Here is a 72089-nt window from a genome sequence, read left to right on the forward strand (position 1 = left end):
TATATATATATATATATATATATATATATATATATATATATATATATTTATACATTTTTCAAAACTCCACTAATATTTAAATATTTTAATTATAGTAACTCTCATTAGTTGCGGCTACAGACATGCGTAAATATAAACTTAATCGGTCACTTCAGAAAAGTTAGATTAATGAAATAGGAGTTTCATCTCTTTCCACATTCCAGCGAGAAAAAAGTTCCATATTACCATAAAAAGTGACACAATTTTAATTTGAGGTTTCTTTATTGGTTCGATTTTAATTTCAGTCAGGGCATCAAATACTGACAGCCGTGAATTTGTGTTTCATGGATCCTTGAGCAAATTCTAAGAGAGCGTAGCAAAATAAAATTAAGAACATAATACAAGATGGACACGATGCAGAGTTCGACACTACTTCACAGTTAACGTCTTTCACTCTTAAGTCAACTATGGAGAGGGTGCTGTTGGTACCAGGAATCGTGCACGTGGTTTTTTTGGACACTGTGTTCACGTATAAGGCTGCTTCAACACTTAGCATGTGCACGTGAAACGTCTCTATCAGCCACCGCCTCATCCATCGACCTAGCCACAAAAGCTCACAGCTGCAATTCCAAGGATTCTCTTCCAGAAGTACACCACCTGAAAAAGAAGATGTTTGAATGCTACAACAATTTATATCTAACTTCAGTTGGACTTCTATGTGTCGAAACTCGTTACATTAAAAAGCAAAATTATTGAGAAATATACCGTTTAAGTATAATCAGCAAGTACCTTGATAGAACCAAAATAGAAAATAAAGAGAAAATAAAATCGAATTGCTACTAGGTTGTTTTTCGAAGGATGTGTCGTCATAGATTGCTTTTTATCAAATTATGAGCTATTTTTATAACTATTCTATCTTCATAACAGTTATTCATGGCGGTTAGGTCAAGTTTTGTTCACTTTCAGCCAATGCCTTATATGCTAATTATGAAAAAGTGCCAAAATTGTTTGAGATATATTTCTTTTAATGCTTGAAAGGTTACTGTAGCACTCGATTGTACGGACTAATTAAAAATTATAATGAAAAAAACAATATATTTAAAATTGCCGTTTTAACCCCTTGATGTAGATGGGGCACTGTTCAGATTTTTGTGTATTTTTTCTGGCATTCTAATTACAAGTAAAAATGTATTTTGGTGTTTTTTATTTTAAAAAATAGTCTAATAGTAACTAGAAAAATCTGCTGGATTATAGGAATTGTATTTGTACTAAAATATAAAATCCAAAAAAATTAGTTTGAAAATTTTTTTCATTCATATTTAAAAATTTATCAATTATTGATTTTATAAATTAAAGAACTTTCAATAATGAATAATTATTTCTCTTAAATCTAAATAACTGCAAGCAAGTGCAAACAAATTATAGTTTTGAAGTCAGCCATGTTTGAAAAATTTACTTTTAACGCAAAAAAAAGATTCATACTGTTTTCATAACCATGAATTATAAAAATGGGAAATATAATATTTTTCTCCTTTTTCGACTTGAATTAATACACAATGATAAAAAAAAGTCTGAGAAATACGCTTAATAAAAATTTTGCATCAAAGAGTTTATGGATTTTATTAATTTTCATCTGTGTGGGAACATTATGATTTCTTTTAAATTGGTATATATTATTTTTAAATACTTGCGGAACATGTATGTTTTAAAGTTTAAATCATAAAGATTGCAATTAAAAAATAATTTGCAAATTAATAAAAAACAACAAAATCGCAGATCCAATCAGTGACCTCTAAAAAGGTTGATAGCCTGATGTCTTGCGTCAGCTGCTAAACACTTTTCGAATGACTACAAAACCAAGGAACCCAAAAAAGAAGTCAATTAATCTCCTCTGTATAAGTTTATATAAGTATTAAAATCGAAACCGCGAAGTAAAATAATCCAATTTCAAACAAAATAAAAATGAAAAGAATAACTGATTACATTTCAGCATAACCAGAAGAAATGGAGAAAAAAAGGAGAATTTTTCATTTATCCATCGAAATTACCCAGCTGAGAACTTTTAATTGTTCCGATACTTATTCAAAATTTAAAACTTAGGGTGATGTCTGCTTCATTTTCAAACAGAAGAGAACAGATTCCTAATTTCCCTGACAATAGTTTTCACTTAACTGAATTTGCACGAATCTAAAAAGACTTCAGCGTAAAATAATTCAAAAACTAAGAACCACATCAATAACCTTTTTAATGTACAAAAAATATCCCTGGAAGACGAACAAAAAATGTTCCTCAAAAAGATGTTCCTAATAATTTAATGAATTTTATATCCTTTCCAGCTTTAATTTTTTTATACTCCGTTGCAAGTTAAAAAAACACCATTGCCGTATAGGATTCAAGTAATCATACGAGACTGCATGTAGTTCTGCTTTATTTCGTTATCAAAATATACAAATATCCATCTTTTATGATATATATCATAGAATTATTTTAAAAAAAGTTTATAGTTTAGTATAGTCCAACTGGAACTCTAGACTTGGCGACAAGCTTCGGTAAATAAAAAAAAACATGTTCTGGAGAAAGGAAAAACTGTATGATGTTGCAATAGCATTGGATTTGATTTGACTACGAAAAGTAACTCGTCTTATGCTGACATGCCCTTAACAAATCAAATGCGATATAAATAATTTTTACTCTTGTTTTGCCGTCGAAGAAAATAGTTTGCGAGACACAATATCTATCATTCTTTCAACAGTGTCTTTAAATGCGAACAGAAAGTAATATTTAAATATAATGCAACTCTCTAATTTCACGAAAAACAATAACAAAAAGATTTACCAAATTTTATTACAAATTATAAAACCATATTTTATGGTTAATTTTACCAAAATCATTAACAAAGTTCTTCGGTAAAAATTACCAAACTTTCCGGCGTTTCCATAGAGCAAGAAAAATGGTAAATTTCACCCTATTTTGGTAGTTTTTGACTATACCTTTTTTTCTCAATGTAAAATTACTTGGCAAAAAGCATGTATTTAATTATTATTTACTGACATTTTAAATTAATTTTGTCTTAATAAATAATTATTATTACCAGTTATATGTTGAGTCTGATAAGCATCCGGTCCATCTCTAGTCATAGCTGCAAGGACTTTGGGACCCATTGATGCTAGTTGATTATTTCTCAAGTCTAGTGTCAGGTACCGGACATCCGGCAGGTATCTCAGCAGACCATCCGGAAACTGATTGACCATCGTTCCACTGATTCGAATGGTCAGCTCGTGAGTCAATAAACCGGCAAATGCGTCGGGTAGTATCTTTTTCAAGTTCTGCCCATTGATGACGAGTTCTCGTATCTTGGTACCAAATGCCCTCTGTACTTGATGAGACAAGATCGACTCTTCTATGTTGATGACCACTTTCTTGAGTGCCGATGCTTGGGAAAGGAGTTCTTGGAGGCGGAAGGAACGAACGGAAGCATAGGAATCTGTTTTGATTGAGGTTAGGAATCTGCAAAAGACGAGTTAAATGAAATTTCTAGGTGCTTCTAAACAATTTTTTTTTTTACTTGCAACCTGAAACCGAAGACAAAATTACTTTCAAATCATAATCATATTATTTAAATTTAAAAATTATCATTGAAATATTTGTATTTTTTATTCTAATTCAAAATGCCGGATAAGTTTTGAGGGGTAGTAATAGTCCATACCTGCTAACTTTTACGCATTTGCTTAAAATTTTATTTCTGCTTTCAAAGTGGTAGCAAAATGTATGTTTTCTATATATTTCTTGTATTTATAAACTTAATTTGTTGACCACCACTATTTTTTAAAAAAATAAGCATATATATTAATATGTAATACCGTTATGGTACTCCGTATAAGCTTCCTTAAAATGCAGCGTATGTTTCTTCCTAAAATTGTAAATTAAATTCCATTTTACTACCACTGGGAAAAATCATCGTCGAAAGGATTAAAAGTTGGCAGGTATGTAATACATTTTGAAAGTAAATACTCTTTTACACCGATTACTCGAAATCTGCGCCAAAATTAGTTTTGAAACTTGCGTTTGGCTGCTTTTAATTTAAGCATTACAGAAAAAAAAAATTTTGAATCTATAATTCTAAAGGAACATCTAAATTAGTTTCGAAAAACAATTGTCTGCATTGAAAGTAAACATTATTATTTTTTTTTTAACTCGTTAAAAATCCAAATCATTCATTTTTCTCAGTGAATCGAAATCAGTGTTCACATTACTTTTGAAACAACATAATCAATTTAAAATTTAAAAAATAATAATTTGCAAACTAAATGAATAACCCTAAAAATAGAAGCGGTAAGATATTACTTGGTTTACAAACTTCATTGGCTTTAAGAATATCCAGATGGAAGTAAAATTCGACATGTTTCAAAAGCTCAAATATAGGCTTCCAACCTGAAGACTTGCTCGACATGAATGAAAAGAAACAAAAGTGATTTCAAATATAAAACGTAAAGTTACTAACGAAAAATGGAAAATAATGGTGAGGAAGAATGCTAGAAAAATTACAATAGTCATAAAAACAAAGTAATAAAATAACAGTAATAAAAACCTGTAATAATAATAGTAATAAAAACCTGTAATAATAATAGCAATAAAAACCTGTAATAATAATAGTAATAAAAGCCTGTAATAATAATAGTAATAAAAACCTGTAATAATAATAGTAATAAAAACCTGTAATAATAATAGTAATAAAAACCTGTTTTGGTTTTAAAGTCATTTCAGACAAAATTAAATTTAAGTGAAGCGAAATTAAATTTAACTGACTTTTTTTAACAAAGCAATACGTAACAAATATTTTTTTAGTAATATAAGGGCAAAAATTATTTAGGTTTTTCAAAATTAACCTAAATATATAGCTTTTTAATTATACAGCAAATAATAGAAATGCGTGGACTACTATTCAAATGTGCTGTATACTTCTTATGGCAACAATCAATCGCAAGTTAACTCAAACAAAATTATTTTAATTTTTTACATTATTTTATAATCATCGTTGAACAGTCGACTCAATTATGAGTTTACGGTTGCCAATGCTTAACTTCGTTGCTTTGTAATTTTGAACCCAATCCTGAAGACAAGCAAACTTCTGGATCAAGTATTGGAAAACAATTTGCCTCCGTGGAAGACTTTTTGATGAAACTAACCCGCATTACATGGAAAGGAAAACTACCAAAAACTCCCACGGTTAGCCTGAAGGCAAGGGGATTGAAACCAATGACCACTGAGGATACTTTACGCAAGCACTGTGCAGAATTCGTATTGAACAGCTATCTCGGGGATTCGAACACGGTTCAGCTCATTGGGAGACTTGTGCTCTATCCCCTGAGCCACCAAGGCTCAAGCAAAAGTATCGAGGCGAAAAAAATACGAAGATAGCAATGTTTAACATAACATATTATTAGATTTTTAAAAAAGTGTAAAAAGTATGAGACCGTATTTTGAAACATGCAAAATGATTTACGTGTCAAAGTTCAAAAAATAAAGTGGAGAAGTCGATATGTTCCGAGCACTGAAGACAGTCGCCTATTATCAAAACTAACCAACGCGTGAAAAATGAAAACAACCAAATTTGAAAAGGTGGAAAAAAAAGACAACGATTGCTTATGGGAGTGACTGTGGCCGAGGAAGACAAATTATGTGGATTAGAGGATAAATAAAAAACTGCTGTCTTTAACAAAGAAACCGATTTTCACGTAAAGGAAATCATATTTCGAAACACTAAGATGAGATAGTTTGATAAGAGTAGGAAGAACTTGGGCTTTTTTGAAATATAACTTACGCCCAAAATTCTGACATTGTTACGAATTCTGATTAATTTATCGTATTTGTATAAGATTAACATTTATGGTAATAAAATAAAAATATACGATGATTAAACCATTCATTTGGTAATTTTTCCTTTCGTGCAGTATTGGTTCACCAGAAATTCTGGTGTTCAAAATTGTAGCTCTTATTACCATACACTTAGTAAAAATGCAAAACTGAAAAGTAAATTTAGCCAAATAAATGGTTTTTATGTCATACTCTAAGGTATAATTATAAAATACCCAACTTTTAGAACATTTACTATCAAACAGTATAGTTATTAAACCGTACGTTTTGTTAGTGTTACCAAAAGTCGTTACTAAAGCATTTCGGAAAAAATTACCATGCTTTTTTATGTTCCCATAGAGTCAGAAACAAGAAAAATTTCACCCAATTCTGGTAGTTTTGAACATTCTTGTTTTCTTAGGGATGATTTTTTGAATGCTTGATGAGGGACATAATTCAAACGTTCCCTTAATCTAAATTTTAAAGCGCGTTTGTTGGGCCCAATAAAGCCATCAAAGTAGAATATACAAAGAATGTGATAAATCAACGACAAATATCTACACTAATAGGCTTTTTCTGGACCTTAAATTTAATTATGTTTTGGTATTCTTCTAAGCTGAAAAAAACTTTAAATCTAAATTAAACAGGATATTAGTATAATTTAATTTAGGTAAAGTCAAATGTCTTTCCAATTCTGTCACATCAGCTCATTTTATGCTTTCTAATCTTGTTTTATTCATATAATTACTGAATCTTTTGTTAATGATATAAGACCCTCACCGAACCTCCCTTTCGCCTAGAAATAAATCCTTTCCTGATATGCCTTTTTAGGCTACGATCACTCACCTCGACTACCATGGCTTTTCTTATTTCTTTTAACTTTTAGAATCCCCCCCCCTTTTTTTTTCTTTGCGTTTCTCTGCTTAACTGAGTTTTGCTTTAATCGTTCGCATGTTGGTTAGCTTTGAAAATGTGCAATTATTATGAATTATGTCTCCTTTTCTTATTTAATTTTTAATAGAAATGAAGCTTTTTGTTTCACAAGTAAGTTCTTCTTCTTTGTCAGCGCAATAGCCCCTTGCAGGCCTTGGCTGCCTCAACAGCTGACAAATGCCAGCGCCTCTTGTCCATCGCAACTCCCTTCCAATTTCTAATCTTTAGGGTTTTTAGGTCATTTTCGATGTCGTTGAGCCATCTAGTAGGGGGTCTGTCTCTGGGACGAGACCCCTCGGTTCACTCTCTATTATTCACACCCTGTAAAAGAGCGATCTAAATTTTGAACTCATTAATATTAATTTTAATGCGCATTTCCCAATATCTCGATACCTTCTTAGGCGAATCAAAAAATATTTGCAAATAATTATGAAATTCATTTATCCACTGGTAATATTACAGAATAAATAATTTAAATATGTATATAACATATATATATATATATATATATATATATATATATATATATATATATATATATATATATATATATATATATATATATATATATATATATATATATATATATATATATATCCTTTTTCTTGTACTCTTTAGGGTCTTAAAATGACTTATAAATTGTTTTATTTCATGCAATTTATTATTGGTTTTTGTGTTCCATTCTGTCTTCCAGTGAGTATTTAAAGTATCTACAACTAGTGTTTTAACATCATTTCGGAAAACGGGTTTATTGGAAAGATTGTGCGTGGTTTTTGCTCCAAAATCAAGTAATTCCTTTCTGGGGATTCCAGCATGCCCTGGGACCCAAGCAAACAGTATGTTAAAACCTTTAGCATTAAGGATAAATTACTAGGGCCGGGATAGTCTATTAGGTAGGACGCTGGATTCACGTTCGTGAGAACGGGAGTTCGAATCCAGCCGGCCGAAGACTCCCCATGTAGTAAATGGTGACTGGTGCACGTTAAATCTCTCTGGTCACTAAGTCCCCGATGTTCTCAGGACAGAATATACTTCTAAGGCTATTGGATTGGAGATTGATCTTTCTCTGGTTTAGGTTAAAATTATGATCTGTGGATGAATGAATGGATGTATGAATGGGTCTGCCCTATAAACGGGTGTGGCAGAATTCTCGGCCATAGATGGAGCCACTGGAAAACAAGAGCAATCGCACCCCAGTGATCTACTGGCCAACGACAACATCAATTTTAGCATACGAATTATTAGAGAATACGGTTCAATATTTGAATTTAGCAAAGCTTCGAGACAACTTTTGGAATCAGTATAGATTATCCATTTTGGATAATTTCGGTTGGAGATGTACTCAAGTGTTAAATAAATAGCATGACATTCAGAGGTGAAAATGGAGCTTGCAGAGTTAAGTTTCACTGAATACGTTACATCTTTGGAAACATCTGCAGCTGCCACATTATAATTTGCTTTACAGCCATCGGTGAATAAAGGTGTTTAAAATAATCATACAACATTTGATGATTAAAATAATTTATTTGATAAATTATTGGTGGGGTTACTTCTTTTGTCTAGCTTTTAAAAATATGGATGATATGAAGTGGAACGGTGTACCAAGGTGAAAGTGGTGTGGATGATAGTAAAAAATTGAAATCTTCAATTCTTAGGTATGATAAAAAAATGTTAAACTAAAAAATGTTTGGTCTATGGTTGAAAAGTATATTTTAATTAGGTGATAAAATCTTAGAATACAGAGAGCGATTAAGATAGCTTTTGATGTGAAAATAGTAACTTAATGCAGACTTATATCGGCATGTTTGAAGAGACGGTTCTTGGTATTAAACATACAGACTTTTAATTGGAGAAGTTCTAAAAGCACCTGTCACAATTTTAAGGCCTTCATTGTGGATAAAATCAAGATGTCGTAATAAAAATTTTCTGTCAGACATATAAATTACTGAGCCGTGTTCCATTTTAGAGCGAACTACAGAACATTAAATTTTCAGCATGGAAAAAGTATCCGCTCCTAAGAAATATTTGACCTTAAGTAATTGCTGCAATTTTGCCTTGAATATTTCATATGAAAATTAACTTTGAATCTAGGATCAGTCCAAGAAATTTTATTTCTGTTACAACTGGAATACAGAAGGTATTGAAATATATTTCTGAATCCAGATGAAGGTCTCTTTTTCTGCAAAAGTGTACGCACGATGTTTTTGCTTCAGATAATGTAAATCCGTTTAAATTTGCCCATTTTAGTACTTTATTGATTGATTGCTGAGGTAGTCGTTCAGTAGTTTGCATATGAGAGGCTCTGCAAGATGATCTAAAATCATCAAAGAATAATTCCTATTAACTGTTTCCAGTAAAATTGTTTAAAACTCGTTAGTTTTTATTAAAAATAGAGTAACGCTTAAGATGCTACCCTGTGGTAAACCCCCTTCTTGGACAAAAACATCTAATAAAATTGCAGTTTGTCTAACTTGGAAAGTTCTGTCCCGTGATATTATATTCCAGTGATATTATAAGACAGTAGGTTTTTCAAAATTCCATGACGCCAAGCTCGGTTATAGGCTTTTTCTAGGTTAAAGGATACAGCAACCATATGTTGCTTTTTTTAAAAAAAATGCCTTTCTAACTTCAGTCTCCAAAAGCAAACTATTGTGGAACGGCACTTTCGAAAATCACCTTTTCTGCTCGATAAAATCTCTTGACTTTCAAGAACATGGACTAGTCTTTCATTTATTATTTTCTAACAGTTTTCAGAGGCAGCTTGTGAGTGCTATAGGTTTATTATTTTTCACGATTTTCCAAGTTTTTACCAGGTTCAGGAACAAAATACTGGAAAGAAACTGGTTGTTTTATAATAAATATTAATTACTTGAAAATATAAAAAACATTAAAATGTAAAAGTCCTTTGGTAGAAGATGTATAGACCAAAAGACTGCATATGTGGAATACTCAAAAATCGAGAAAAGTACACACGCTTTTCAAAATTCTATAACTTCGTCAAAAAAAATCAAATCGATCTGAAATTCTGAGGGCTTTTATAGAATGGTTCAAATAACTATTTTCTATTAACAAAAAGTACAAAAATTTTTTTTTCCAAGTTTGGCAAGTGTTCAAACTTAACAAATTTTTTCACTGTAAAACTTATACATATATATATATATATAAACATATATATATAAACATATATATATATATATATATATATATATATATATATATATATATATATATATATATATATATATATATATATATATATATATATATATATATATATATATATATATATATATATATATATATATATATATATATATATATATATATATATATATATATATATATATATATATATATATATATATATATATATATATATATATATATATATATATATATATATATATATATATATATATATATATATATATATATATATATATATATATATATATATATATATATATATATATATATATATATATATATATATATAATTCGGACTCCTTTTAATAACGTTTTTATTTTCCTTTGAATTAAATAAATGTGTCCTTCTTAATTTTTTTTCTTGCTTTAATTTTGGTAAAAATATTCGAAATTGCTATTGACAGCGGCGAATATGTAAAAAAGGACTACATACTGAAAATGTGCGCTAACAAAATCGGTATTAAACCCGTCGAAATTGTTGTCTTGATGGTAGATAATCACGCGTGGCACAGTAAAAGAAATGTTATTAAATGCTTAAAATTTCAAATTTTATTATATGTTAAAATTAAATGTAAATTTAATGTATAAGTCGACTTTTAATAGTCACATTTGAGTTAATTTTTAATTGACTATAAATTTACTAAAATTCCGTTTACAAGTAAATAAGCATTTAAAAGTAATTATTTACGAATATGTTATGATGTAATAACAACTCTAAAAAAATTTTATGTTTCAGTTTTTCATTTTACCTAATGAATGCATTAGAATCTTTTCAAATATTGTTACAAAAATTATTTAATACAGCCATGAATTAGATTTGATCGATTTCTCTTTAACATTGTTGCCAAATTCCTTCGCCTTTGTATCGTTATATGGCATGCAAGTAAAGGTGATCTAGATTCAGTTACCACTTCCAAAATTAAGTCACGTATCGGTCTTTGATAAAGTATACCTCGCTTATTAGTTAATCGGAAGCGTTAGTAATTAGCTCACTTAAGTCGTAGCATAACAAAAATATCGAATAACTAGCTGCCTTTGTAGACCAGCTTGGTCACCTTTCAAAATCATGTTGTACAACAAATAAACTGTAATGGTAACCAAGCATAACTGTATTTAAATATTCTGATTCTTCAACCCCTCTTCCAATCCCAACTCCTTAATTAGTTCTAAATAGTATAATAACCAATTTTTTTCTCCAGTAGCAAGAGAAAAAAATCTTAATTTGCGAAGTCCTTTTTAGGGATTCATTTTATATTATACGATCAATAAAAATTTTGTACTTTATAATTAAGTTTAGGTGGTAACGGTTCTAAAGCAATTCTTTTATATAATTCTAGCTGTGAAGTACTTTTCTTATCAAAGTTTTGTACGCATCCCTTAGATATCTTTTAGTTCATTCACTTCTCAAAGCTAGAAATTTCGCTACAAAAGTAGTATTTTCTCTAAAACTGATCATCCAATAAATATGAAATTTGTGTGTTTATTTTTCATTCATTATTTACAGCATTTTGCAACAACAAAAAATTTTCTACTGGAAAATATGTCCCTTTTATCTTAAAAAAAATTGATTCTGTAATTTTTAATTTTTAACTTGCATCATTTTCCCAAATATCTACAATTTGACTTGTTGACTTAACGTATTTTAACAGCACACAATAGCAACTTACGGGCAAAGAAAAGACGTTCTCATTAAAAATGAAACAGTTGCTAACTTAGCAATATTTTTAAAGACCAAAATCTTATCTACGTGGCTCTAGATGAATTAAGAAGTGAGATATCCAAAAATTCATTAGAAGCTTGACAACTTTTCCTCTATAGAAACAGTACGTGATAGACAATTTTAGTTCTGATTAGTTTTAGGTGGATCAAGCACCTTTTATTTAAACAGAATCAAAAATGTTTCCTCTAGTGGACAGAGAAATTCAATTTGCTGAACAGGGTAATTTAAAGTTAACCTTTTCCAAAAAAAATATATATATATTAACAAAATTGTGATGGTTTTCAAGTGTTGTTCTCAATTACCTTAACAATACAATATAAATATTTTTTTATAAGAATTCCATTCAAAATTTTTAAATGATACTAGTAGCTAGAAAGTAGCTAGAAAAAAATTCATAGCTATACTAACGTTAATTTAGAAACATTTTTTATTTTATCATCAGGGGTACAACGATTCCAATCAATTGAGCTCCCCTCATAAATATACAACTAAAAATAAAAATAAAAGCATCGATGTTATTTGAAAGGTAAAATAAAATAAGCTTGTACTTACTTTAACTCAAAAAATGTCCGTGAATCCAGTATTTTTAGAGAAAGGCCACTAATATCCAAATGATTAAGTTTGTCTAACTCAGAAAAACTGTTAATACCCAACACTTCAATAGGATTACCAGATATGTCTAATCCAACAAGCTTGCGTAGGTTTCTCCACAAATGCATAGGCACGTTTTGCAGCAAGTTCCTAGATATATCCAAAAATCGCACATTTCTACACTTTTCAAAAATATCCTGAGATATGTTGTAAAGATAATTATCCCTCAGATTCAGATAGTGAAGATTTGGAAATGGCAGCACAGATAACGATATCAAGCTGGTATTTTGTAAGTAGAGGGATCTCAGAGAATTTAATGAGCTAAGAGATGTCTCACTTAATTTTCGTAAAGGATTATGGGACAGATCTAATTCAATCAAGCTGTTCAGACCATTCAAGCTCTGTTCGTGAAGGAAGGATATGAAATTGGAAGACAAATTCAAGGCCTGAAGGTGGTTTAAATTTAAAAAACTATCTGCAGAGATATTCTTGAACAAATTTAATGACAGGTCTAAATGTTTTAAAGTAGTCCTTATGTCTGTCAATGATATAATTGGTAGTTCTATTAACCTGTTATGAGATACGTTTAAGTGTTCAAGTCCGGTATCACTAAACGTTCCATCGGGTAAAAAATCAAGATTATTGAAACTCAGATCTAAAATTCGCAAGTTTTTCATATTTTTGAAGGAGTCTCTTTCAACATAAAATAGATTGTTGTGGTCCAAAGTTAATATCTGTACATGTCGGCAACAATTAATGTGTGTAGCATTTAAATGTTCAAAAGCATTGCAAGATAATTGTAAAATTTGCAAATTTGGCAACGGGACTGAAGGAAGATTTGAAATATTGTTTTTAGAGATAAACAAGTACATCAAATATTTTTCAAGGTTAAAAAACAAAGAGTCTGGTATCACAGTTAACATATTGTTCGTGAGGTCTAATGTTCTTGTTTTCATCAGAGATAGCAAAGAATCGTTTGCGCAATTTAACTCTCTCAGCAAATTGTTCGATAAATTTAGATAGAGGGGAGAGGTATCACCAGAAAATATATCGAATGAAAAACATTCCAACTTATTATTTTGAAGGTAAACGTTAGATAATTTGGTGAGATTATTAAAAGCAGACGTATGTATTGCGGATATTTCGTTGTCAGATAACACCACAGTGTGTAGATACGGACAATTTGAAAAGGAGTTGCCTTCAATTAAAGAAATCTTATTCGAATACAAAACAGCAGTAGATAAGTGAGGAAGAGCATCGAAAGTACCACTTCTTATTACTTCCAATTCATTATGACTAACATGGACGGCACTTAAATACGCATGAGTGGCCATTTTAAAAACGTCAACTGAAATATCTTTTAAATCGTTGTTGCTGATATCCAAGTGGCGAAATTTTTGCAATCGATCAGTACAGAATGCTGAGAGTTTAGATATGTTATTATGGTCCACCTGAAGCCATTCCAAATTATCTAAATCTCTTATAAAATTTTCAAGGGGATAATTGTATTCAGTAAAAGCCGAAGTAAGATCTAGAACTTCAAGAGTTTTTCTTAGAGGTATAAACACTTGTTGGTCAACGTGCATTAAGTTATTGAAAGAAAGTTTTAGTTCTTTTAGTTTAGATAGATGAGAGAATGATCCTCCAGATAAATATGTCATTTTATTATTGGCCAAGCTTAGTGTAGTTAATGTTTGTCCCCAACCTTCAAAATCATCTCTATGTATTTTTTGTATTTTGTTATCTTGGAGGCTTAAGCGCACCAATTTCGTCAATGACTTCAGAGCTTTCTTTGGAACATGCTGAAATATGTTTCCTGACAAGTCTAGTGTTTCTAACTTGCTTCTACAACCATGCAGATCACCTTTATCAAGTTGCTTCAGAAGGTTACTTTTAAGCGATAAATACATCAGCGATTTCAAATCATTGACAGCAGTCGGGAACATTTCTAAAAGATTAAAACTTAAATCTAAAATTGTCAGCGTCTTCTCAATACCAACAAACGCATCTGCATGAATGTTTGTAATGCGATTGTTCGCTAAAACCAGGCGTTCAAGCTTGGTTCCTTTAAAACTCCGACCTGAAAGTATTCGTATGAAATTAAAGTCCAAATGCAATTCTTTAATTGTGAAAGAACCATTGAAGACGCATTCGGGGAAATGTGTCATCATATTGTTGCTAAGTTCCAATTTTTCCAAACGAGAAACGTGCAAATAAAAAGGACAAGGTAGCTTTTGAATGAGGTTTCCAGCCAAATACAAGAATTTCAAATGCTTTAAAGAGTATATCGCATGAAGAGGCACTTTTTTCAAAATATTATTGGATATTGACAAAGATTTCAAAAAGAATGGCATTGAATTGCTTTCCACATCATGAATCAAGTTACCATCCAGATCTAACAAGTTGAGATTAATCAACTTTACGAACGCACCTTCCGGTATGCTAGTTATCGAGTTTGCTCCTAAAAATAAACTATTTAAACTAGAACGACAATTCAGTTGTGACCATTTAAAATTCTGAATATCATCGATTTGATTCCCGTGCAGGTTGAGCCACTGTAGATTGTTTAGTGGACTAAGAGCATTGAGCGGAAATTGGCTGATCTTGTTTTGACTTAGATCCAATGTAGTAAGGATATCTTCAAGTCCACTAAATGCCCAAGGTGAGATGCAAATTATGTTGTTTTGCATCAAATGTAGGGAAGCAACACTTGAACCTTCAAATATATTGTTGTTTAATATCTCTAATCCTGAACGCATTATTTTTACCTATAAAATAATGAAAATTATGTATAGATATAAAATTTGGATTAATGCACTAATGTAATATTTAACAATACTGTAATTTTCATTAAAAAAAATCGAATTTTTAGATAGTTTCAAAAGATGTATTGAAAACGCATGTTAAAAAGCAGCAAAACAAGAATAACAAATGTATTTTTCTCAAAACTTTTGGCATTTCTGCAATTTTATGTATATATTTATGTTTTATTATGTTAATAAATAAACATGAGGGATAGAACGCATTTCATAATTAGAATTATCAAATTGGAATTGCATGTCACTAAACAGTGAAGAAAGAATATCAAAAGCCATATAATTCAGTTTTTTATGAAGAAATTTTTTTTAATCAAATGTTGGAACTACAACTCAATAAGCGAAAAGACTTATAGCCCTGCAGTACATTTTTAAAAGTTTCTTTAAGATAGATTAGAATAGCGTATCATCAAGCAAAACTATCGATAATTGTACATTGTGTATTCATAATATTCTTTAAGAATATTGAAATAGCATGTCACTAAGCATGAAACAAGAGATGGACAGTATCAATTTCAAAACCGTTTAATTTTATAAAACTGTTAATATATAAATTAAAAAAGAGTATATTACTCTAAACCTGAAAAGCATACATTGTCGTTCACCCTTACAAACACGTCAACAAATTTGACGTATTCGCCAATACGAATTCGTACAAATGAAATGATAATGGAATAAAGTACTTTGTAAAGTACTTAAGTCATGTGTGCGTTGTTTTAAAGAATATAAAGTATTGGCAGCATGTATTTATGAATTTCATTATCTATAGAGATGTCTATGCTGGCGTCACTTCACACATGCTGAAAATTCATCAATGATCAATCAGTTACAAGCAGCAGCCAATTGAACGTTTTTTTTTTCGAACTAAAATAGTGTAAACAATCGGTTGCCATTAGCGACCCTAATATTATAGCAGCTGATTAAATGAAGTCAACCAGACAATTGATGTAGTTCTGCTTCTGGCTTTGACACCTCTGTTATCACCGATTCTGCGATTATCGAAGTCTATTCATCGGTTTTCCATCAAAACATAAATTAAAGTGTTAAAAATCTGTGCAATCCGTTGTAACAATTTGCATTGGTTTAACTATTTTGAAAGCGAAAAAACGAAAAGCATGATATACACATTGATAATTTAATGTTGTTTGTATTGTAATTCTGTTCGATTTTTAGTGTTGATATTTATGCACAATATAACGATATACTTAATGCTATTCTGTAGGACATATATTGTTGATACATATGCACAAGATTTAGATGGTTGATTTCAAATAAAGCTTGCTTAAAGCATATTACTACAAACTTCCCATTCATATTCAGAATTTTATGCCTGATAATTGGGTAATAAGAGCTTTTCCCATGAACTCGTTCCATCAGTAATTTTATATGGGAACACGAATGGGTTATTTAAATTGCTTGCGATACTTCAATCCCCATAGTTCCCTATGGTAGAAGTACAGTTTGTTGTCTAAGCCATATTTTATTTCACAGAAGAACGTGCCCGCACGAAGAGAAAATAAAATGTCTTTCCACGTAAGCATAAAGAATGTTTTGGGCCGCAATAAAAATTCTTTTTCTAAACGTGAAAACATCCCCCTCCCTACCTGATATATTGCTTCTGTTGGCAATGAGGGGAATTTTGAAAAAGGTACGCCCCGGCAGATCACTTCATGGTGGCTACTTCGGCATGTGCAAAGGCGGTTGAAGCTGCAGGCCTCGTTACATTGTCCTCCGGTTAAACTTAAAATTATCATTGTAAAGGTGGACAGGAGTGTTATCATCTGAAATGAATGAATCAAAATTAGAATTTTTTTTTTTGAGTTCGTAGAAGTTTAAATTATGTCAAAGGCATAGAAAGATTGTTATGATTCGAAATAAATGAATCAAAATAAGAATATTTTCTCTTATTTTTGAGTTGGTAGAAGTTGAATTTAAACCAATGGCATAGTAAGAGTATTATCGTCTGAAATAAATGAATCAAAATAAAATTACTTTTTCTTTTCATGAATTTTTTTTTTTTCTTTTTTTTTAATTTTCGCTCCTTGGTAACTTTTTGACTGCTTCACATTCTAGAATTTTTGTATACAACTTTACAAAAGTGATTTAGTTAAGCAAAATTAGTATTTTGTACAACTCAATTTTTTTGTTCGTTATCAAATTAAAAAGTAAAACGTAATTATTAGCATTTTTTTTTCATAATTTTGAAAGTTAGAAGTTGGTTTTCGAGAGTAAAATTTTATAAATAGTTGTTAAGCATTTTTAGACTAAATACATGTTATCAAGCAAAGAGTGCTCAAAATAAATGTAGCTTATAAAGAAGAGGACTCAATATCACTCTTTTACTCTGCTATTTGCTATCCTATTCTCAATTGCTGTCTTATTTTGTCAGGTTGCAGATATACCTGCTCTCTTTTGTTTTTAAGTCCAAGTCCCAATCTCCTGAAAAAGTATATTTATACTGAGAAAGTACGTGCTTGTGTCAAAAAACAAATTCATAGGTAGCACTAACTACCACATTAAAAGTATATAATAAGAATAATAAGAAGATTGATAATAAGAATACTAAAAAGATTGATAATAAGACTATTGATAATAAGAATAATAAGAATATTGATTATAAGAATATTGTAATAAGAATATTGTTAATAAGAAAGTTAAAATCTGATTTTTAGATCAAAAGTTATTTAGGGTGATATATCTTTTCTGTTTGTTCAGTGGGCAAAAATATTTTTTTCTTTGAAAATTGAGAGAATGAAAAATAATTTAGAAAATGTTACCTTTTGAGAAAGAGTAAAATGTGTCCACCCAATGATTGCATGCTTCTACTCTAAACATTCTCTTTTGGAATTTAGAAACAGCAACATAACTTCTGAAAAACAATTTCGAAACTCTAATAATCAATAAAAACTGCATCATCAAAAATTCTCTTTACTTAGATTGATGGTTCATAAAGGTTTTTCAATAATCCAAAAGACACAATTTGTATGTTGTTGTTTTTTTTAAGTATCAATTATAATAATTTAATAAAATTTAGATACATGAATATAAAGAATTCTTTCAAAGTGTATGAATTATTTCAGCAATGTATCTATGAAAAGTTATAATACTGTTCGAAGAAAAGTGAATATTTCTACGTTTTTAAGATTAAAATTAGATATTCATATTTACCTAGAAAAATAATCACTCTTTTAATAGTGCCTTTTTTGCATCACGGCATATAAGAAAATTCAGGTTTTAAAGGATTAAAGTCCATATGTTTGCAGCACTCTTCAGGTAACAATTGCACTGAATGTAATTAATTCTGCATTGAAATAATTATGAAACTAATCTCTACCGTGCTTTTTCTAATATTAAATTATAATGTTTACTTCCATATTACTTTCTGCGCTGTAGTATTGAAAATGCCAGTTGTTCAAATTAAAATGTTGAAAAATTTATTTATTATATTCCTAAATTTTATTCAGTAAATCTTTGGTGATTGTACATAATTGTTGCGATTATGTTTTCCTTTGCTTTTTTTCGCTTTATTTACTAAACAAGAAGTCTTCTCTCACAAAACTCAATGACCGCACATAATTTCTTTTTCTTAAAAGTCGAAATTTTTCATCCAGAAAAAGATTAATTTGCATACGTAATATTTAATTATTGTAGCATTATGCAAGAACATTATATGTTAATCGTAACAAAATGAACGTTTACCTGGATTTTAAAAAAAAAATCAGTTGTGCTAGAAAAAAAATACTTAAGCTTAGATGATGACGATTATATTTAGATTTATATCTGACAACATCTAATATCTCACTCTTAATTTTCTTCAATTTCACTTATTAATGCTTCATTGATACTTTTGACATTAAGTCAAGTTTCATAGATAAATGATAAGAAGAAAAATGGTTAAAAACGAATAATAAAAGAAGTCTACAGTTTTTATGCAGAAATACAAACTGAGGCGTAAAGTGAGAAGAATTCTCAAAAAAAAAATATATAAAATATAAAATAAAGTGAAATGGTTATAACTGCGGAACAATTAAAAAAGCTTGTGTTGAGTTGAAATCAACAAGCATGGCCTTTTGCCTTGTCAACTTTGTAGTTGCATTCCTGCGGCCAGTAAAGCGGTTCGTATGGTGTTTTTTCTTACTAGTTTAACAGTATTCTCGAGTATTTAATTTCCAATTCCATTTTATTTACTGAACATTTTTCTGCATACCTTCGCAATTTCAAGTTACATAGTTTTAGCGCTGCAAGACAGGATGTAATGTAAAATTAAAAGCCCAAAAACAACAGCGGCAGTGGCTCTTACTTTTTTTTAATATCGAGAAAAAATATTTAAATAAATTGCAAATATCAACTTTAAGTTAAACAAAGTAATCTTAAAAAATCGCAGTAAAAAATCACCAAAATAATCTTAAAAAATTTGCTTTCGTAATTGCATATCTAGAAAATTCACGCAACCATCGATATGAATAGTGCATTTGCTCGAGATAATAGTTTAGAAAAAAACTATCTAATCTATTTATAAGCTTGTTAACTAAACGAAATAAATCTTTCAAATTACCTAAAAAACTGAAAGGTTAACGTTGCATTAAAAACATTTTCCTTTGAAATAAAATTATTATTTTTTTTCATCAATTTAAGAACGTGCTTAGAGGAGCGTTTTTTACTTAGACATTTTTTTTCAACTTTTATTTTTCATCAAAGTTTCAAAATATTGGCTGTCAAAATACGTTAAAAACATTTCATTGAAAGATTAATTTTTTGTAAAGAATAAATAAAAACTGATGGAGTAACTTTTTATAAGGACAATTAAAATAGCAGATTTAGCGTTTTAAATATGTCATTTGTATTTTTTTAAATGCTCGCTAGAAAAAAAATAACCGTTACAAATTATTTTCAACCTTACTGAAAAAAAATCTCAATTAAGCTATCAATTTTACATTTTCATAAAAAAAAATCTTTTCACTGTGCAAAGGAATCAAAATGCATATAATAATACAATTAAATTTAACTGAAACTCTTTAGTTTTAATATTAAAAAATTGAAAGGGTGGCTGACACCGACGCCGTTGGGTGCTCAGCTTTTCAAGTTGCATTTTGTTTTACTGCACAAGCATTATAAGACCTTAAATTACTAAGGTATATAAAAAAGTGTTCAGAGATTAACATGGAATAAGAAAATAAGCATTCACCAATTACTCAGAGAATTATTAACTGTTAAACTTGTTGGAAAGAATGCTACATTGACCTCTCTAAAAATCGCTAGAATGAGACTACAGAGTTAAACATTGAGTGTTGGTTTTTAAAATGTGCTAGGAGTTCGATATAATAAAAAGAATATAATTCCATTTTTGGTTCGAGAATTATTATTAACTAACTTGAGGGAAAAAAAGATTGGTCTATCTGCTGCCCTCTGAAAAGTAATTACAGAGTTGATATTAGACATGTTACCACTTGAAAGACAGAAATTCAGCATATACCTATATTGCCCAAATCCCAGGGCTAAAGAGAATAGAAGGGCTGGTTCACTCCTTTGAAGTAGCTCTCGCCGCGCCCAATCCTACGATTTTCTCAAATGACGTCACTTTGGCGCAAAGCTCGCACTTTTACTTCAAGAACGGAGCGTTCGGCCTTACTAGCTCTAACTAATATTGGAGCATTTCTTTTTGCGAGATATTCTAAGCCATTTGTTATTTTCTATAATGACTTTCCTCAGTTTTCGCAGTGAATTTACAAGAATTTTAAACTATTATCGAAATGCCAGTTTGCGCGATTGCAACTTGAAAAAATTTTAATAGAAAAACAAAAGGAAAAAATATAATTTTCCGCATGCTCCCTAAAGTAAATGAACAACTATGTAAAGAATGGATAATGTAAGAATGGATCGAAATAACACAGTTAATATAAAACAGCAATACGTTTATTCTGTCGTTAGGAACTTTTATAAAAATTCATTATCTAAATAGAAACCGCCTCGTTACTTCAAAAAGAAAGGCAGGTGAAAAAAATTAAAAAATGGATAAAGTCAAAGAAAATTAAAATGTAAATAAAAAGTATAAATAAAATATATAGTATATAGTTGGAATTCTCCTAATTTCATAACATATTTTTTAATGTAGTTATTCTAAATATTTATGATTTTTTTTAAAAAATTATATTCTCTTAAATTTAAATATCTATAAATTATATCATCGTAAATTTAAATACCTATAAACAATTGTAAAATTTCTAATGTCATTATGAACCTAAATTATTATTTTGTTTCAGTAATTAGCGTTTAAGGTTGATGTTTCCTAATGATTAAGTATGAGCAAATTGCTATTAACGGCATATTTTAAAATCAGGAATTCTAAATTTAACTCAACTTATTGTTATAAAAGAATATGTAGATAAAAAAAGCGTCGATATATGCTTTCATTTTTTTCAATAATTAAAGTTAAAACTGAACTTTTTAAAATAAAGTATTTATAGTGTCATTTTCGCCAACTAGTAAAACATTTTTATAAGTTTAAAATGGTATTTTTTTTAGTATAATGGCCAAGAAAGTTTTTTTGAACTATACTTATAAACTGAAATAATGTGTTAATTACGTAAAGTTTGAATGCTAATAACGAGAAAAAGTCTAACTTATTTTTACAAAGAGAAAGATGCAAAGTTATCATAATATCTTTGCTTGTGATCTCCGAGATCTGTGGACACAGTGACGTCATGAGGAGGGAAATCGTAGCTTCAGGTCCAAGAGCGGAGTGAACTTCTATTCTCTTTAGCCCTGCCCAAATCCAGTCAAATTGACTGGATTCTGAAAGAATAACTAATGTGTAAAGAAATTTGTTTAAAATTAATTTTTAATAATTTTTAATATTATTTACGGTTATATAACAAGTTAATAATAAATATTAACAATAAAAAAATTGTATGTTGTACAAAAAGTCACAAAATTCTAGGAAATTGTGTCATTATATTCTAATTGAAATTAAAAAGCAGTCAAAATGACTTCCTTGGGTAATCTAGTGTTGGATCATTTTGAATTATAACTTTAAAGTGAGGTTCTTTTTTTTTTCAGAATTGTTGATTTATGAAAGTTATTGCTCTTTCAAGATTTATTTTTGCAATTCTTTAAATTAATTTGTAATTATTAATTTACTGTTGTAGAAAAATTTATCTCTCTCTTAATTTTTATTTTATAAATTCGTGTTTGAATAAAAATGAATAAATAAAAAAATGAATAAATAAAAAATAAGATAAAGGTTAGATTTTACCACATATAAGCCTTAACATTTATAACGCAATAATTAAAAATATAAAGATTGAAGAGAAATTGAAACTTTTTCCAATCCGAACTGTTATATGATATTAAATTATTTTTCTTATTGCTAACAAGCAAGATCCCCTTTATTTCTGCTTATTGTGTCGTATATTCTTATGTTTAAATTCAATTTCAAGTACATTTATTATTTCTCAAATCCTTTCATTTTGTTAAATGAATGAAATGTGCTTACATAAAATTATAATAAATATATATTCCTTAAACAAAATTATCATTTTTATCGACTTTTAATGAAGCAATTTTAAAACGATAAACGGGGAAAAAAGGATTATGTTCATTGAAGCTGATTCTGAGAAAAAAATGATTTTGAGCTCGATACACGGCCCTTCTTCACTGAGTAATAACTCTCTCGGGGGATGGCTACTGATTTTCCACGTTTTTGATTTCCTCAAATTTAGTCATTTTCAAAATGTAACAGACGGCTATCCAATCAAACTTTTTACAAAAAGAAATGAACATGAATCGTTCTTCATTGGTGAATTAGAAGCAACCACGGGATTGGGCAACGAAGTGAACAGGGGGCGAATCCCCTTAATTTACTAAAAAAGTATCCCACAAATTTTAATATTTAATTTGTTTTTAATGAAAAAAAATCATAAATATTTTTTAAATAAAATTTAAGAAAAGGAACTTCAAAACAAGTTCTTTTAAAACTACATATAAATCATACAAATAATCATACAAAAATCGCTCAAATCATGCAATCATACAAATAAATGGCACCAAATGACAGCATAGAGACTTTGATGTCAAATGACAGTTTTTTAATAGATTTTGAGGGACGGACTTTGAATATGTTACTTACTTTGAGGCCACCTTTAATGATTTTTACATTGTTTCCAATAACCTTTTATGAAGCATAATAGTTTATATAAAATTGCTTTTTAATCTTTTTCTTTTATTTTCCAACTGCCGTTGAACAGCTAACCTAATTCTGAGTATACAACTATCAATGTTCAACTTCGTAGGCTTGGAATTTTCATCCTAATCCAGAGGACAGGAATACTCCTTTATCAAGCAAGGCCGAAAAATAGACTTCGTGGAGGACCTTTAGATGGAACTAACCCGCACTTGCTTTATATGGATATTAAAAACCACAAAAACCCATTTTTAGTCCAACGGCAAAGAGACTTTAACCCATGATTCGTTTAGCACTGAGGATATTTTACGTCAGCAATATGATTGGTCGGTATCAGTCGGGAGCAGAACTCGTATAAACCAGTCACCGCTGGGATTCGAACATGGGCCATTTCAGTGGGAGGCTAACACTCTATTTATTTGCTCATTTTTTGCTCATGCAAGAGGTAAACGCAAATAATTTTCACTTGAGATGAGTTATGTGCAAAACCCCCGCCTCACGCTAAGTATTTATTTTGTCCAATTTCCGTCAATTTTTTTAAAAATCAAATTCTGGTAACTGGAAATATCTAGTATGGTTGCTTAATTCGTGACAATTTTTCCTTTAATTTTACAAATAAAAAAGTGAACTTAAGGGGACCCGAGAGGATCAACAAGTTTTATACCAGATGTGTTAAAGCCAGTCTCTATGCAGGCATTTCATTTGTATAGAAAATTAATCTGGTAAATGAAAACTAAGTTAATAGGTAAAATAACATGGTAAATCAAAAAAAAAAATTATTTACCAGAAGCAGATCCGAAAATAAAATTGATGTTAATCATTTGAATTTAATCAGTTGTCATCAGAATTATTCAGGAACATAATGTGTTAAATTAATATAAAGAAACATAATAATAAAAATTCACTAAACTGGGAAACTGTTGCATCCTGTTAAGACAAAATTTTTACCCAAGTTTAAAAGAATATTCATTAACTTCACAAGCAAACTTAAACAAAATCTTGACTGTAATATTTGAAAGTTTACTATTAGAACAAAAATGAAAATATTTTTTTTTGTTTTTTTAGATAGTTTCTTTCTCTTTTAATTATTTCTCAGACACTTCGCTAAATGTTAGCATAATTTTACGAAATAATTACGCGTAATTTATAGAGCAGTAATGATGATACTAATGAAACTTTCTTTTAACTGTTCTGAAGTAAAGATATTTGAAAATGAATTATTTTCCAAAAAAAATCTAATTACATCTTTTTTTCTTTTCTTTTTTTGTAAGAATGTTCTTAATTTAAAAATCTTTAAACCATAATTATTCAAATAATTTAAATGACAAAAGATTTGAAAACGATTCTTTGAAAGGCAATTTTATTGACTTCAATATTACCATAAATTCATTATTATTACATTACTCGCTCATTAAATTCCTCGCTTTTCATCATCATTTGATTAGCGACTTTTACTTGAATCTTATAATAAACTATTAGACCATGTACTAATTACAATATCAAACCTATTTTACATATCACGGCATAACGAACTTTATCTTTCTATATCTTTAAAGGAACATATTTTTTTGGAAACTCTAAGTAAAGAAACCAGGAAATGTAGCTTAGAAATTTTTAATTAAAAGAATTAGTAATTATCCAAATAGTAGCTTTATTGTTTTTAATCGTTACGCAGAAACTCGCTAAAGCGGAAAACCCTGAAAATGAAACGGAAAATTAAAATGAAAATTAGCAATGAAAAGTGGAATTATTCAATACTAGGAGGCTTCGCCCCCTGCTCGCTGGCGCTCGCCAATCCCCGAAACTGCTTTCGCAGTTCATTTCGGATTGCTTCGCAATCCGATGCTCGCTTTGCTCGCTCATTGGATACGTTCTTAACGTCTAGCTTTTGTATACTTTTTTGAACACTGAAGTTCCGAAAACTTTTCACTGTAGAAAATTCTAAACCTGTCCATTTCAATATTAATTTGAAATTGAAAACAGTTCGCATATTTTTCTTAATCACACTATTCTAAATTTCAGTTGTTGAGAAAAGTAACTTTTCTAAGTTTTGTTTTAAAGTCTTTCCCACCAAAGGGCTAAAACCATGTGTTGTAAAACAATATGAAATAGTACTGAACGCCGGAAGTAAAGCATCGGCTTCGATGAAGATAATTTCGTGAGAATGTTTTTGATAATTCGGTGAGAATTCACCCGACTATACAAGTGATACTCACTACGTGCTCTTGCGCGCCGAAGCCTATCAATATAAACGTATTAGCGTTTTATATAATATAGATTAGCCATATGATGCTCACTACTTGCTCTTGCGCGCCGAATCCAATCATTTAAAAATGAAAACTGTTGCCAGCGCGAGAAAAGAAATATCATCGGTTTTATTGATACATACGTACGTATTAGCGCTTTATATAATATAGATTAGCTGTTTATTTGAACTACGAAATAACTTTTATATCTTTTGTTTTGTTACTTTCTAATAATTTGTAGTGCTTTAATCAGTAATCAAATTTAAAGAATCGCATACTTAACTGAAATAAACAATAGCATGAATATTTGAACTTGAAAAAATGTCGTCATGATTGAAAGTTTTACTTGGGAAGAGTTTAACGTAAATATTCAGAATGTTGCAATATATAGTTTTATAGTTTAGAATCAAGGAATATTAGAATCATCCTTAATAGTTTTAGAATCATGTAATAATTCATGCGAATAATAAAAGAAGTTATAAACATTCAATAAATCACTACTGATGAGAAAAGCATCAAAAAAAGTTTGATTTCCAAAGTAAACGACTCCAATTGTGAGGAAAGAAACAGGAAATGAAATGCGGAAGAAAATGGATTAAAAACACTGACAATGTAATAGGTATTTTCAGTCCCGGTAGAGATTCGTCAGATTTTGTTTTTATTACATTCAAATATCACCCATAAGTGAATTCTTTTTTGACAGAAGTTCTTAAAAATATGTATTAAATGAGTCCACCAAAGTTAGAGATCTATAAATTGAAAGTTTACGAAATGAAATAATTTATTTTGTAGTCCTCTTCACATTTTACGCACGAGCAAAAGTTAAATTCGCTCTTAAAATCATTAAAATGATATATAATAGCTAAAATATAAAAAAATAACAAAACAATTTGTCTTAAAGATTGGATTTTTTGGTTTATTTTTACTTTAGGCGTGATCTCATTGGGAAACACGTTTCTCGGAGCTACGCAGAATTTTATTACGCTAATATTCAAGGGCCGGGATAGCCTGGTTGGTAGCAGAGTTTTAAATGGTTGATTTTTCTGGCAATGTATCAGGTCATTCTGAAAGCATTCTATGTAATTTAAATTGGAGTTCTGAGATGGCCAGATTACTCATTTCACTTGAGTTTTATGACCAAATTGATTACTTATGTCGTCAAACTATACGCGAGAGAGCCCCAGTGGCTCAGGGCATAGAACGTTTGCCTTTCAATGAGGTGAATCGGATGTGAATCCCAGCGATGGCTGATCGATTCGAATTCCGCACTCGGCTCTCACCGACCATAGTGCTGACGTAAATTATCCTCAGTGGTGGTGGATTAAGGGTAAGAGTCCCCTTGCCGTCATGCTAACCGTGGGAAGTTTTCATGGTTTTTCTCTCCATATAACGCAAATGCGCGTTAGTTTTATCAAAAAGTCCGCCAACGAAGGCTAGTTTGTCTCTATGTTTAATCCCAGAGTTTGTCTTCTTGATTGGGTTCAAAATTTTTAGGCTACGGAGTTGTACATAAAAGGTCGTAACCTGATAATTTTTTCGATTGGTCAACACTAGTTATAGAATAAAATGAAACCACGCGCTAATCTCGATATGAAAATGGAGCAGTTATCCTAAGGGAGAAGAATAAAGGCCTTCCCGAACTATTGTCATAGAATGTTAACATAGAGAGAGAGGAGAATAAAAAATGGATTACCCTGAATAACTTTTGATCTGATGATCGGATCTCCTCGTTCTAGAACTCAATCCTAATAGCTCAAAGAGGTAACCTCAAATATTCTATATAATTAATAAGCAATCATAGCAGATAATATTTTAAGTTAAAAAATCAAACACAAAAATGTATTTCCTCTGAATATATATACCTTTTTTCGACGGATTCGAATTTCAGACCCCCAAAATATAGGGAATAGCCGCAATCTGGTTTGCAATTCAAATAGTTTGGTCAGGAGAGTGGTTCAAAGATTGGACCATTCAATATTGATCTTAATTTTTGCGTATTTTACCTTATCTCGAAAAAAAAAATTTTTGAAATATGAAATTTGTTTATCCAAAAATAATTCCATACCAACAGAACTTTTCATAAATATTTATTATTTTATTTAATACTAGTCCAAGAAACTTTGAGTTGTATGTAATACAATTTTTCCATCATTTTAAAGAATTTAATTTGAATGTAAATATAAAAGCTAACCGAAATCCGTCGAATACTTCCTAAGAAATCGAATTTTGAAAGCACAACATTTATATATCATCTGCACTTAGAATATTTGAGTTCGCCTCCTCGAAACATTAAGATTGAGTCCTAGAACTTAAAGATCCGATCATTAGATCAAAAGTTATTTTGGGAATTTTTTTGCACTGTTTATCGCAGAGTCAATGTTTCTAACCACAGAAACTATAAGAACCCAAGCCAAATCATGCAAAACAACCCCACAACCATTGCTCAATTTTTTAGGTTGATGTCGAAAAACTTTTGACCAGATTAAGTCGAAGTGTTCACATTAAAAGTGATGCGTCTTCTGTTTTTGTTCGGATAAACGTAAAATATTCTCCTTTTTAAGTATAATAAAAAAGTGTTTTTTTTTTTTTTTTTTTTTTTTAATTTTTTAAAAAATTTTTATTGTTTTTTTTTCTTTTGAGTTTTCTATGTGGTAAATTGCCTCTGACGAAAAGTGGTCGCCATTTGGATTGGCAATAATCTTTGCTTCTTAATTCAGGAAACAATTAGCATTAGGAACAAAGATTCATATATAATTTGAGAATTCCAGTTAGAGGAAAGAATTATAATTGAAGATAAATTCTATTTAGTGATGAAATGGCGAGAATTCTGCCTATTATGGTCAAAAAGCGATAGAAATTTGCTTTGCTATTACGCCCGTAGCTCCAATTGACATTTGAGTGTCCTAGCTAGCCAGGAAGTGGCAAGATTCCAAACGCAGTAAAGATGCACTTTTCAGTGCAAAAGTTTTTTAAATATTTTCAATTTCAATAGACTACTCCATTTTAATAAAAATAGCTAAAGAGATGAGAATAAGATGTTAAAATATTTTATTCTACACAATTATGTTAGATTAAAATAAAGAATTATATTATTATTTTATCGATAATTTTTAAATCAAAACAATTAAAATATAAAAGTATGAAACAATTATATATTTTTAATAATCAACAAATTTGGTTAACACAACGAAGTTTCTATTTCTTAGCTATGATTTCAAAAACATAATGTCTGAATAAAATATTTTTGAAACAACATTTAACTGAAAATCTCACGTTTTGTTTTTTAAATGTCTACAATCTAATAAGCAAACATTTTGTTTCGAAATATTTCAAATCTACTAATAGAAAATAGTAAACATTTTATTTCACATTTTTTCTTAAAATTAAAGTACTTAAAATTAAAGTAAAACTTTTCACACAATTATTGAAAACACATTTTTAAAAACATTTTTCCTAATGAATGGGAATAAAAAGTTCATTTACTTTCCAAATGTTATTTTTATCAAATGAAAATTCTTCAAAAAAAACTGTAAAACTTTAAGAAGAGAAACTAAAAAATGGTAAATATTTTTCCGATGATAATATTAATTTGTGATTTTAGAGTAAGACACATACCTTATTCAGCAAAACAAATTTTAATTTTTGTTGAAATTTTTTTTTCTTTTATAAAATCTATTCATACATTAAATATTTGAAACAGATAAGCAAAAGATTAAAAATTTTTTAAAATTTTAAATTGTCATTTCCAAAATGTTTTACATTCAATTTTAGAGCTTAGTAATTGTTCTAAGTACCTTTCTTTTTGTAATGCTAACATAAATTTTGATTTTCAAAAGAATTTTGAAAAGAAAAATAATACCAAAACCTAAAACAATTAACATTTTTGTATTGGGGATAAAAAAAATACTTTTAGACATCATTAAATTAGCAATAGTTTTTTTTTTTAAAAAAATAAGGCTCTAAAGAATATTTAAATCTGATAATACTCTAGATGCATAATTAAATCATTTTTAAGTTTCATTTAGTAGTTTTGGAAATATTTATTTACGAATTTTCATTCAGCGAATTTTAATTCAGTGTGAATTTACAAAGTTATTTTTAAATTTATTAATAATATTTTCAACTCATTACTAACATTTTCAACTAATAACATTAAGCTATAAATAACATTATGAATAATAGAATAAAATTAAATTGTTAGTTATACTATATTATAAAAAATTTAAATTTAATAAGAACATCATGAATTCATAATGTGCATATTAAATTTAAAATACCCATTTTTAATGTTTTTACTAAATTATTAAATTTTAATAAATACATTAAATTTTGAATAACAGTAAATTATTAATACAATTATAATATAGCAATGTAATAATTATATTACTAATGTTCATCATTTCTTCTCATTTATAATATTATTTGAAAATATTCCCTTCCTTTTATGATTTTTTTTGTCAGACTTTAATAAAGCATGTCTACAAAAACCTTTATCATGTTGCTTAAAAAAAGCAATTTTCAGTGTTTATTTTGAAAAAAACTAATTGAAATAATTTATTTATATGAAATTACATCCACTAAAAAATAATTATAAAATTATATAATTTTTTTTAATAATAAAACTACTACCTTAAAGTGAAAAAGAAAATTTTTACCTGACGAAAATTCTGAATTCCAATAATTCGAATATTTTTAAAATGCTTTATTATTTTTTATTAGTAAATTCTTTCGAAACTTTTGAAAAGAACAAATCAATTTTATTCGATCCCTATTTCATTCGATCTCCTTCAACGATAACTTTTCCGCTTGGGGGGTGGAAAGAATGTCTTCTCCGATCGTCACGTACTTCAACAGTTAAGAGACAAACACACTTTTCGTCTGCTACATCGGTTCTCTCACTTAGAAGAGGGATCACGTCGTGGGGCAGAGACAGGGGCAATGGGACGCATGCGCCCCACTATCTGAAAACTAAATCCCACAAGCGCGCCCCGTTTTTACGGATTCTGTTGCCTTCCTGTGTAGTAGCTGAGAATTTCCTTCTGAACGTGAGAAAAATGTCGAACTTTCTTTTGCTCTTAACATTGGGGAGCAAATAGGGTATCTTCAAAACAAATAAAGATCTTATGTCATTGTACATATATATGGGAGGGTGAAGTGGGATTGCAACATAGGGGGGCAAAATTGTGCAGCTTTTATTTTTGAACCCCAGCTGCAATTTTGAGGTACTAGAGATTGGAAGTGGGTGTGACAAAAAATTTCATATCACTTTTTTAAGAGATGATACGAATATAGGTGTAAGATTTTTTTAAAAAAGGAATTAAACAGAAAATTTATTTTTCTATTAATGAAATCAGTAGTTATATGATTCAAGAATGCTATACAATAGTATAATTCTAAAAACTAATGAAGATACAGCAGTTCAGACAAAACAGCGCTCACTAACAAATCAGCAAGCGATTGCTAGTAGGCATTTTAATCATACTTCAGATACTGATTAAAGGCTGATTTTACTGAGAATCAGGCAGGTTTGGCTAGTTCAAAAGATAGAAGTCAACTTTGTCTGAATTTTTTTTAAAAAAATAAAAATGCTAAATCTTAAATTTAAAGAAAAAAAGAAAAAAAAACTGATTTGGCGAGGGGACTGGTTTAATAAGCATCTGGAGTAACCCATAATATTATTAAAATAGAAGAACAGTAAGTTTCTAATTATTTTATGTCAAAGTTGACGTACAATTGCACCTCTTTATTTAGTTCAGCGAAAGCTATTAGCAGGGTCACCACGATTTTTTGTTGTTGGGAACTCTAACGTCATACGTTTTCAATTAAATTTTTAACTTATTTTTAATGTATTTCTAAGCAGTAAATTTGTAAAGCTGCGCTTTCTAAAGAACGAGTATAAGTCTACTCCAATGTCTTCCTTAGTTTGCCGTTCTATCGGTCAACGGTCTCATAGCAGGCTGGGCAAGTGAAAAAAAATAAATCCAAATAGTTATGGGGATCTAATCTAAACAGTTATCTGCAGTTATGGGGATTAGCGAGCAATAAAGAGCAGAGTGCGTGTAAACTGGATTATTAACAAGGCAAAGGAGAAAAGATTGAGCCAAACAACCAGAAAAATATTACTTTAGTAGTTCCTGAAATTGCAGAACGATGGCAAGCAGGTGTCTATATATATATATATATATATATATATATATATATATATATATATATATATATATATATATATATATATATATATATATATATATATATATATATATATATATATAGAGAGAGAGAGAGAGAGAGAGAGAGAGAGAGAGAGAGAGAGAGGGAGAGAGAGAGAGAGAGAGAGATACATATAGAGAGAGCGTTTGTCTTCCATGAGGTGAACCGGTTTCGAATCCCAGTGTTGACTGGTCGATACGATTTCCGTATCGACAAGTCTATGCTGGCACCAACCAAATTACTGACATAAGATATCGCTTGCCATTTAAAAAATCATATTAATTTCAAAATTCGTAATTTCAGTTAATTGACAGTGTCAACATATTTCTTACTAATTGAAAATTATGTAACAAAATTGTAGAGAACTTACATAATTTTGTTTTAAAGTTTTAGAGGTTCAAATAACGTGTAGTAAGAAGACCAAGTGAAAGAACAGCTCTTACCAGTGAATGAACACCCAGTAAAGGAACACTTAATTTTGGTTATTTTTTCATGCTCTTTATGAATTTATAAGCCATACAAATATTTAAAAACAAGCCAATTCTTGGAATTATAACATATAAATACTTTGAAAATGTTAACTTTTTCTCGTAATCATGAATTGAAAATTAAAGTGTCAACATATTAACACATACTGTTCATTCACTGGGAAATCTATGCCCAGTCAAGGAACATGCCTGTTCCCTCAATGGTTAGAAGTTGTTCTTCGTATTTTTATCATACTTTTGATGCGGAACATCACTAAAGGTACAAGAAAATTAAAGTTTATCTTTTATTTTCATTAACTTAGAAAAAAACCAGTGACGGAACACTTGTTCCATCACTGGTTTTTCATCGTTTGGTGATCCAGTGAATAAACACCCCCTTATCTCAGTACTTTATTATGCTATGATGCTTAAAAAAAATAAAACGTAACTTCAATAACTATATTTTGAATTCTCTTTTTCACAGTGAGAAAAATAAATCTATTGCATGCGATTAATTCCACTTCAAGCATATAAATACAAACACTCACCTTATAATTTTTTCAAAGAAACAAGGTGTTGCAGAGATTATAACAAATTCAAAAAATTTTCCAGAGAAGTCTATTTGACCAGGTAATCCAAAACATTGCTAGATGACTTCCTATTGTTTGGTAGTAAGCTCTTGTTATCAATCAATCTAAAGAAAAACTCTCAAATTCTTATTTTTAATCAATATATATATGAAATGTTCCTTCACTTAGTAGTGTTCCTTCACTGGTTGGTTTACCCTACGTATTTTTGAACAAAATGCATAGTTTCAAAAGTGATGTGGAGGGAGAAAAGTAGGATAAAGATGTTCGTTGGCTGCTGGTAGGATTCGAACCGAGGACCTCCGGGTTCGTAGTAGGGTGCACTAATCACAACAGTTGTACACATCAGTCCAGGTAGTAGAGTAAGGAATCTCTATTTAGTGGCCGCTGCAGAGACGTGCATCATTCCATTTGCTTAATTTTTTTTAAATATATATAACGAAATAAACAAACTGTGAAATTAAAAACGCCGGTCCATATTAAAACCATGTCTGTACCATTTGAATTTATAATTAGTATGTCTTGATGTGTTATTGAGGAGGCCACCCCATAAAAGCTTCCTAAATCTCCCTGCTATGAGGTGTACAACCATGGTGGTTGTAGCATCCTGCTACGAACCCTGAGGTTCTTGTTTCGAATCCTACAGCCAGTTAGCGAACATTTCTCCTACCACATCACTTTTGAAACTATGCAATTTGCTCAAAAATGAGCATCATGTTGTTTCAATTTTGAGTACATAGATTTTTGAAATATTATTTGTTTCAAAGTTATTATGATACATTTTTGCTTAATTATGAGAAAAACTTTTTTACAGAACCGCCATCTGGGAAATATGATCCCAATAGCTTAGGCACGACGAAAGTTTTTACCCTTTATTGCTCATTTAAATTTTTGTATATATATTTTGCATCTCTTAGCAACATTTTAAGCAAATCAAAAGCTTTTGCATACAATTACAATTTTTATTCAGCCGAAGATATATGAGTTAAAAGCATTTTTTAACAGAAAAACAATAATACTTTCATTTAACCATGGTCAGAAAAGTTTTGGGTAAGTTTTTTTACAATGTTTTGAACTATGTAGTTAATCTTGAAAAATATAATTCCCGTAGGGCATATATCAATAATGCTAAGACTGACCTTTTTCGATTAACCTTTTCTAAGAAACTACTCATGATACAGCTTTGAAATTTTTGGGAAATATTTGAGATTATATCAGTTGTATATTGTGATAATGTTTCGGCGTTGAAAGAAATAGCTTATGAGTTATGAACGATTTTTGATTAAACTTCTTAAAAAGTTCATGTTTTTTTAAAAAGATTTCTTGCAAAGTATTCTTTGTATTAACAGTTATCACAGTGTAAACATGTATATGCTAATATTCTGTGATGAGAAACTGAAGCAATATCTTGTTTAGATAGTGAGAAAAGGTGCATCGATAAAGGTGAGTTTTAGCATTATTGGTGCATGCCCAACCGACTCCCCTTAAAAACGTTTTTGAAATCTAATAACTAAACTATTTAAATGATGTTACTCAAGTTTTATTTTTTATTTTGTCTTTTAAAGTTATGAAGTTCACAAAAGAAGTATTTATATATCTAAACAGCTATAAGTTCACGAAAAAGTATTAAAACTGCTTTGTGTACCTTACAATACAGAAACTTTTTGAGCTTTACTAAGTGACGTTATTAAAAAAAAAAATCAAATTCTGCACGAAATTACCTTTAAATAAACGAATTTTATAATTATGTGAAAAAACTTGTTGATCATTTTAATGGATTACGTCGAAATACGTAAAAAGTAAAATTTATTTTTAAGACCTAAACATTCTGCAGCTGCTTTCCTTCCTAAGCTATAGGCAAAGAATATACCTAGGGGAGGAAGGCTAGCTTCCGTAGGTATGATGTAAACCAGTCCTCTAAGGTTTGGCGGGATCCCTTTGTATAAAGTATTTAGGGGCACCCAACAGAAGTTCTAGTAACTGGTTTCCACTCTCCTCTCCCCCCAATTGGGTTGGGTAGAAGAAGAAAAGTTGTATATTTTTATTTAATATTCGTCTGCTCTACATTTTTTATTTTTTCACTATTGATAAACGGTGTTGTGCTGTTAATAAAGATATTCTTTTGAGAAACCATTTATATCATCCATGTTGATTAAATCTGCTAGCACATTTTGGCATAGAAAGAAAGAATAAAACGGCGATTGGTTGGCGGCAGCGTTCCCAACTATACATTTAGAGTTACCCAACAACCGGTTCACAGGTGACGTACCTCCTAACAGTTACTTTGCTTCTTATGCGCATGGGCTGGATCCATAGATATAAAGGAGAGATGTATCCATATATCCATAGATCCTATATTAGTACCTGGCTGGATCTTAGTACATATGATGCTCTGTTAAATCTCTGTATGTTTCTCACCCTGTAAGTTATTTTTCTGGTAGCATACCGAACATTCTTCGGCTATAGGGACCATGTTTTCCAAATTGCAGTTTGAGTACGGTATGCAGTTTTTGCGCATAAACGTATGCATGCATGTGCGTACGGACAAATTATATATTTCATCATTCACACGTAAAAATTCTACGTCTCGAACGTTGGATATTCAATTATCTAACTATATATAAAAATCAAATGATGGTATAGTAGTTTTCCATTGCAATTTAATTGGACGGAAAATCACGTGGCAGGATCCAGTTTACCTCCATTAATTTCCTTATTGGTTTGGTTGTCATCGGAATAAAATTCATATAAATCATGAAGGTATTGTTTTCCTATTATTATGTTTCAGATTTTGTTTGTTTTCAAGTTAAGAGTTTAAGAGAATAGTTTATTATTATTATTATCACGTAATTCTGTGTTACATGTTAAGATAAAATTATTTAAGCCAGTGTCTGATCTTATTACCTGTTTTACCATCATTATTTTGGTGCAAATTACATTAATAATGTATACTATTATGAATTAAGGTTAAAGAGATTCGTTAAATGATTTAGAATTTAACTTACAGCTTCATGCACAAACGGATGAAGGCAAAAATTGCATTTAAAATACATCCGTCCGTTTGGTAAGCAAAAATATTAAATTACAGTTTAATTATTATATTACATGAAAAATATTAAATTACAGTTTACCAAATTTGTTATAGCAATGTACTTTTAATTTTAGATGCTATTTTCGAAAATTATTACTTGGAAAAAGGGTTTAAGTTTGTTGCATAACTACCACTACAAATTTTATATACCAAATCACTAGTATATAAGACATGTTAACTTGATCCTAAAATGAGGTACCTTTTGATAGACGATGGTTCACATAGTCGATTTGTAATCCCCTAAATGGTGACCCGGACGTGATATGAACTTGTCATTGATGGATGGTCCACATTAAAACAATTGATTTGCTTAAAAAAATTTACTGCTGAAAGAAAAAAAATCCGGTGAAGTAAATAAAGTCTCCCGGTCAATAAGCAAAAATGAAGAAGGAAACAAATAATGAGCAAAATTGATATAAATAAATAAGAAGCATGAATTAACTAGTGGTATCTGTTCATCGAATTCCATCACAGATAAAATTCTGAAAGGAGAACAACGTGGCGTAACTACCACTACAAATATTAAATACCAAATCACTAGTATGTAAGACATGTTGACTTGATTCTACCATGAGGTACCTTTTGATAGATGACCGTTGACATAGTCAATTTATAATCCCCTCAATTGGTGACCCGGACGAGATAAGAACTTGCTAATATTGATAGATTAAGGTTGACATAGTCAATTTATAATTCCCCTCAATGGTGACCCGGACGTGATATAAGCTTGATACCTTGATGGATGGTCCATATTATTAATGTGGAGTAACTACCACTACAAATATTAAATACCAAAAAAGAAGTATATAAGACATGTTAACTTGATTCTACCTTGAGGTACCTTTTGATAGATGAAGGTTGACATAGTCGATATATAATCCCCTCATGTTCACTAATAGATCTTAATAGTATAAGGGAAGTATTTGGAAATGGCGACACAAGTGCTCTTCTTAGTGCATATATTTTTAGTTGAATGATTTCAACTCAAGAAACAGCAATTATTGAGAAGCTGGTAATATAGGTTCTAATTAACCTTTAATCATATCTTTCAGAAAACACCAAATCTACTTAAATTAAAGGACTTGACAAGAGCAATATTTTCAAATTATTAAGAAGATCATAGTTCGTGAAAAAGACCACATTTTTTAATGAATTCATTAGTCTCTGCATTTTGCAGTTAGCTTTAAAAAATTCTGTAATCTTGTAAGGCCCAATAATTAGGAACAGTTTCATGTAAAAAAAAATTCAACTTTTTTGAAAAGTGAGAATTTTATTGAGGTGGAGATTAAAAAAATTTTCACCGCATACACTAAGTGTTCCGCTCTCAATATATATTTTTAGAATTTCTAGAAATGAAATAAAAGAAGTATTTATGTTAGGGGTTGCTGATTAATATTTAAGCGGGGAAAAAATCTATCAAAACATAGAGAATAGCCACTGATAGAGATGAGACTGAAAACATTAACATTTGTTTGATTGCTGGAAAATACAGCAATCAAAGCGGTTATTTGAAATACCTTCAAGTTCCGTTCAACATTCAAACGGGGCTTTATGTTTTCAGTATCGACTTTTTTATTTTATTTATTTAATTTTATTTTCAGTTTAATTTAATTTAATTTACTTAATTTTATTTATTTATTTAATTTTAATTTATTAATTTTATTTTATTTATTTAATTTTAATTTATTTACATAATTTCCTTATTTCTTTAATCATTTTGATACATTAGATTTAAAAAGCGCTTCTTTTTTTCTTATTTAAATATTATTTTAAGATTTTTTTTGTGTGTCGACGAGTTTTTACTTTTTTCGTGAGATTGTCTCTAATATATATATTAACATCAACCGTAGCAGATCACCCCGTATAAAAATTAACTTACTAAGCTAAAAATGCAAAAGAATTTAAGTCTTAGAAAACAAAAATATTTTTCAATGTTAATTACATCTAAGATTCCGTTTTGCTTAAAAGAAAATGGCCTCAGAAAAAATACATTAAAATATAGCCACCTAAGTTTTGGTAATTCTTAACGCTTCACTAATTTCGGAATATTTTTTTAAAATTATTTTTACAAAAATGCAATTCAAGAATTAAAATCTCTGCAATATCATTTTTTTTTAAAAAATAATCCACTTTTTACCTTTCTGTGTAAGTATAAACATTATTGCATGTCATTAAAGGTGAAAGCAAACGATCCTCTCCAGATAATAATCAAAATTACCAAAATAAGCTGAATCTGAATTATTTCCGCCCACCAATCATTCCGTTCGGAGCGGAACCACTTCAAACAAGGCACGAAACAAGACATAATTAAATGCCTTCAATGCCTCTACCCTATAATTTGACATTCATGTTCCAACGAAGAAACATATTATTACGGTAATTGGAGATTCAGAGGGCGCTTTACTAGGAAGGAAAAAAAATGTTACAGAGTTAAGATGGATCGAGAGTGAATTGAAGGTGTTAGAAATGAAATATTCCTGGATTAGAAAAGTGGGTTAAACAATTCTTGGAAATTGGGTTGAAAACGGGATTCAAGCGTTTTTATTCATTTATTTCTTTGAAGAAAAAGTAGATTTTAGCCAAAGAAATTTTTTTTATTTATAATATATTTACTAATATTTTTTCAATTAAAGATTTATTTTATTTGTTTATTTTAATTATTTTTCATTGATCGTTTTATATATTTAGTTTTATTTTTCATTTATTTACTTTGCTTACTTATTTCATCTTTAAGTTTTAATTCTGTTTTATTTTTATTTATTCATATTTAATTATTTATTTATTTAATTATTTTCATTATTTAGTTTTATTTTACTATTTCAGTTGTTTGTTTTTATTTACAGAAAGTATTCAATAACCTGTTTAAAAAAAGGGGGACAACTTGTCTGTCATAGGGTCTGTGTTCAAATAAACTTAATTAACATGCAAAAAGCCAAAAATATTACCATTTAAACAAACATGTTATAATATTCCAACACGAAAGAAGGTTTATTATTATTATAGTATGTCAGCTTATATGTCTTAATTTATGTTGTTTTCGTGTTATTTACTTTTATTCCTACAATAATCCTGGTTTTATTCAATCTAACGTGGTTCATATAGGGAAGAGTTAATTAGTGAGCAATTCTTTTATACATTTGTCAAACACCACATTTATTATACTTTTTAACTCGTGTAGTATTTTTTAACAATAATTTTGAAAAGGTTATTTTTACTCTCGCTAGCCCTGTATAATGTGGACTGTGGACAAGCTACGACATTGATAACTTGTTAAATATTCATTTATTACATCTCAAATAAATATTGAAAGCCGAAATAAAAAAGAATTTCAATCTGAGACTTATTGGAAAATAAGTATGGACATATTTTAATGAAAATAAATACTAATTTGCAATGGAGCATTTCACTCTAAAAAAAAGGGAAAAACAAATCCAAGCAAAATTTGAAAGCAAATCAATACAGCAAGACATGAATTTTTATAATTTTTTTTGAAAATCGTTATTCAATTTCATTTATTTGAAAGCACAGAACTAATTTTAAGTTGAATAAATTTTAATAAACATGGTATTAAGTTGAATGCATTTTAATAACCATAGTTATTTAAGTTGAATATGACAGCACGAAGAGTACATGGGTTAGCGATGTTTCTCTCATAGGAGCAATGAAAACAACTCGCAAAAGAGAAAACAAGACCGTTCGCTCATATTCTGTTTCAGTTTAATGCATGGCAAGAAATCTTCTTTAATTCATCTATATTGAATTCCATTTTTTTTAGCAAACTTGATAAAACACCTCCTGAAAGTTTTAAAAAGAGAATTAATATAAAGATTTTATGCTAATTTTTTTTTACTTGATATTGTAACCACTAATTGCTCAGGTATTAGTATTCTACAAAATAATTCTAGTTTAGAAAATAAATAATATCAAAAGAATTGCATTAGTAACCAATTGATATTTTTTTCATTGGAAATTGAATTTGGTCAATGTGAATACGTTCAATCTAATCCCATCATTATGCGTCTATACTAGCCACAAAAAGATATTTGTTTGTTTACGCCTAATGCTAGTTAATTGAAAGTATACAGAGGAGGAGTTAATATCAAAATAGATTTTTTTTAAAAAAATACCGTATAATTTATAAAATACTTTCATCTTTAGTTGAAATTCTGAAAATAAAATATGTCAATATAAAAGTAAAGAGAAAATTCAAAAATTACTTCTGTACCTTGAAAAATACAGTATTCAAAGTCTAGTTATGCAACAGCTCTTGGAAGTGTATATGAATTGCTAGCTAGAGCAATTCATATACACTTCCATTCCTTGTTCTGAATGAAAACAATACCTGGAGAAGGAGATTTAACTTTGAACTGTACAAGATTTATAAACAACCTGATATTATTAAATACATAAAAATAAATAGAATGAATTGGATCGCCCACGTGATTCGAATGAGTGAAGACAACATAATAAAAAAGATCTGCTTTTTAGACCCAATGGAACAAGAAAGCGGGGAAGTCCGCTGTTGAGATGGGCTGACTCAGTGGAGTCTGATTTTCTGGCAATTAATGAAAAGAATTGGAGATCAAAGATAAATCGGAAGTCGTCATGGAGAAATCTCCAGAGGAAGGCATTGACTCACATTGGGCTGTATGGCCAACTATGATGATGTATATGAATTGGAAGTGTATATGAATGTTACAAATCTACGATCTCTCACAGAGAAAAATTTACTTATGAATAAAAAAAAACATTCAAGATGTCCAATCCAGCTCGACGTTTACACTAACTTCCTCTATTTTTTCAATTTAAAAATAGGATAAACAAAAAGTATTTAAAATGAAGGAACCCTTGGAAGGGCCTTGGGTTCACGTTCAAAGAATCGTGAGTTCAATCCCCACCGGCAGAGGAATCCCCGTGTAATAAATGGTGACTGGTGCACGCTAAATCTGCCGGGGTCACAAAATCCTCCAAGTTCGAGTAACAAATAAATACCTCTGGGGGTTCTGAATTGGAGATTGATCGTGATCTGGTCCAAGTCAAATTACGATCTGCTGATTTATGGATGGTGTGTGAATGTGTCCTCCTTGTAAAATGGGCTTTCACATGTCTGTATGACAGAAAAGTTGAATTATTTGCCTTAAATCGCAGCATTGGAAAACAAAGAGAAAAGCATCTTTTGTGCCTTAAAATAAACTTGTTAGTATTAACAAGTGGCATGAGACAACAACAACAATATTGGAAACAGTAGTCAACTTGATCTACTATTAATAGATCAAGATGGCAAAAACTTATTGGGGCGGCCTTGGCCTGTCATAGGATGTAGTGCCCAAGAAGAAGAAGAAGTCAACTTGATCATTTAACTAACAAAAAAAACAGTATTTGGTTCTTAAAATTGAGACGCTTTCCGTGATCGAACTGTACAGAAATAATGAATGAAAATAAAAGACTGAGAAAAACCTTAAATTGTTATTAATAGTAAATAATAAATAACCAATAAATTCAAGACCCAGAGGAAGACCACGAGGCTAGTTTGTCCCAATACTTGATCAAAAAATCCTCTTGTCTTCTTCATTGGGTTCAAAATTACAAGACTGTGAAGTTGAACATTGATAGTCGTAAATTTAGAATTGGGTTAGATATTTAACGTCAGGTATAAAATAAAATAAAAAGAGACGGTAAGATGTAACCTAAGAGCCGTGGTGGCTATGGGGATAAAGTACTCACCTCCCAATGAGGTGAACCGGGTTCGATTCCTAGAGATGGCTGGTCGATACGAATTCCGCACCCAGCTAGCACCGACCACAGTGCTGACGTAAAATATCCTCAGTGGTAGATGGATAAAAGGTTAAAGTTCTTTTGCCATCGGGCTAACCATGGGAGGTTTCAGTGGTTTTCCTCTCCATGTAATACAAATGCGGTATAGTTTCATCAAGAAGTCCTCCACGAAGACAAATTTCTCCCAATACCTGATCCAGGAGATTTCTTGTCTTCTGGACTGGGTTCAAAATTTCAGGACTACGTAGTTGTGCATTGGTAGTCGTGATCTCAAAACTTGGGTCGGCTGTTCAATGAAAATAATAATAATAAAAAAGATGCAACAAAAAATCTAGCAATAATTTAAACTTCCAACTTAAATCTAAAGTTAAAGACTGGAACATTTGGAACAAGATTGTTCTGCAAGCAATGGTTCACAATGGACTGTAGTGCAATAAAAAAATTATTGTCATAGTGAGACGAGTGTGTATTATAATGCTTTTGAAACAAAACAATCTTAAAATGATAAACTATCTAAAAGTAATGTTAAAATTAATAAAATAAACAACTAAAGACATTAACTAAGAAAAAAAAGACTGTTATAGAAACGGAAAATAATAAGTTACAAAGGTCATTAGATGATGGTCGTTTAATTCAAGATTCTTTTCCTCTATCTACTGATACTAGGGTTTATACAACTATGAAAAAGGGAAAGGAAAAACAACACTGATAATTGCTATTTAAAGATAAGATTAATCGCCCCTTACTTATTTTAATTTCAGTGAAGTTTGGAGGATTTAACTGTGGAAAAAGTTTTTGAATTCGAGATTATTTTTGTTTGGATTTAACAATACTTGGTGTTTACTGACATGATTTATAAATTTTCATGAATAGTTTGAAAAATGAAATTTAGGAATTTTGCATTTGAAAAGGTTTTCCTGGCGTCGCAGATAGGATTACTTTTATGTCCCATGCCGTCTAGACGTCATCTATTTTATTTAATACAACTGTTACAGGGAATGTGACGTTAAACATTGATTTCTATAAAATGAAAAATGTTTACGCATAGAACTTTCGAAAATACGTCAAAAGATATTTTTCAAAATCGTAAGTCTGGAAGTTTTAAAATCTTTTAAATCTCTTAAAAGTCTTAATCTCGAGATTTTTAAATTTATATTATTACTTAAACTTTCTTCATTTAACTTATACTACATGAATAGGATAGATGAGAAATATTAACCACTTCTAGATTATATTTAATACGTGTAAGGCAGTGCAATAAATGTAGGTCTTTTAGTTTTTAATTTCGTAACTATGAATCGTACTCGCAAGACAATTGAACTCCTGAGATGGCTTAAGGCATTGAAGTTCTAACTTCTTTAAGAGATAAGAGTCAAAAATAAATGATAAAAAATGCATACCAATTGAAGGCCATTTATATTAATTTTTTTTTTTGTTTAGTTAGCTTTTTTCACACTTGCTCATTTTTAAAATTTCTTCTTTTAATTTTAAAAGCACTGCATGGCTGCGTGCACTGCTCGGTTTCACTCACGGATTTGCTTAGGCAATACATTTATTCTTTTATATTCAATTACATTTGCTTATTTTATCATATTGCATCTTACGTGTTTAATTACACTACTAATTTACTATTGCTCGAAAAATTAAATGAAAGTAGAGTGAACATTTTTTGGGGAAAGGGTGGGAAAAGGATATTTCTTTGTAAATCATATGCGTTTGTTCAAATTAATTTACTCTCTGGATGGTCGGAGATGGTTGAGTTGTCCCTAAGTTGACTGTCAACATAGTTTTTTTTAAATAATAAAGAAAATAGGAGAAAATAAACTTTTTAATTGCATTACATTTGAGGCAAAGCAAAAAGTTTAAATATAATATACCACCTCACTGCTAAGAATAATTTAGGTTATGGAACTGACAAATTATTTAAATATTTTGAAGGATATTTAATTTTTTATTAAAAAAAATCGCCACCTCGATTAATATTATTAAGTTGTATTTGAGAATGAATCTTTGTGAAGGAATAAAGGGTGCGTCACTTAAGAGTGGTACTTGCGGGCTTGGCTTACTCGAAATGGAATGGAAAGAACAGTTGCTAACGTAAATGAAATTCACGTTTCAACAACCAATCAGGATCAAGATACCCTCACTACGTTACTTTCAGGTATTCTATTGCGCCATTTGCGGAATAACTTTGCTTTATAATGCCGAGGTTCCAGAAAAATAGGCTCGATCATTTTTTCTTGGTTCCATACCAAGAAAATAGAAATATGAACCACTGATTTAAAGCATCCAGACGAATGTTGATAATGAATGTTGTCTTCAAGCTTATCATTAGTCTGGATTTTTAAGTGTTTCAAAGAAACTTGAATACATCGTTCATGCCTGTCTCTAATCGCTGATGGATAGCTGATCTACGACTTCTCATAGATCTTCTAAGAAGACTGAAGCTTCCGGTCCTATTAAAAACTTTAATGTCCATCTCGCATAGCATTGTTTTGTGGAACATTGTTGTAAAAAAACTATTTCACCCAGTTAGATGTAACTCATCTAGAGTTACTGTTAGGTAAGTATATAGTCAGAAAATTGTCGAAATGAGATTGTATTATTTTAGGATAGGAACTATTAATTTTTTAGTGTTACTTTGATCAGTTAACGTCATGGATGTCTAAGAATAGTCCATTTGGTTTGTGAGAAAATAAAAAAATGTTTAAATTGTTGTTTATTTGCCACTTGCCAATGCCAGCAAGCTTGATTGGGAAACTAAGCGAATTTAAAGCACAGAGTGCGTTTCTTGTTTTTCAGATTCGTCATCTATGGCCAAGAGTACGATTTCAGCTGCACACGTCATGGCCCATTTTATAGGACGGACCCATTCATTTATCCAGAGATCGTAATTTTGACCTGAACCAGAGAACGATAAATCTCCAAATCAGAAGCCCCAGAGGTATTGATTTGTTATGAGAACTTGGAGGACTTTGTGACCCTGACAGATTTAACGTGCAACAGTTACCATTTAATATGCGGGTATTCTTTGGTCGGATGGATTCGAACTCCCGTTCTCACGAACACGAGTACAATGCCCTACCAACCAGACTAAAGGTATTTACAGAAAGATTTCGAGATAATTTTCCTTAATTCCTGTTAGTGGCAAAACTGTAAATTTATTCTCAACATTTTACGATAAATTAAACTGAAGCTCAATTATTGTCAGATCTTAAAGTATATCTAGGTTGTAGTGCCACCTTTTGGGAAATATCTTTACTCTTTAATCAGCACAGTTTAGAATAAACCCTCAAACTACAATGATTTCATCTCACTATTTAAAATGTAATTACTGAATAAAAAGTACTTAAGCTCTTCAGCTCAGTTATTTAGCGCAATGCGCATTGTTAAAATAATATCATATATAATCGATATTAAGATTTTTTAAATATCCGTAACACTTGATTCAGAACTGTATAACAATAAACTAGAAAATTAAAGTCTTGGGTACTTTCTGAAAAAGAATTCTCTTTCAAATAAGTGAAAAACTGCATGATATTTAGAAGTTTTATTTTATTTAGAAAAAATAAAATAACAAAAGGAAATTTGTAATATATGAAACTTTTCTGAAACAACAGCGAGAATCAACAATATCAGATGGAAAAATAATTCTCTCGTTTAAATTCTTCTCGTTAGAAAACTTTAATAACGATACGAAATATTTCTTTCGCTTTATGCCTTCCAAATAGCACTTTCGCAAGAATTTCTGACTGTTTATAGAAAATATTTCCTCATATATTCTATCTAAATGCTGAGATACATTTTTAAAAAGTTCTTTTGATAGCACGTGCAGTGAAAGCTTATTACTGTACAGTTATTTTTAAAAGATTGTATAGTTTTGTTCTGCAAAAATTCTTTATCGAGATAACAAATAATAAAGTAAAATTAATTCAACTTGAAACTGTGATTTTAATTATTATTGTGTTAGATTATGGGCAAATATTTCATTGTTTATTTTTCAAATAAAGCTTTATTCGATGTGCTAAAGTGCAAAACATTTCAAAAAATTAATTTGCTATGCATTTTATTTTATTTTATAACCGTCGTTGATCAGCCGACCCGATTTTGAGTTTCCGACGACCAATGTTCAACTCCGTAGTTTTGTAATTCTGAACTAAATTAAGAAGACAAGGGAACTTCTGGATCAAGTATTGGGAGAAATTTTGCCTTTGTGAATGATTGTTTTGATGTAACTAACCCGTATTTGAGTTATATGGAGAGGAAAACCATGAAAACTTCCCACGGTTAGTCTGACGGCATGGAGACTCTATCCCATGACCGTCTACTACTGCAGATATTTTACGTCAGCACTGTGGTCGGTGTGAGACAAGTGCAGAATTCACATCGACCAGGTATTGCTTTGATTCGAACCTGGTTCATCTCATTGGAAGGCAAACGTTCTATCTCCTGAGCCACCAAGGCTCTGCTATACTATACATTGTAAAAATTACTATACATTGGGAAAATTACTATAAATTAACTGAAGTGGTTGGATTTAATATATAATTTTAGAGCCCTGTTCAAAGGAATGTCAAAAAAAGTATGCATATTAAGGTTTTTATTACGTCACAAACTGCACTGGTGTCTTAAATTAAAGATACAAACATGTCTTGTAAAAAAATTCTGAATTACTCTCAATGAAATTGATAGAATTTGTATTTTATCAATTTTTGAAGAACTGGTATTACAAATCAACCTTCAATTTCGATATAAGCTGTTTAGCATTATTTTTTGCAGCATTACTGAAATTAGACAGATTAAACATCTGGAATTTCTGCGGCAATTTTATGATTTTGCTATTAAAACAAACAAGTTTGCCCTGTTTGTTGAGAAAATGCCTAATTGTTTCTCTCTTTATTGTTTAGATGATTTCTTGTAATGGAAAGCCATTGTCAGGCTTGCCAGTTTCAAACAGAGATGGTTACAAGTGATACCGAAAGTGGTGTGCTGGTTATGATATCAACTTTAAAAAAGTGGTGCTTTCACCAGGAAGGTCGGACACACCCGACAATAACACTTGCACAAGAATGAGACTGACGTCACTGGCTGGCGATACAGGCTGACGACATAGACAAACAATATGGGCTGACGGGGTCTGGTTCATTTCATCTACAATCACTTCATCGACAGGCCATTTCATCGACACCACTTCATCGACAGGCCATTTCATCGACTAAGTCATTTCGTCGACAGGCCGTTTCCTCGACAGGGTTGTTTCGTCGACAGGCCATTTCGTCGACAGGGTCATTTCGTCGACAAGTCATTTTGTCGACAGGGTCATTTCGTCGACAGGGTCATTTCGTCGACAAGTCATTTCGTCGACAGGGTCATTTCATCGACAGGGTCATTTCGTCGACAGGGTCATTTCGTCGACAGGGTCATTTCGTCGACAGGGTCATTTCGTCGACAAGTCATTTTGTCGACAAGGTCATTTCATCGACAGGGTCATTTCGTCGACAAGTGATTTCGTCGACAGGGTCATTTCGTCGACAGGGTCATTTCGTCGACAAGTGATTTCGTCGACAGGGTCATTTCGTCGACAAGTGATTTCGTCCACAGGGTCATATCTTCGGCAATTGATTTCGTCGACAAGTGACTTCGTCGGCAGGGTCTTTTCATTGACAGGGTCATTTACTCGACAGGGTCATTTCATCGACAGGGTCATTTCGTTGACAAGTCATTTCGTCGACAAGTCATTTCTTCGACAAGTCATTTCTTCGACAGGGCCATTTCTTCGACAAGTTACTTCGTCGACAGGGTCATTTCGTTGATAGTGTCATGCGTAATTCTGAAACTATTTTAGAGATTTAATCTAAATATTTCTATTATTAATAAGAAAAATGCATTTATTTAATCTTATACTAAAGTAAAATTCTTTATGGCTGTTTATTGTTCCAATTGCACTAAGAGAAGTTCGCTTTTTAAATTAATTAATAGGTAGTTGAGAAGCGTTTAAACGGTTGATGTATCGAAATCTACATTTCTATATCTAAATCGTAATAGCTCGACACTTATTTTCAGGATAGGTAAGGATTGTCTTCAGAACATTACCAAGCATGATATCGGGACCGTGGTCAATAGTTAATATAGTGTGACGTTAACAATCAAATTGTTTTTAATATCAAATCAAATTAATAAAATATATTTTTAGAATTAAAAGTAATAAAAATATATTACAATGAAAATTTAGACACTATTTCAAGCAGGGGAAAGCTAAATTTATTGCTGTAAAAATTTTGAACATTTTTACATAAATTTTAACGAAAACATAGACTTCAGTCGAATTCTCACAGAAATGAAAATAATCATAGACCTAATTATTATATTTGCATAAGTAGAAAAAAAATTCGTCCCGCAGTGGACTGATCGTTAAGACACGGTTCCCAGCAGATCACCGAAGTCAAGCATCACTGGCTGCGGTCAGTGTGCGGGTGGGTAACCACTTGGATCAGTCTGCGTAGGGACCGAGGGTGTGTGATATCGGTCCTCGTTAAATTGTTCTACCGTAAAGTGCTCGACTTCGCGTGCAGGTCGTTGGGCTACCGAAGCGGGGGTGCCATCCCCTCCGCAGAGGATCTAAATTGTGATGGCATGTCTTCGGATCATCCTCCGGGATGTTTCCCAGACCGTCGCCTATAGCCCATTGTGCAGCTCTAGTGCGACGTAAATTAACAGCAACAACAACAACTGAACAAGTCAGGAGGCTCAAAACTAAAATGCAGAAAAAATGAAAATAAAAAATGCATATATATTTAAAATATCAAATTTGTTCAGTAGACTACAAATGAGAAAAAATAATTATGAAAATTTTCACACATAGCGAAAACCACAAGGGCAAAATTTCACAAAATGTTCTATCAACATTCAAAATTCCACTTTTTTCGTTTTGGTAACAAAAATTCACATTTCTTTTTCAGAACACATATCAAACATGATATTTAAAAACATTTCCATTTCCGATTACACTTTCTAAAGGACTTATTGCTCGCCTTTAAAATATATACTCTCACCGCAAATTTTATTAATTTAAAAAAATTTTTATTCTCTGGCAAGTCGAAAAGAAAAACATTTTAATATTTGAGTAAAAAAAACAAGTTTGCTGAACTTATTTTAATAAAACATTAAATGAGAATAAAATCAGATGCATATGGATAACTCTCCTCAATTATAAACTCAAAAGTCAATTTATTTGTTATATCGTAATAAATTGCGTTTTTCCCCAAATGTTTTAGATCATAAAAACCAATTAGACAGGTTTCCTCCCCTCCTCTGATTTAGAACCATTTTTTATATCATTTCGATTGCATCGCATACCGAGAATGTGGAGTCATTGTAAGTTTTTTATTTATTTTTTTTACATTAACGAAGTTTATTTTATAAGGTAAAAGAACTTATAAATGTTTAGGGAACATATAGGATAAAATACATATTAAACTATTAAACGCCAAAACGTTATAAATAATTAATTAAATAAGAAATAAAATAAACTGGAAATGCGAGAACAAGATTTTTGTTTCAAATAATATTTCATTTAAATTTTATAAGAATTGTCAGAAACTTCCCTCTTCAGCAGCATAGTTGACAAAGACATGAGGAAGAGGATTAGAACAAAAAATTTCATCAACATTATTTCCCAATATGTTTTCCAAGTTGGATTTTCATTTTATTTTTCCCCACATGCATTTTTTCCTAGATTTTTATAATACTAGGAACTTCAGCCCCTTGCTCACTTCGCTCGCCAACCTTCGTAATAGCCACTCATACAACTTAGTTTGTTTTTTTACTATATCGATCTTTTTTTAAAAAGAAAATATGTTGACGAAACAACCTTGTCGAGGAAACGGCATGTCGACAAAATGACCTAGTCGATGAAATGGCCAGTCAATGAAGTGATTGTCGATGAAATGAATGCGACCCAAAAAATCATAAGACTAGTTTCAAAATTACGCACGACTTTGCCTACAAAATAATCTTTTCTTAATATTGTCGACGAAATGACCCTGTCGACAAAACTACCCTGTCGACGAAATGATTTGTCGATGAAATGACCCTGTCGAGGAAACGATCATGTCGACGAAATGACTTGTCGACGAAATGACCCAGTCGACGAAATTAATTGTCAACGAAATGACCCTGTCGACGAAATGATCCTGTCAATGAAAAGACCCTGTCGACGAAATGACTTGTCGATGAAATGACCCTGTCGAGGAAACGATTATGTCGACGAAATGACTTGTCGACGAAATGACCCTGTCGACGAAATGACCCTGACGAGGAAATGACCCTGTCAATGAAAAGACCTTGTCGACGAAATCACTTGCCGACGAAATCAATTGCCGAAGAAATGACCCTGTCGACGAAATCACTTGTCGACGAAATGACCCTGTCGACGAAATGACTTGTCGACGAAATGACCCTGTCGACTAAATGATTTGTCGACGAAATGACCCTGTCGACGAAATGACCCTGTCGACGAAATGACTTGTCGACGAAATGACCCTGTCGACGAAATGACCCTGTCGACGAAATGACCCTGTCGACGAAATGACTTGTCGACGAAATGACCCTGTCGACGAAATGACTTGTCGACGAAATGACCCTGTCGACGAAATAGCCTGTCGACGAAACAACCCTGTCGAGGAAACGGCCTGTCGACAAAATGACCTAGTCGATGAAACGGCCTGTCGAGGAAGTGGTGTCGATGAAATGGCCTGTCGATGAAGTGATTGTCGATTAAATGAATGCGACCCGGCTGACGACATAGACTGACAACGGATTCTCAGCAAGAAAAAAAAAGTTCTAGGCAAACAGTATATGGACTTGTATCAGGGAAGAGTATTTACGGCGTCTAGTAGTGCGCGTCTTACAAACTGTTTACAAACTGTTTGTAAAGGACCTGTTGTTGTGAACACATTAGTCTTGGACACAAAAAAATGGGGGCTTGTTCTTTTCAGTGATGAGTGGAGATTCACTAAATAGAGGGATTTTCGTCGAATCTGCATAGAAAACTCTTTATCATAGCTCCTACATAAATAGACAGATTCGGAGGCAAAACGGAATCCTTACCTAGGGTGGCATAATGTTGGGCAATCATACATCACAGCACGTCTTCGATGCGAGTACTGCAGTTGCTATAGGAATGAGATTTTTGAAGCCTATGTGAGGTTGTTCCGGGATGTTAATGTTCCAAATTTCCTGAGGGATAATTCGTTATTCACATGCATGCATACATATTCCTTTTCACTCCGAATTGGAGCACACGGCTTCTACCATAACTTTCCATCCTACTCCATTTGTGGACAGATATTCTGCTTTCCTCCATATCTTTCCTATTTTTTTTTCAATTCACTTTCACTCGTCCTGTGCCGAGAATTTAGAGATCTTCCTCCTTTTCAATTACAATGAGGGTTTCAATTAAAACTTATTTTACTTGGAATTTTTCAGATTTACGTAGCTACGCTACTAATCCATTTTTATTTACGTTTTTAAATTTTCAGTTCAATTTGTTTTTCTCTTGTTTTTCTAAGGATGTTACGGTAAATTTTATGGAACAACTTGATGCGTATGAATCTTCTTAAACTGTTGTTAATAAATACTTGAAGTTTTTTCACATTATTTTATGGCAGTGCCATGTTTCTAATCCATAGTGTGGGACATATATATAATTTTATTGAAAATTCCAATTTTTGTTGAATTTGTTATGTTTTTACTTTTCCAGAATTTATTGAGAATAGCTTTAATGCTAAGAGCTTTATTTAACATATTTAGTATAGCTTCATAAGTTCCTCCCTTAGTGTTAGTTATTCTTTCAATATACATAAAACTGTTTACCTCCTCTAATTTGTTATTTTCTAAGAATATGTCATTTAATTTTTTAGGATTAATTTTCAAAATCTTAGTTTTATTTTAGTTGATGATAAGTCCGATTTTCTTTACTTCTACGTTTAAACTGTTTGTATTTGTTAGTATGTCTTGAAGGGTGTTGGTAAACATAAGTCGTCTACAAAATCAAGGTCAGAAAGATATTCAGCAAGGTTTCATCTTATACCCCTTTTATTCTCTGAGATACTCTCTTCATAATCCAGTCAATGGCAATTAAGTTAACTTTTCGTCTTACTGTTAGGAAGTTTCCAAGGGTGTTATTAAAATGAATATTTATAGTAACTAAAATTTAATAAAGATTAAGAAAAATACACGAAGGACGTTGCAATGGTAACCTAACAAAATTATTAGATTTTTTATCCTATATCACTAAAATGAAAACTAAACCTGTACTACCAAATCGGTCTTAAGCCTTTCGACTCGACTTTTGCAGCATTAAAATTTAAGTATGAAAGCATTATATGTCAATGCTGACATATTAAAATAAGTATACTATGAGTTTAAAGTTTTCCACTTTTTTCGTTTCCCGGAAATCTCCTAGGACAATATCTTGAATGTTGTAAAAATACCTATATATTGCATGGGAATAACTAATTAAAATAATATAAATGCATCGAATTATTTATTCTTACCAGAAGTTGTCTTACCAGAAGTTATAGAAACCAGAATTTGCCATTTTAAAATAATCAAAACAAAAACTAAAATTTTGTCTTATAATATATTTCTCAATAATGGGATATATTGTTCCACTGGAAAACACGACTGGAATATATTGTCCCAATGGTAAGTACCATTGGGACAATATATCCCACAAAACAAAATGTGTCAAAATATCTAAATCTGATGAAAAATAGTTATAAATATTACTTAATAAGAGAAAACATAACTATTTTACACAAAATATGGCAAAATGTAGTTGTACTTACCTAAAAATTCAGAAAATACGTAAATTAAAACGAGATTGACTGGCGTGCTCTCAAACAGAAGCGCGCCATTTTGAAAATGAGAGTGCTGCCAAGTTCCTTTAGTCATATTTTTATTCCCTAATGCCTAAAGAACTCTGAAAACGTAAAAACCCATGCAAAATCGGGATGTATTTATCCATTAGGTAATAAAGTTTAATCTTTGGGACGTATATATGAAATTTGGGTTGAAAGGGTTAAAAAAAATAAAAAGTTTAGAAATTCTTTAATTAAACAGTTTTTAATTTTGAGGTGACAATATGTTTATCACCTTGATAAGAAAATGGTGGCGAAGGGAGTAGAAAGCGGATCTGCTAGCATTTTATAAAATTTCAAATTATAAGTCTGGTTTTCATATTAAACGCATTCCATTTTATGTTTGAATAGTTTCACTTGGGAACTTCAATTTGCGAGTAGAACTATTTTCTCTTCCGTTTTATCGAACCAAATATCGATTTACTAAATTCAGACAAAATTATTAAATCGATATTGTTTGTTTCCTCTAGAAAATTATCTCCATAAAGTTCCTGAAATGAATTATGATTGGGAACATCTTTAAGAACCAATAATGATATTATTTTGTAGTAGGATACGAAGTATGTTTTGTAAACTTATCTCATGCAAATTAAAAATTAAATCAATACATTGTAAGAATTAGTCTGCATATTTATATTTTGCATCTTCTAATAGAAGGAAAGAAATGAGACAAACTGTAATAATTAAAAATGAAAAAAAAATAATTTTTTTTCTTTCTTTATTCTCTATTTTTACTCCTTTTTTAATTTATTTATTTTCTATTTTACTTTTCATAAATATTCATTCATTTTCCTGAAATTAAAAAAATCTTAAGGGTTTAAACACTTTATAGTTTGTAAAACATTTAATAAAAATAACCAGTACATAAATTCTACTTTAACAACAACATTTGCATTAACAACATTGAAGTAAAAAAAATTACATCTAAAGTACTTAAAATTAAATAGCGAGCATACTATTACACAAACTCTTAATTCAACGAAATTATAGTTTCACGCTGTCATATATATAGTTCACGCTGTTCATATATATATATATATATATATATATATATATATATATATATATATATATATATATATATATATATATATATATATATATCATTCATATTATACGAATAATTCGAATATATATATATATATATATATATATATATATATATATATATATATATATATATATATATATATATATATATATATATATATATATATATATATATATATATATATATCATTCATATTATACGAATAATTCAAATATATATATATATATATATATATATATATATATATATATATATATATATAGCTGATGAAAATGTTGCGAGCTTGTAGGAAAGAAAATTGAACATTTGAAAAAAAAAACAATTTTGCTTATTTTAAAGAAGATGAGCAAAGTAAATAGTTTTTAGAAATTATAAAAATACTTCTAGTTCAGCTAAAATAAGCAATAGTTTTAGAATTGTTCAACTCTCAATTTTATTATGATTTAAAAATTGAGCTCTGTGTTTTTTTTTTTTTTTTTTTGTGAAACGACTCCTTGAAATGAGTGGTCTATAGAGTGTTTAGAGTGCTTAATTCTCCTCAAAAAATTTTTCCTTGTCATAGAAGAAAATTTTAATAAATATATTTTTTTTGTATTTTTATTATTATTTTTATATATTGCACTCGTTATAATTGCTATACTGTTATTGCATTTGTTATTATTGTTACTCATGAAAGCAATTTAATTGACTAAAAACTGTTATAATCACACGATAAGAAACAATCATATTTAAAAACAGTTTGTATAATACTTATGGATATCCCAAAAAATGACCGACGATTTAAAAGTTCAACTAAAATAAAATGAAGAGATGTAAAGTTTCCTCCTTAAGATACCATAAATTTTTATCACTAAGTTCAAAATTAGTTTCCATGTCTAACAACATGTTGTCTAATAAGTGTTAAAAACTATAAAACAGTGTTTTTGAAAATACCAACTTTGCGCAATTCGAAAACAGATGTCCGTGTAAATAGATGGAGTGGTTTGACTGGCTTGTTACTAAATCGTAAACTGCTGATAAATATTGTTATTATTTGTCAAATATTGTTATTATTATATCAAATTGTGTATTTCTGTGTCTTTCACGACATGATTTTTCAAATAATTTGTAACTTCTGAAATTTTGAGACATTCTGGTGGTATTTAGTGACTAAAGCGCTTAAAATAATCAAAACTGTTTACTCCTTGGTCTAATTAGTGTATTCGAGGCATACAGGAAAAAAATTAAAAAAAATTCTGTTAGCTTCAATTGTGGTAAAGTCAAAATAGAGAAATAAATTTTCAATTCGCTTTAAGCAAATCGTGACATCTATCGGTTTTATATATTGAGCAATGTATTGTTGAGTAGGGGATAAACAGTCTTTATCGAGAACGTGCTGTGGAATATATATTGAAGACTTCACCCAAACTAAAATCCACACTGATTTATATTGAATAAAGTCACGTAGGCAAAGATCACATTTTGTTTTGAAGTTTTGCATTTAAATATTTCCAAAAATTACTCAAAAAATAGTTGAATGACAGATTTACTTAAACGACACCGCAATACATTCCAGACCACAGAACACCAATTTTTAAGACTTGTGTTCTTAAACAGTGAGGTCTATATTGTATTGATGCATGTTATGATGCAAAGCAATATAGCTCTTCTTGAATCAGGTTTGATGAAAAAGCACTGTATTAAGTATTCATCATCAGGATTGGCACGACAGCCCTTTGTGAGCCAGGGCCTTCCTCAGAAGCTTTTCAGTATTCACCTAGTTGAAAAATGTAAGTGAAAAATATTGATTTTTTAGAAATGTACTAAAAGTTTTAAAATAAAAAGAAAATCATTCAAAAATTAAAATTGTTTAACTATTTTGATTTGTGTTATAATTTATATGCAGAGTAATTTATTAATGTTCTTTTGTAGTGGCCGTCCTTAGTATGTATTTTTTTTAAGTTCTTGTCAACAGTATACACATTAAGAAACGCAAATTATTAATGTAAGCGAGAAAATAAAAAGAAAACACTTTTGAAATAAATAAAAAACCATCATTCAAAAAGGCGAATGTACATTGTACAAAACGTCAAAACCTGTTTGTTTACCTGAGTTGAGAGAACATAATAATTATGTGAAACTTTTTCAAATTTTAAGTGTCAATCAAGCAAATTATGATGATTTGTACTTCCTTAACAGTATTTTGTCATATGATAATGTTTTTATTTTTATTTCCAATATATTAGTTTGCAATCTGTAATGAGCATAATTCTTGTCTTAAGTTTTAACAAGGTTTTTAAAACTGTATATTAAGAGCGGAATGACGGGTATAATATATGCGAAAATTATCTAAGAGTTATCGTAGAATATTGAATGTATAAAAAACCTTTAATTTAAAATAGATTTTTTTCAAATTTCTAAATAACTAATTGCTAACGGTTTTAGACGTTAAAGCTTTGTATTACAATATAGTTCACATTTGGTATACAGTATTATGGCTTAGTTCAAAACTTTTTACTCTCCTTTCAACTTTTCACTCTTTAATATTATAATAATATTATGTCTTTAATATTATGTCTGATCAGATGGACTTACTGGACAGTCATAATTAATTGTTTTGAAGCAATTTTTCCATGATTTAGTGAAGCTATAGGTGTCCAGTTGCGAAATTCTGGAACATTAAACTGAACGCAATAATTAAACAAGGTGTTTCATAATAGCCTTTTTGGATACTAATTTTTAGTATTTTTGTCGAAAATAAATAAATGCAAAATAATTGCTTATACAGGTTCTCAAATTAAAGTAACATAATGTGCACTTCATCTTTTTCATTTTTGATAATTTTTCTAAAAATATGTTTTAAGGATAATCATTATGAGACATTATTTTGCATATAACGATGAAAATTCGTTTCTGAATAAGATCGTGAAATTCTTCAAATAGAATTTCCGTAATTGTAGGATTATTTCCAATTTAATAATTTTCAAATTTTTTAAAAAAACTCAAAACAATTTATCTCAACTAAGGTCAAGCACGTAGCGTAATTTTTCTTGGCTCTATCTTTTATTGGTTTTGATAGAAACGCTGTTTTGACCTTGGTAAAAATATGTAGACAACGCCTGAGCTGGTACCACTGTATCTAAGTATCAAACTAAATAGATTTAGCTAGGTATTTTAATAAAGTGCATTTCTTAATTTTCTATTATGGTAAAAAAGATATAAAATATTTTAAACGACATGAAGTTTTTTCTAAGATTTTAATTAAATATAATGTAAAATTTTAAAGTTAAAAAAAAAATAAAGTTAAAATAAAATTCCGATCAAAAAAATTATTTGTAAAACAATTTTAGTATTTTACGTATTTTCAGTGTATTTTACGTATTTTTAATATTTTCTTATCTGCTCCATGCAATGTCTCAAATTCAAATGAAGTCCTCTACTTTTCGAATTTTCAATGAACTGGAACAATTTCGATATTAATAGGAATTTTTGGAGGACGCTACAGATATAAAGAAATACTTCATTTTTTACTTTTGTCTCTATTCTTGGGGGTTGTTGTGGAATTGAATGGAACATTTTGAAGCTGCTGAACATATGCAAATAGATTTATATTTGAGCAACCTATTACGACAGCATTCGATTTTCTAACTCCATCGGAATACTTTTATGACACATTTCATCTCTGGTTTTTTTTTTTTTTAATTAAAAAGCGAAACTACTTTCTTAGTTTTTATCCCTCTTATTCCTTCCTTCTATTCTTTCCATAAATATTTTGCCTCCCATTCAATAGAAATTCATACAATAATGCTGAAGGCAAATAATTGGGATTGCAAATTGCGGAGGAATGCTTATTCGTAAATTTCATCGTACGCCGCTTAGGGTACCTTCATAATATGAACTAGCAATTCGTGTGCATTTGGAATGACTCATTTATTTTTATTGCTATTTTTATGATGTGTTAAACCTTTCTTTCATTTATAACCGTCGTTGAACAGCCGACCCAATTTAGGGTTTGCGACTACCAATATTCAACTCCATAGCCTTGTAATTTTGAATGAAATCCAGAAGACAATGAAACTCCAGGATGAAGTATTATACGTCAGCACTGTGGTCAGTGCTAGTCAAGTACGGAATTCGTCTACACCTGCCATGCCTGGGATTCACACCCGATTCACCTCATTACAAGGCTAACACTCTATCCCCTGAGTCACCACGGCTCAATATATATATATATATATATATATATATATATATATATATATATATATATATATATATATATATATATATATATATATATATATATATATATATATATATATATATATATATATATATATATATATATATATATATATATATATATATATATACAGTGGTGGCCAAAAGTGTGGACACTTTTTGAAAGTTTCATGTTTTTCAACTTTGTGTGCTTGTAGAATATATTAATTATATAAATGTTTATACTTAAGTGAAAATTAATATATTCTACAAGCACACAAAGTTGAAAAACATGAAACTTTCAAAAAGTGTCCACACTTTTGGCCACCACTGTATATATATATATATATATATATACAAATTAACATGAATAAAATAAAAACTAAATGGTAGAGAAACAAGAATGGTAAAAGCAAATAGTCGTTGTCAAGACACATCTATTGCGATAAATGCGATATTTCTGAATAAAGAATAATTATCCTAAGATAAAAATTATTCTTTATATGTGTCGATATCGCAAAAAACCTTATGTTGTAAAAAATCATGAAATAAAAGAAAATGTAAAAGGAAATCAAACTTACCGGCGTGAATTAAAACGCGGTTTAGGTTTAAAAGTACAATAATATAACAGTTAACAAAACTCGCGAAGATGTAAAATATTGCTTATAGCTTGAATCGAATATAATAAAATTAAAAAAACATTTGATCGAAGAAGAAGAAAAAAATGTTTAGGTAAAATATTAGTGCTGCCATCCATGAGAAACAATTAGTAAAAAGGTAATAAAATTGAAATAATAATAAAAATGTTTAACGGATTGAATAAATTAGCAGTCTTAAAAAAAAAATCATTTATAGGGAAATTAATTTAAAAGTCAGTCTGTCAGGATAGAAAGCCGTTTATAGACTTATCCTTCATTCATAAATTCTAACATAATTTTACAGAATACACATATCCATCTTTCATAGGGTGACTTATTTAAAAATCAGAGCCTGCATACAGGAATAGAAAACCGTTTATAGGTTTTATTCTTCATTCATACAACCTTACATAATTTTAAAGTATACACGTATCACCTGCATTCATTTGGGGTGGTTCTTTACGAACCAGAGCCCATTCCACTTATACAAAAATAATAAATAATTAAATAAATAAATAAACTTTTTATTATACTGGACAATTAAAATTAAATTAATTTTAAGAGGCTACAAATATTAAAAAGTAACTAAAAAATATTTAACTAATCCAGTATAAAAGGTCATACATCCTAACTATTCCTTCCAGTGGCTTTAGGAATAGTTTATCATAATTAGTTCCTACCTTGAAAAAATCAGAGCTTATTCTTAAAACAGAAAAATTAAATAAAAATTAAAAATTAATGTACCAAGTTTTTTAAGATTTTTTTGAAATAGAAATTAAGAAATGAACTCGGAAAATGGCTATTAATTAAATCGTTTTTATATATATCAGTATCTAATAAAAACTCGTTATAGTTAGAATTATTCCTGTAAAATCTATGAATTTGATTGGCAATAATATTAGAAAAAACCTTATTGGCTAAGTTAGAGTTGAAATCTATGCATTTTTTAACTGGAAATTTAAAATCATTTCTTTTGTCAAAAAGTTTAAATGTAATATTTTTATCTGCATTAATATTAAGAGTCAAATCTAAAAAATTTGCTGAAGAATTACTATTATTTGTTTTATTGAGAATTAATTCATTTGGATAAATATGTTTTGCTAGAATATCGAAATCATTAAAATTAATAACTAATAGATCATCAATGAATCTGAGAAAGAGAGAATCAATGGGAAGATTAACATGTGATTTTACAAATCTATATTCTTGTAGAAAAAGAAAAATATTGCAGATGTTAGTACTGAAATTATTTCCCATGGGAATACCATTAATTTGTTGAAAAAGGTGGTCATTGAAAAGAATATAATTGTTGTTAAGGTTAATATGTACTAGAAAGTTCCAGTTATCTTCATTAATAATATCACTGAGATTAAACATGCTATGAATTTGAAGAAGGTCATCATGAATTTTATTAGTTGGAAGGGAAGTATAGAGGTTTTCGAAATCAAAACAGTGAATTGAATCAACATTTTTTAAAGTTTTTAGTGTATTAAAAACCTGAATGCTATTTTTAATATTCCAATTTAAATAGTTATTATTTTTAGTAAGTTTATTAATTTTGTTATAAACTTTAAGAATGTTCTCAAAGTAAATACCGATTTTTTTCATGTTACTATTAACGCCACTTGCAATAAACCTGAATTTGGTTGGAGTCTTATGGAATTTTGGATTGGCAAAAAGAAAAGGAAAATTGTTAATATTATTTGGTTTAATTTTAAGTCTTTTATAGATAGCATTAATTTTATTAATAATAATATCACTGTTGGTGTTAAGTTTTTTGTAGGTAATATTGCTATTAAGTTCATTGGAAAGAAGTTGTTTGTAAAAAAATTTTCAAATAATTGCAAAATTATTACTAGCTTTATCAACAGTGGTAATACAAAATTTATTTTGAATATTTTTAATATCTTGTCTTAAAACAGAGTTAAAAATTAAATCCTTTTGAAAAACTAATTTGTCCCTTTTAATATTGATTTTAAAATCTTTAATGATATTCTCTCTCCATTCAAAGAAACCTTCAATTGGGAAATTATGTTTGTAAGATAATTTTAAAATAAAATCATCGAGATTTTTAATAAAAATGGAAATAACTTTGTTTTTTGAAGTTGGAAAAGATGGTCTAAATTTTGAACCTAAAGACATAAATTTTTTAATATTATCGTTGTCAATAATATCTAAATCCCCTGTAATAACGTGTTTATGGAAGTTATCAAAAAAAGGAGTATCTTTAAAATCATCACAATTACATACATAGTTTAAATTATCTGTAGCTATATTCCTATAATTACAGATTAAATTTTTTGGACTCTTAGTGTATCTGAAAGTTGGTTTGCAATTAAGTTGGATAGGAAGAAGGTTTTTATTTTTACCTATAATTGCATTTATGTTAAGATTATTAAAAATTTTATTGGTAAAATCTAAAACAAAATAATCTGGTTTGGGTAAATCCTTGTGCTTATAATTATTCTTAAACCTATATCTAGCTAGATCTTCAACTAAGTTTAAAAAATTAGAAAAATATTGTTTTGAATTAATTTTTACTTGATCTAACTTTAAAAAATTTAAAAGTTTGTTGTGAAAATTAAGTTTAACCCCTAGAATTTTAGTTTTAATAGATTTAATTGCATTGGGTTCATCATAACAATTAATGCAATCATTAACAAAATCTTTTAAGTTATATTTAATTTTATTTTTACTGTTGCCTCTTTTTCCTCTATTATTATTATTGTAATTTTTAAAAAGTTTGAAAATATTATAAATACACTCATTATTATCAAAAGATTTAAAATTGAAGTTAGTATTTAGACCGTAAGGAAAAATAGATTCATTAATGATCATATATTTATTTTCAGCCTCAAGACGTTTTTTAGGGTTTTTTTACGAAATCCAGAACCTCTATTGAAATATTTTTAAACCCGTATTCAGAAAAATGTTTAATATATATATATATATATATATATATATATATATATATATATATATATATATATATATATATATATATATATATATATATATATATATATATATATATATATATATATATATATATATATATATATATAACACAAATTAACATGAAAAACATGAATAAAATAAATAGAGAAACAAGAATGGTAAAAGCAAATAGTCGTTATCAAGACACATCTATTGCTGTAAATGCGATATTTCTGAATAAAGAATAATTATCCTAAGATAAAAATTATTCTTTATATGTGTCGATATCGCAAAAAACCTTATGTTGTAAAAAATCATGAAATAAAAGAAAAATGTAAAAAGAAATCAAACTTACCGGCGTGAATTAAAACGCGGTTTAGGTTTAAAAGTACAATAATAAAACAGTTAACAAAAATCGCGAAGATGTAAAATATTGGAAGTTGTGCTTATAGCTTGAATCGAATAAAATAAAATTAAAAAAATATATTTGATCGAAGAAGAAGAAAAAAATTTTTTAGGAAAATATTAGTGCTGCCATCTATGAGAAACAATTAGTAAAAATGTAATAAAATTGAAATAATAATAAAAATGTTAAACGGATTGATTAAATTAGCAGACTAAAAAAAAAAAAAAAAAAAAAAAAAAAAAAAAAAAAAATCATTTATATGGAAATTAATTTAAAAGTCAGTCTGTCAGGATAGAAAGCCGTTTATAGACTTATCCTTCATTCATAAATCCTTATATAATTTTACAGAATACACATATCCAACTTTCATAGGGTGACTTATTTAAAAATCAGAGCCCGCATACAGGGATAGAAAACCGTTTATAGGTTTTATCCGTCATTCATACAACCTTACATAATTTTAAAGTATACACGTATCACCTGCATTCATTTGGGGTGGTTCTTTACGAACCAGAGCCCATTCCACTTATCCAAAAAAAAATTATATATATATACATAAAGACGTTACCCTCAAAGTCCGTTACCCAGTATTGTTGAATCCGATTCAGAAAACAAAGGAAGTCCTAGATTAGACTTGATCATCCAGCATTCCTGGATCATTGAAGCAAACTAGCTTTCGAAGAGAGGACTGTTTGAGGAAACTAAGGCTCATTTGCAGTATATGGAGAGAAAAACCACAAAAATCTCCCATGGTTATTCTGTCGACAAAGGGATTCTAACCCACAGTTTGCCTACCACTTAGGGTATTTTGAGTCAAAACAGGGATCTACTCAAGCTGGAAGCAGAAGTCTATCACTGGGATTCGAATCTGAAACTCCTCATTGGGGGCAGGTGCTCTTTCCTCTGCGCAACCACTGCTCTTTCTTCCGAGCTTTTTTTATTTTACTTTATAGCCATCGTTTAGCAGCCAACCTAATTCTGAGTTTTAGACTACCACTGTTCAATTCCGTCGTTTTGTAATTTTGAACCTAACCCAGAAGACAAGGAAACTCCTGGATCAAGCACTGGAACAAATAATTTTAATGGAGGACTTTTTTATGGAGCTATACCATATTCGCGATGCATGGAGAGTAAAGTCCTTTAAACCCCATTGATTAGCTACCTCCCATGAAAGTATAGAGACGAGTACCCTCTGAGCAACCACGACTTTCTCTTTTAAACTTTTAACTATGTGCTCAACCATCCTGTATACAATTATGACATATGCGATACAATGTATACTATATGGAGTCTGTTCCATTAGAACCACCATTAATATTTAGTTTTAGAATCCTTGTGTTAAACAGCATACACATAAGAGTCGTTAATTAAAATATTTGCTAAGAAAAAAGCAAATTGCAAAAAAAACTGTTGAAATTGCAAAATCATTATTCAGGAAGGTAAAAAAACAAACATAAAAAGTAGAACTATTCCGCTTTCTATAGTCAAATGCCACAAAAATTTCTTAAAAATATTTTTGACAGAAACTTTAGAGACGAAATAAATGTTTCTTAAAGACTATTTAATATTTTCTAAGAAAAGGGATATCGAAGTTATCATAGTCTATTCGAATACAGCATTCTACTCCTTAAATATTGATATTGATTTTAGTATATTAACAGTATTACCATAATGCTCTAGAGTAGCGTTTAAGTAATTAATATTATTGCACCTTTAGATAACAGCGTATCAGATATAGTTTGCATTAATACCAAAGCGATGTAATTTAGTTAGTGACACTAGCATGATTAACTAGAACCGTAACTAGAATTGCATCACACTTGAATTATAATTTCGCAATAATCTTTATTTTAGTATCATTATATTTAGAGAATATTCTATTTGAGTTTAAGAATTCATTCAAAAATCGGTAGGTAGTCCAATAATTTCAAACGACTAAAATGTTTAAAAATTTCTCAATTTTCAAAAAACTCAAAAATTTAAATTTTTTTTAATTAAATTTATTAAAGTTTGTTATGACAAGGAAACAAAACAAATGTGTTTAAAAATTGATACAATGTTTCCTGAACTAAATACTGCATGAAAATCAACCATTTTAATATGTTTTGTAATACAACATTCGATTTTCTTAACTATTAAAATCAATTTCAGTACATTAACAGAATTCTCGTAAAGCTCCGCAATTGAATAATTAACGTGTTAAGGAAATTATTCCATCTCTAGACAACAGTGTGAGAGATCGTTTGGGTTAACATCTAAACGAAATAATTCAATTGCAGGTTTAACTGTAACTATAATTATTAACTAGCATTGTGCCATATTTCAATTACATTTACGTATTATTTTTTATTGTACTAGGCATTTAGTGAAGAGAATATATTTAATTTTCCATTTTCGCCTGGGAAAGCGATTATTTTCTATTAATGCAAAACTGCACAAGCAATGTGCTAATCACAAACAATCGAAATGTTTGGAATTAAATAAATTAGCACTTAGGATATTTAAATTGAAGTTCATTTCGCTTGAATTAAGCATCAAAAGAGAAATTTCACTATCATTTGCGCTTTTAATTTCTAAATCTTTTATGACGGATTTTATTTGTTCTTGCCGTTTAATTCATTCGAATTAAAAAAAAGGAATGCCGATTACTTAAATGTGTTTGAGAATCATAAAATGGAGAAGAATCATTTGAAGACTTAAATCCTTTACTGTTTGAAGACAGGGAACCAAAAATTCAGCTTTAAAGCTTTAAAATATGAAATTTTAGAAGCCAAAAAAAAAAATTATGGAAAAATAATTATTTTTATTTATTGCTCCGTTTTAGGATAGCTAATTTAATTTAAACAACTTTTGAAATGTTTCATATAAATCTGGCATTACTGAATGAAGCAAATGAAGTATTATACCTTTATACAAAAATAATTACTGGTAAATATTTATTACAGACATAATGATTGTATACGCCATTAGTACAAACATTTAACTTTATCCGTCAAGATTTAATAATTCTAACTTTTAAGGACTTCAAATTTATGAAAAAGAACATCAACTATAAATTTTACATTATCAATATTTTATGGAGATAAATTCAGGGGTCTTTTGCATATTTATTATTTGCGGAAAATGCAGAAACAAATCATGTAGGGTGCAGTTTGGTTGTATAGTGCGCAAAAAATAAACCATCCTGAACAACTTTTGACTGTTTTGATCGGGTGTCTTTTCGCAATATATATATATATATATATATATATATATATATATATATATATATATATATATATATATATATATATATATATATATATATATATATATATATATATATATATATATATATATATATATAATACAAAAATTAAATACTTTTGTATTAATAAAAGAATTAAAACTCTTTCGTTTTCATAAAATGTCTTTGTTAAAGAATAAGCGTAGAGAGATTCTATTTTGGGAATTCAAGGCTGAAAACATACCATTGAAATATAAATAGATTTATATTTTAAAGGAAGAGTTATTTTTAGAATCGTTCCCTTTTTCAATTCCATATAAGGAAGCAGAAATGATTTTCCTTAATGCGTAAGGTTACAAGGAATGTACGAAATGTGCCTTTTTACCTCAAATCTATGTTGGTATAAAACGTAAGAACGCATAGTTTTGCGTGTCCTTTCATCATGATTTGATCCTGATGAGCTGTTCCGGAATTGTCAGAAGTCTTGTCCATGCCCCTCCCGAAGGGAGTGTGGTTGTGAACGGTTATCAATACCAGCCTACATTTAAATAAACCTGTTTAGAACGTATGATGGCTTATGACTGCAATTATTTCAAGCTAAATACAACACTGATAACGGGGTTGTAGCCCTGTTATTACAAGCCGGCAGGATAAATACTTGCGGAGGAAGTTTACCCATTTTTATCTCACAGAAACTAAGCATAACGTAGTCTGGCTGACTGCTAAGTTGAAATTTTCACCATTCCATCATCCCCCGGGAGAAAAAATTGCTGCAGTGAAAAAAATTTTGAAGGAAGGAAGGGCGATTTTCCACCCGTACTACTTGTACCTCGTCGTGCCTGAAATGCTGATATAGAAGGAAGGAAGGAAGGAAGGACGATGGCGGGAGATTGTCCCCCTGAAACCAGTGAAAGTATCCCATCCGATGACCCTACAAGTCCATAGTGCCTCTAAGTTGGAAGAAACATCATCCATGGTAGTGATTCGACACCGAGTGATCCTACAATTCTTACTACTCAAGTTGTAAAAACAAAAGTGATGAATGTGCGCGATTCAACGAAAAATAGATGAAGGTCAAAAGAAAAGTGGGACAAATGGAAAGGATTGACTGTAGATATATTTTTTTTTCCTCTCTCAATTTTTTTTTCTTTCTCAATGTTATGCTTAAATATTTTAGTAATATTGGATATGAGTAGTAATCTAAATATTTTATTTTGAATAATGGAATAGAGTATTATTAAGAGTTAGCTTGTATTTCTTGTGTTTATATATATTTTTTTTATATAATATTATGATATAGTATTGTATTTATCGTGCATCTAAAATGTTTTTAAAGGAAATAAATGCGATTCAAACGTCAATTAAATTAGTGACGGCAAACAGAATTAAGTTATCATTTAAACTTTTGTTTCCAAATGATTTTTCTAGATTAAACCGTAACAAAATTCTAAATTTTTCTGAATTTTCTTTTGAACCAAACGATGAAGAATTTTCAAACAAACTACAAGAAACTTGTAATAATTTCAATTTTTCGGACTTAGTCAAAATTTCAGACATTTTAAATATTTCCAGTGAAGGAAATAAAGATGAAATTGCCAAACACATCTTAACTTGTTTATGCGATTTCAATTTTTTTTTTTTAAATTCTTTAGTAATTGAAAATCCCTCTGAAGATGAGGAGGAAACTAATCAGCTTCAATGTAAACAAACTCAAACTGATTTTGAATCACATTTACCAATTAAAACTTGAGTAAGTCAATTTACACAAGCTAGTTTAAATACTAAAATGTTGATAAGGAAATACAAACTCATGTTTATACGGATAAAGATATGGCATCCTATAGTCAAAATTCTAGTAATGATATAAATAATAGAGAACCTAAAACTAAATCAATAGTTAATTTCGCTGATGTTGAAGCAGTTACTCCTATTTTCAAAGGAGAAAAACACGAAAATATAAATTCTTGGTTTGAAAATTTTAAAACTCATGCTACCTTATTTAAATTGTCTGATAAGCAAAAATTTTTATTTGCTAAAAGATGTTTGAAGGGAAATGCATTAACTTTAATTAGAAGTGAAACTCATTTAAATTCTTATGAAAAACTAAAAAATCTTTTGCTTGAAGAATTTGGACTTAGTTGTAATACTGCAGAAGTACATGCAATGTTGCAAAAAAGAAAGCAAAGGTATAATGAAACACTTCAAGAATATTTCATAAAAATGAAAGAAATTGAAACTCAAAGTGATATTGATGACTTAGCTCTAATCACTTACATAATTCTGGGAATACCAGACCAAACAAATAATAAATCAATTCTTTATGAAGCCAATAATCTTTTTGAATTTAAACAAAAAATAAAATTTATGAAAAAATTAAAAGTGACTTAGACAAAAATAAGTTTCAAAATAATAAGAGACCTTATATGAAAAAAATGGAAAACCCTAAATATGACATAAAGTGCTTTAAATGAAATGCACCAGGACATAAAGCTCTGGCTTGTCCTGAAAATAAATGTGTAACCCCGAATATGACAAAACCCAAAATACATCATACAACACAGGAGATCCCAATAAATCAGTGTAAATACTGTTCGAAGAAAGGACTATTGAATAAATTTCACATGGGCTCCTCGTGTGTAAACAACCCTAACAATGTTGTTGAAATGAACGTTCAAAATATGACAAATAATCAATAGCAATTAATAATATCCGGATATAAAGTTGAAAATGGATATCAAGCGGAAAATAAATATCTAAATGGATATAAAGTGGAAAATAAATACCTAAAGGGACGTCCAAAACGAAATAAAAATGTAAACAAAGAGATATTATTGAATGTTGATACCGGGTCAACATTGAATATAATACCAAAAGATTTGGTGTTAAAATTAAATATTCCTATTAAAAAATGTGAAAAATTAAATGTTACTCAAACGAAAGGACAATTAACACTTAACGAAATTTGTGAGTTTCCCCTTAAGATAGGCGAAATTGTTAACTCAGCTAAGTTTTTTATAATTGATACTGATTTACCATATGCTTTATTAGGGTTGCAGACTTGCAAAGATTTTTGTTTGTCTATTGACTGTGTCGGGCCAGTTGTTACTCAATTTGGTAAGAGATTGATCACCTCTGCTAATTCTAACAATGACAACTTATCTTTGCACATTAGACAGCAAAATTCTCAAAATGTTAAGGTTAAAAATGATGAAAAAATAAAAGTTAATGATGTTTCAGTAAAAGTAAACATCGAAAAAAATAATGTAAAGGGTAACAAAAATAAAAAGAAAAGGAAAAATAGGAAAAAGAAGAAATGTCCAAAAATTTCAAATGATTCGAAGATAGAACTAGGTAATGAGTGCGCACATTACCAGGTCAATATCGACGAAAAAATAAAAAATGAGAACAAAATAGAAAATGTGGACTTAAAAGAAATTTTAAAAGGTTATGATGATATTTTTGCAAAATATAAACACGATGTGGGAGAAACCAGAATCGAACCGCAGAGAGTCAGGTTAACATCAGATTTACCTATATCTCTAAGGCCTTACAAAACATTCCCAAAACAACAACAGGAAATTGATTTACAAACAGAAGAATTGTTAAAAAATAACATTATAAAAAAAAGTTCATCCCCTTATGCTGCCCCTGTAACTTTAGTCTTTAAAAAATATGAAAATAAAAAGAGTCGTTTATGTGTTGACTTTAGAAAATTAAATCAAATTACAAAAACAGATTCTGAACCTCTACCTTTAATACAGTCTTTAATTGAAAAATTGTCTAATAGTTGTTATTATTCTAAAATAGATTTATCACAGGGATATCATCATGCTCGTATTCATCCTGATGACACTGAGAAATTAGCATTCGCTACTCACAATGGTCTATTTGAATACTTAAGATTACCTTTTGGCTGGAAGAATGCGCCAAGTATCTTTCAACGTACAATTCATAGAATTTTAAATAAACATAAAATTAAATTTGCTACAAACTACTTTGATGATATCAATGTATTTTCTAATTCTTATGATGAACATTTAACCCATCTTAAAAATTTTTTTGATATTTGTAAACAAGAAAACTTGAAATTAAAACTTTCAAAATGTTCATTTTTGCAAAAGCAAATGGAATTTTTAGGATATGAAATAAGCAATGGAATTGTGTCACCCTATAACCATAATATTGAGGTTATTAAAAATTTAATGCCCCCTAAAAATGTAAAATCATTGCAAAGATTTCTTGGATGAATAAATGTTTACAATAAATTTATTGATAGTTATGCAAGTATTCGACATCCTTTAAATAACTTGTTAAAGAAAGATTTAAAATGGGTGTGGTCAGAAAAATGTCAACAATCTTTTGAGCTTTTAAAAAATGCTATTATTTGTAAACCAATTTTGAAAATTTTTAATCCTAATCATGAATGTCATCTTTTTGTTGATGCATCGTTAGTTGGAATTGGTGCTGTGTTAAAACAGACAGATGAATATGGTGTATTGCATCCTGTAGCTTTTCATTCCCGTTCCTTAAGGGACTATGAAAAAAACTATGCAATTACAGAACTTGAATGTCTTGCTATTGTAGATTCTTTAAATAAATTTCATCATTATCTTTTTGGCCAAAAATTCACCATACATACTGACCATGCTGCTTTAGTTTGGCTAAAAAATGTTGAAAATTTAAAAGGTAGATTATTTAGATGGTCATTATTGTTAAGTATGTATGAATATGATATTAAATACACAAAAGGTTCTACTAATTTTGAAGCAGATTGGCTTTCGAGAGATGCAACACATTCACTTGTCAAAATTAATTGTAACAATAATTATGTTCATGTTTCACATTTGTTAAAATTGGATGAAATTGTTGAAGCTCAAAGGAAAGATAACTTACAAGGTAAATTTGTTGATGTCAATAATGTTTTATGTGTACGTAAGAAAAATTTTACTAAAATAGTTGTTCCATTTTCGTTAAGATTAAAACTTCCGCAAATTGCTCATTATAAATTTAATCATCCAGGAGTGCAGAAAATGATTAACTTAATAACCCCTGTTTATTATTGGAATAACATAACTTCAGATATAACAAAATTTTTTAAACATTGTCATACGTGCCAATTAAATAAAAAACCGCGACAAAAAAGATTTGGATTATTGCAATCCTTACCCCCTGTTAATCAGCCATTTGACTTGCTAGCAATAGATAGTGTTGGTGGATTGAATTACTATAATTCAACAAAAAAATATTTAACTTTAATTATTGACCACCTCACAAGATACATTTGGGCTTTTGCATCAAAATTACAAGAAACCTATACAAATTTTTTACATCAAATTTTTCAAAATCAAATTCCTAAATCCTTGTTGAGTGATAGAAACGCTGCCTTTACTTCTTCTCATTTTAAAAAATTTTTGAAGCATAATAAAATTCAACAATTATTGACAACTGCACATCATCCGCAGTCTAATGGCAAGGTAGAGCGCCTTGGTCAAACAATAATTACGAGTTTAAAATGTAAAATCAATGAAAAACGTACTAAAACTCCATGGCCTACTTTGTTAAAAGATGTAGTTAATACTTATAACTTAACTCCCCATTCTGTAACAAAATTTCCACCTGCATACCTCATGCATGGTAGACTCCCCTATGAAAATCCCTTAAAGGAAGGATTCTATCCACCTGTTGAGGAAGCAAAAAAAGTAGCAATTCAAAGAACCGAAGAATATCATGAAAGAAATAAAATCTATTATGATGCTAGATTTTTAGATATAGATTTTAAAACGGATTAATTAGTTATGTTTGAAGAATTTACTTATCCTAATACGAGGAAGTTGTCACCTCCTTTTAGTGGACCATATAAAATTCTTCAAAAAATTTCAGAAACTAATTACAAAATGAACAAAAAGAATAATTTAAGTAAACAAAATTTTGAAATAGTACATGTATCAAAGCTTAGGAAATATCACAACCCACAAATGTTGAAATTAAATCATGAATAGAGTCCAAAGGAAAAGAAATTTTTTTTACTTTCTTCAAAGGAAGAAGTAAACAGTAAACACTATATCTTTGAGAGATCCGAATCGCGTGTGGAGATGTTTACCTCTACATCATTTTGATGTGAGGGCGATGTAAGTTGAACCTTTTTTTTCTCAGTAAGGTGAGAAAAATTTTTATAAACTAATTTTATATTGTCCAATCTGGATCTCTCATTTTCCCTCTGCTTCATGAAATTCTGTTTTCCTCCATTTTAACGGGGAATACAGATTTTCATAAAGTAAATAACCCCTATTAACCACACAGAATCTTAAATTCTGAATAAATGACACTTGTTGTCCAATTCGTTTGCATAAAACTTTTGTATATTTTTGTGTGAAAAAATGTTTTTGAAAATTTTAGTAGAATAGTTTTTAAATGTTTAATTTTTCTTTTTGTTTAGTTACTAAATAGATAAATTGCATAATCATGTTTTTCATATTTTTGTCATTGTAAACAATATTTTTTCTTCTCATAATTGAAAAGATGTTGTTTGTAGTAGGGAAAAAGGAACAATCGTACCAACCTAAAAATTTTAAATTTAAGGTATTCTAAAAAATTTTATTTTGGCTCACCAAAAAAAAATTTTTGGGGGGGGGATGTAATACAAAAATTAAATACTTTTGTATTAATAAAAGAATTAAAACTCTTTCGTTTTCATAAAATGTCTTTGTTAAAGAATAAGCGTAGAGAGATTCTATTTCGGGAATTCAAGGCTGAAAACATACCATTGAAATATAAATAGATTTATATTTCAAAGGAAGAGTTATTTTTAGAATCGTTCCCTTTTCAATTCCATATAAGGAAGCAGAAATGATTTTCCTTAATGCGTAAGGTTACAAGGAATGTACGAAATGTGCCTTTTTACCTCAAATCTATGTTGGTATAAAACGTAAGAACGCATAGTTTTGCGCATCCTTTCATCATGATTTGATCCTGATGAGCTGTTCCGGAATTGTCAGAAGTCTTGTCCATGCCCCTCCCGTAGGGAGTGTGGTTGTGAACGGTTATCAATACCAGCC

General features: G+C 29.7%; 1 protein-coding gene across 1 annotated transcript; it reads right to left on the reverse strand.

The window, feature by feature from the left end:
• Window positions 1–242: 242 nt before the first annotated feature.
• LOC107441638 (uncharacterized) lies at window positions 243–30432 on the reverse strand. The gene is made up of 6 exons (XM_016054978.4): window positions 30180–30432; window positions 17877–17968; window positions 16704–16880; window positions 12245–15051; window positions 3071–3486; window positions 243–636 (listed from the first exon to the last, which is right to left on the reverse strand). The coding sequence occupies exons 3-6, from the start codon at window positions 16878–16880 to the stop codon at window positions 293–295; spliced, it is 3744 nt and encodes a 1247-aa protein (XP_015910464.1). The 5' UTR covers window positions 17877–17968; window positions 30180–30432; the 3' UTR covers window positions 243–292.
• Between the last annotated feature and the right edge of the window lie 41657 nt (window positions 30433–72089).

Source organism: Parasteatoda tepidariorum, chromosome 3 (genome assembly GCF_982258835.1).
Source record: "Parasteatoda tepidariorum strain Cologne lab strain chromosome 3, Ptep-v5.0, whole genome shotgun sequence".
Lineage (NCBI taxonomy): Eukaryota > Metazoa > Arthropoda > Arachnida > Araneae > Theridiidae > Parasteatoda > Parasteatoda tepidariorum.

What these genes read in the sequence shown, in the direction of transcription:
- LOC107441638 (XM_016054978.4), bottom strand. Translation starts at nt 16,880, where the DNA reads ATGATAACACTCCTGTCCACCTTTACAATGATAATTTTAAGTTTAACC. An exon ending in CAACAGAAGCAATATATCAG is followed by an intron (nt 15,052 to 16,703) that starts GTAGGGAGGGGG and finishes ATTATTTTATAG; the next exon opens with GTAAAAATAATGCGTTCAGG. An exon ending in TCAGACTCAACATATAACTG is followed by an intron (nt 637 to 3,070) that starts GTAATAATAATT and finishes CTTCTTTTTCAG; the next exon opens with GTGGTGTACTTCTGGAAGAG.